This window comes from Oxyura jamaicensis, chromosome 2 (assembly GCF_011077185.1).
Source record: "Oxyura jamaicensis isolate SHBP4307 breed ruddy duck chromosome 2, BPBGC_Ojam_1.0, whole genome shotgun sequence".
Classification (NCBI taxonomy): Eukaryota; Metazoa; Chordata; class Aves; order Anseriformes; family Anatidae; genus Oxyura; species Oxyura jamaicensis.
In genome coordinates, this window is record NC_048894.1 from 104,268,572 (window position 1) to 104,340,660 (window position 72,089).

The following is a 72,089-nucleotide window of genomic DNA, read 5'->3' on the forward strand; positions in this document are numbered from 1 at the left end:
TGTTTTTTGTTTTCTGAGCCTGCCACATGAAAGTAGACATAATATTTTCATTTCGGTTGTCTATAAATAAACAGAAATCTGACTTCCAGAAAGCGTTAGTGCAGCAAGTCGAGTTTCAAGGCAGAAAGGCCCTCGTGTTCCCTGCTGCAGAGCCCCGCCGTGTGCCCTGAGGTTGTGCTGGGACCCTGGGGTGTTCACGAGGAAACACGGACACCACCATCCTAAAATGCAACAGCAAGGCCTGGTTGTGCAAGAGACATGACCTAAAACAAGGCCTAGGAAGGTGCTTTCACCATGGCTTTTTCTGTATTCCTTCTTTCAGTCATGACTATGGTTTTGTGGACCTCCAAGCAGATGTGTTGGTCTCCCCATGGCTATGAGAAAACCCTTCTTTACTGTGAGGGTGACAGGGCACTGGGACAGGCTGCCCAGAAAGGCTGAGGAGTCTCCTTCTCTGGAGATATTCAGAACCAGATCCTGCGTTTGGGTCACCGCATTGACCGCTCACTGTGTCAGGCACGTGTGCGTGTTCACTGCCCTGGTACAGGCCTTGGGAACCCCTGCTGCAGGAATGTCTGACTGTGGGGTGAGCCGGTGGGTGTTGGGGGAGCCGAGAGGAAGGGCCACGCACCTTTTCTGAAGGCATGCATGGTCAGAGGGTTTTGCAGCTTGAGGACAGGCAACACCCTACACATCTGACTTAATTCGGCTGTTTGGCTTTAGAGTTTCTTTACTACACAACACGCAGCTGCTGAGAAGTGGGATCGATCTCCTGTCCCCTAGAGAGGTGAATTTGAAATCCCAGCGCAGCCTCCTGTACACTGCGGGCTAAGGCACATTTCTCATGGGCCTCTCTGCGACCGCTCTGACTGGAAACCTGCACCGTAGAATTACAGTCTAACTCGTGTCCCTCTGGAAGGAGAAAACACCAGTGGGGCTGAAAAGTGCTCTGCTTAGGCACCATCACATTGAGGATTTTTTTTTTACCTTTTCTTACATTTTTTTTCAACCTAGGGCTGCAACTGAAGCCTTCAGCACAGGAACATGTCACAGCCCCAGCTGTGGGTGCCTCTCACACGTGACAGGACTGCCTCGTATCAATGCATAGCTTAAAAAAAAAACACTCTGAAGGGGAAAGAGGGAGTGTGGACCAGGTATTCATGCTTAACAATGCTTGCACAGTGACAATGGCTCACCAGAGACCAAAAGGCAGACAAATGAATCTGGATCAATTGGATCCACTGTGTGTTTCAGTGTCCCGTGAGAGGATTTGGGCATCACCCGTAGTGGTTGCCATCTCTGCTCTGCTGTTCCAAGAACTGCCACAGCCAACCCAGCCAGGCAGCCTTGGCGATGTTTCCACTTGAACCCACATCTCAGGAATTTTAAATGGGAATTTTAAAGGATGTCAGAAATTTTAAAGGGTTTGAAAGCTTTCCATCTCACTGCTTTTGCAAGAAGTTTTTTTCCTGTGCTTGTTTATGGGTTTGATGCTCAGAGCAAACAGATGCTTGTTCAGAAACAGGTCAGAATTCCCAGACTTGCAGAAAACACTGCCTGCCTTATTTTCCACTGTTTAGTACCCAAAGCCGAGCATGTAAACTGTCCCCACGAATAACCTGGGTGGTTCCCCCGTTCAGGGCATAGCCCTCTCGCTCATGCTGAGGGTTCTCCTGCAGCACAAGCGGTGGGAGACCATCTGTGCACAAGCTGTAGGGACTCGTGCAAGTATTGCTGCTTTGGTGCCACCAGAAGGTGCGGAGATAAATGACTGATGAGTGTGCTCAGCACTGAGGCTGTGAGGATGCTTCTTGGGTTGGCTTTCATCACTGACACCTCCTTATGGAGTCTCGCTTACTGGAGAGTTTTACTGACAACTGGGTACTGGGAGCTGCAGCCCCAGGTCCTGCGGCCGATGATCTTGTGCTCAGAGCTGCAGAATGAGGGAACAAATCCTGCGGGCACGGTCATCCTGCTGAATCCAGCCCCAGGCAGCAGCCAGGCCGGGGATGAATTCCCGAGGGGCACAAGCACATGCCGGCACGGGGCCACGCAGCACAGCGGCTTCGGACACGGCCTTGTGTCACCTCACTTCACAGTATTAGGCCTGACGTACAGAAAGCTTCTTGTCCTCCCAGGTTGTCGGGGTCATTTTGTGTACATTGCTTACATAAATGCAGAAATTGCTGCAATTGTTTGGTTGCAGGGGCTGGAGCCTTAGCAAGGCAAGAGCTGTGGGCCTGGTGATGAGACCATGACCACCAACAGCATTTTGGTAGTAAAAATGGGGAAGTGGAATGGTCTGAAAACAGAAATGCAATACTTAAATGCACACACATAACTAGAGCATCAGATATTCTCTGTGTAGTCTGTGGGGTCAGCGACCATGGAAAGAAGTGCATTACTTTATTTTCCTACTCTGTTCCTGACATTTTTCCACTTGTATGATTTATTCTTGGTTAGTATATAGTATAAATACGTATATAAGATATAGCTACCAAAGCCTAAGTGTTAAAAAAAATGCAGAAAAAGAGGATTTAAAGTAGGATTTAAAATGGAGTAAACCAATTTGAAATACTTGATTCACCAGCATGAGAACTCAAGGAGAGCCACTTGAGTAGGAGGGGGTAATCCAGATTGTGAGCCTTGAAAGCAGCTGTGGAACAGGCCAGGGTCTTACAAAAGGGCCTCGGCCGTCCTTATATCAGCATGCTCCCCAGAGCCTGGGGAATCAGTAATTCCACACCAAACTCCCTCTGCCAGTGACACAACCTACAGCCAAGCTTTTTGTGATGGGATATGAATTACATTGCTTCTGATGGCTTAACTTCAGCATGCTCCAGAGAGTGTTGAGTCTCCCAACAACCCTTTGCAACAACCCCCCACCTCTGAAAGCACTTGCAGCTAGCTACTTAAAGCCTGGATCCAGAATTGTGAGCGATACGGGAAATTGCTGAGGGAAATACGTTACCAAGATGAAAACAGACAAATGCTTGGCAGGCAAACATTAGTTTTGTACCTCAAAAGGTACGTAAGCCTAGGATTTAGGAGAGCTGAGCAGATTTGGAAGAAATGCACAAGCTTCAAGGGATATGACAGATATTAAACTACAATGGTTTGCTTAAAAATAACAGCGTGCTTCAGAGATGATGAGTATGCCACAGAAGTATTTGAGAGTCTGGGGACCAATTCTTGTAGCTTCATCTGACAAAACCCGCAGTGGCAGGCAGCTCGGCAGCCAGAAAGTCGGTGTGTGCACAGGGCTGGGTGTTTTCTGCCTTCTCCTGTGACAAGTTTTGGATCCCCAAAGTTCCCAGGTGTGCTCAGGAGTAGCTCAGGCCAGTGTAGTTGAGCATTCAGGGGCTTTGGCTCGGTTCCCTCCTGGTTTCAGTTCTGGTCTCCCTCTGTGAGTGGGCAGTGAAAGGCCTGATCTAGCACACTCTGGGAGGAAAGCAGGGTGGCACCTCTTGGTGGCAAACTGGAATGGTAAAAAAACGAAGTGCTGGCTTTTGGGAGACTCCTGCAGGTCTCATAACTGCACTTTGAAGGCAGCTGCCTCCACCAGAACGACTCCGTGCTTGCTACAGCTCACGGGGGTCTTCGCCTGGTATAAAAAGTGCAGCCACGAGTTACGGGGACATGGGTGAGAGCCCCCGGAGTAAGTCATGTCAAGTTTACATACTCATTTGGAATAATCATTTGTAGTCTCTTGGTAATAAACGCCTTAGGTCTTAATGTTCATTTTCTCATGTCCTTCCCAGTTCAGTCCTAGGATAAACAGATTCTGCAGAAGTTTCCTTCTGAGAAAGCCTACAAGATCCATTTCTATATACGCTGAATTGGAATTAGTTTTCATCACAAAGGGAAACTATTTTATTTATTCGTTTCAGTGCTGGTTCACATTTGTTTTAAGGAATAGAAAACCCTATATAAATGAACCTCTTTCTCTGGAGAAATCACAAATGCAGTAACTGTAAACAGCCAGCGTGGCCTGGAGACCCCCAGTACTGTATACAAGCACATTCTTGTCTAGTAGAAGTATTGATCACATTTAATGAATTATGAAATCTTGGTGTACATAATGCTAAGTTAGATGACCACACAGTTCTAACACCTTGACAAAGTTTACACAAAAGCCTGCCTTGCTTGTCCTGACGTGGAGAAGCCCCTTCAGGACGCCTTGAGGCATGCAGGTTGGGGTGACACCAGCAAGCACCATGACCCCAAGGCTCCCCTGCCCGATGCTCTCCAGTACCTAAGGCAGGACATGGAGTCAGGAGGCACGGAGGCAACTCCTTTCTCAGGAACACACAATGCCTTTCAAAACTCACTAAGAAAATACCCTGTGTCAATACTCAGAGGCTGAGGAATAAGAAGAATATTTTTTTACACCCCTGTCACTCTTAAACTCTTAACTCTTTCAGCACAGGCTTGGGAGGAATGGAGGTGTATTTCCATTGATTTGGTGTGCTTATAGATCAAGGGAGATGGAGAGGGAAGAATAGCTAAAGCATATTCTTCATATCTTTTCATATTTCATTTTTTTTATTATTAAGTGTCAAATTATTGGGACTAAATTTCAGAAATTCTGTTGCTTTGTCTGAATGATTTGCCAGGCATTTAACAATTTGTTAGCAATTAATAGAGTGCATTTGGCAGGCTAGCAAACCAAAAAGTCTTATTCATTCACTTGATACCCAGCAAGCAACATGCTTTAGAAGTGCATATAAAAAGCAGAGTGATTTCAGAGAGGGTTGTCATGATGTGTTTGAATTTCTTGCTGCCTTCTCATCTGGCAGTAATGATATAAACCGAATTGCATTAGGACAGAGTGAAATACTTCAGCAAGTTTAATATTTCAAACCCAATTCTTTTAGACGTAACTGTGTAAAATCCTGACTTTTCATTCCAAAGAAGAATACAATAGCTAATACAATTTGAGATACTGGATGTTTCCCTGGAATAGAAATAGCAAATCGACTTTTCTGATTTGCAAGGATCAGTGTCTTGGCTCTACTTGTATTCATCCCTACGCATACATGATGGGATACCTGCAGTTTTGTAAACTGACTAAAGTAAAAGAAAATTGGAATTCAAAATAATTGCCTCTTCTGGGCCATCTGCTCAACATTAAAAGGATATCAATTCATTATCCGATACACATTATCAAAGATAATGTTAGCATTTTTTATTCTTTATTTTATGCTTCTTTTCAAATGCAGCTTAAATTCCCAAGCTCTCTGAAATGGTGAGTCATTAGGAATGTCATTTCAAAGACTGTTTTTAATCTCTTTATCTTTTCCCACAACTGATTTACCCAAGGGCACAAGTAAAGCACATGTAACAGATTCCCCAAGGTCCAAAAATCATCATTTCTTCCCTATCTAGCCTGATTTTATTCTCACTTTATTTAAAATCGCCCTAAAAAGACTCATCGAGTAATTTTAACTATGAGGTAATGGGTGGCTTTTGATCACCACATCGATGTAAGACGATAACTGGATCTGAATTTTGTCTCCTCTGCTTCTCATTTCAAACATCTGACCCACAGCCTGGTCTTCTGGCTGTTTCTGCTGGCTTTGGAGTACAGGCACATACAGCTCTTTTCTCTTCTGTCATTATATTATTTTTAAAAGCCTCCTCCCTGTGAAACCATTGGCTAAGTATAGGCAATGTGAGGTCAGGTATTAATTCAATGAAAATGACTTCATTCAAAATAGTTATCCGAGTTGATGCTGAATTTCAGGCATAAAAATTATATACATGAATCAAAGACTTAACTGATTTCTATTCCTCATTTTAAAGTCATTTGTAAGAACGTCAAGGATGCTCTACGTAAACTACTCAGAAATAACAAGAAAAGGGCAAACTTCTGTATTTCCAAGATGTGGTTAGAACGATGGTCACTCTTGCACCGTAGTCGAAATACATTGTTTCATCACCACATGAAAACTCTGATTAGCCTCCTTCATGGCTGCAGCTGGAACGCCAACAGAAACCTTCCAAGGGCAACCAGTCTCCAGTTGTCCTTCTCACAGCTCCTGCCGGGCAGGGTTATCTCCCATAAGTGTCGATGGTGGGAGAAAAACCTCCTTGGCCTTCCCTGCAGGCACCCGGTGCCTCTCTTCGCTCTGGCGGGGATGGAAAGAAAGCCACCTCCCAGCCACCTGGGAGCCTGGGGGCTCTGCCACCACCGTGCTTGTACCTACACGGCCAAATGCCTGGCCACGAGCACAGCCTAAAGATATTCTGAAGAGGAGAGGCAAGCCTTCTGTATTAAAAAGTCAGAGAAAGAAGGCAACTGTAACCCAGAAAAAGTATCTTATTAATATGACCATCAAGGGAAGATCTATCCGTATTTATAGCACCCATCGCTTCAACCCGGATGGTCTGAATGCGTTGTCTGTTTTTATACCACATACTTGTTTTAAGTCACAGCACCCGCAAAACCGCGAAGTTCAACCCAAGCAGTGCTGACACATCACTTTGTAATCAGCAACGTAATTCACAGAGGACAACACTGTTTATATTGTCTACAGCACATCATTTTCCGTGTGCTGGACACATACAGGAACACAAACTGACCCCCAAGGCTGCACGCAAAGCACATTTTCTGGGGAAAATTGCTTTACATTTCAGGCTTTATCCAATTAAATTGTTCCACATGGGCATGAAGCAGTCCTGGCCCATCTTCCACTGCTTGGATCTTCGGGCTTACTTCTGCATTGTCTTGCTCCTTCCCTTGGCTGTTGTTTCATACTCATACACAGAAAACACCCCCGTAAATGTTCCACTCGTGCTGTGCTGGGACGGCACAGTGAATCAGTTCAGACCGAGCAGTCTTTCTGCACTTACACATGGAAGAGAAAGGCATCGTTAGTTCTTTCTTCCAAAGTTTCCCCAGTTGATCTGTTTAAACTCAGTAAAGCCCTTTCTTTGAGCATCGGGGCTGACGAGATCAAATTGACTTTAGTGATATTTCTAAAAAGAAGAGCCCACTGATACCCCAGGATGCATCAACAACAGGAACCACACCAACCTCTTCTCCATCTGCTCTTCCTCCACCTGTATTTTGCTTTCTTATTTTTTTTTTTTTATTTTTTTTTTTTATTTTTTTTTGACAGGATTCCTCATTAATCTGCAGACAGACACTGCCTTCCTCCTGCTTCATTAGGGCTAAGCCATTCGTCCTTTCTGTCTGAGAACAGCAAAGTTCAGAAGCACAACTAATTAAAAGCAACTAATGACCGGGATGGCCTTGCAGGCAATGAAAGGAACAGTTTCCCTGTGGACACTTTAACAGTCTGACTTCTGTGCTCCAAGCAGCCCAAGAAACAGTTTATGATCAAAAGCTGGCTTTTTTGGGTTCTCTGTGGATCGGGCAGACAGCGTTTCGGATGCACTGAAGTCAGCCATTTGCTATCTTTATGTTTTTGGCAACGGCCTTAGGCCACTGGCTTGAAAACTGTACCCCTGTTGGGCCCGTGCAAGTGTCTTAACATCACGGCTGTGAATACATGCTAGCAATTCCTAACAACCTCTGAATCCCAAGATGCTGTCACGCACAGCATGAGGAAACCACACAATAGCTGCGGCTGTCCTGGTACGAGTGCCGGATGGCACGGGTATGACCCAGCAGGCACTATCCCAACAGTCCCAGGTGGGTACCGATACCTGAAAACACTTGAAGAAAACCCCAACACCCTTTTTCTTCCATTTCCTCTGGGCAAAAAATATACATTATTACAAGAGCATGATAAAAATATAGGTAAGCTATAGTTAGAAATTAATACTAGAATTTACTGCAAATAGAAAATTGTAACTGGATTTCTAACATTTGACAATTTTAGTTGTCGTTTTTGGTACACAGAAGTTGCTCAGACGTCCGGTATTTCTTTAGGAAATTCTCTCTTGGAAGGGGAAACCATAGCGTATCTCAGCTGATGCTTCTATTTTTCCTTCTAGACAATTTTTTAATTATCTGATCTCATCAAGATGAAACTTCATCTCAATAATAAACGTTTTTTTTTTTCTAGCATTACTGCAGATGGACAAGAGATTAAATTTTTAGGGCAACTGAGCTCTTAAGACATTGGTTAATTAGAAGGGAAAGGGTAGTTCTTATTCTCTTACATGTAAAAGCAGTTCCTTACTGTCCTCTAGTGGAGTAGTACTATCCTCATGAACACCGACGGACTTTCAAAACAAACAAAAGTATTGATAAAATATTAACTTCACTGTGTTGTTCACTCTTCTGTACCCACAACCTCCGCAAACTGCTTTTTGTATTTTAGTTGAAATACTAGTGACCTTTGAAGTAAGTAAAAGTTATTATCAGATGGCAGAGCCTAAATAATGGACAATTTCTACAAGCTTTACACCTATAGATCTGTGGATACAGGGGATACGATGCATATTTGGCAATGTAACTCTTAAGCTATTGCTCAGGTGGCAGACACAGACCGAAAGACGGGGTACATCACATTTTCAAGGGGAAATGGCATCTCAGATAGTAAGCTTCTCTAGTAAATACTCTGTGGAATTTTGGCAGTATCAGAAGTGTAACGTGAACCTAAGTACAGCTATACTGAGGGACACGTACGGAGACAGATACTTCCCCTAGGATACTCTCCCAGTTTCCTGTAACCCAAACTTCAGGAATGCCTGAGGCAGCAGTAGTATCTTTAACACATTGCATCCTTGATGACTTTTTTCCAGTTTATATTCTCTTTTTAGCCTGACCAAACTTTCTGTATCCGTAATATCCTGCAGCGGTTCCATAGCCTAATCCAAAGTTCAGCTGGATAGGTAGAGAATTGCTCCCTTCTGCTTGTAAGTGAACCTGCTACCTGATGCCCCTGATGAGCAACGCTTCCTGTTTACAGATTCCACCCTTCATGACTTCACTGGCATCTATCATAGTGCTTGTTATGTATTTCCTTTTCAGATTAAGTCTTACCTTCTGCTTTGCAAAGTGTGCCCTCGCCCTTGTTTTTCTATGTTCCAGTTCTATTGGTGTCCTCTTTCACAGTAAATAATTTAGTCAACTTTCTACTTTGCCTTCTCAAAACACTTACAATTAGGATGAATGCAGGAGGTCCTAGAAGAACTCTTATAATAAACTCCTCCCTCTGTGGAGATTTGATGCACCTTTAAACAGGTACAGTCTATGAGGTAACTTCTTTTATACCTGCTATGAGCAGAACCCTGTTTTGACACCTTCAAAGAGACAAAGACGGGTCATCTCTTCACATTATATTTATCCACAGGTCTGCAAATCTTGCTCATTATACTTTTTCAATTAGCTCACTGTTTCCAATGAGCCATAAAACTATTCATGCTGCAGGCTCCACTGATCTCCTCGGAGTCTTCTTTAAAATCTGGAGGCAGAACTGTCACTTTGTACTCCTTGAACAGCAAAGCTGCTTTTGTGCTACAAATTCCATGCTACAGCTAAGGCATAAGCTGTTTCCTCACTTTTGAATCCACAGGAGCACTCCCCAGTGCCACCGACTTGCTGACACTCACTTCACTGATGTTTTCTGCCACTTCACTTTAGAACAGCTCCTCTTACCTTTTCTGCAAAGAAAGTTCCTGAAGCACTTCTCTAATGAACATTGGTCAAAAAAAGGAACATCACTGCAAAAATATCTAGCTTTTCTTTTTTCCTTACCTTTTAAATGTTCACATTACAGTGTGATCATTTACTGACTCACTGTAAACTACCCTCTTACTCTCTGTCTGACAATTACTTTAAAACATTGTTTTAAAGAAGAAACTTTTTTCATATAGCCTATTTTACAATGAATTTTAGGATATGCTGCGTTATTATGTCTCCACTTCTGTTGTGGACATAACTTCTTTGTAAAGGCTCCCTCTAGTTAAAAGCAGCCTCCTACCTTTACCTTCCTTTTTTTTTTTTTTTTTTTTTTTTTTTTTAAATGGCTGAGCATTTATTGTCCTTTTGGAATTTTCAAGATACCTGCAGGATTTCTAATTCTGGCCGCACCTGTCAATTTTCTTCACGTTTTCAAATGTTCAGGAAGCTAGGCTTCCCTCGCATGGATTCTTTGACCAACTGCTCCAAGAAATGAATACTGTTTACAGTTGTGTAAACACCTACTGTCAGCATGTGTTAGTAAACATGGAAGTGACTAATGATTCTTGTTATTTGGCTTTCTGCCTTTGCCACATAATAGGACATTCTCGTGTGATGCTAAGGCAACAAATCAAGGCAACAAATCAATCAACCAAGCAGGTAGGATGGTGACAGTGCCTGGTGATTCAATAGTCTATTTTGTCTACAAAACTACTACAATGTCAACCTAAGAGGATTCTGTGCTTCTTTGTGCAGCCTAGATTTTTTTGTCTTTTTACGGATATGCCATAACCTCTCCACCAGCAGCACCTACAGCCACCCCTGTAATAACTGCATGAGGAACTACATGGTTCCATCCATCAAGTATTTAAATACACTTTTTAAAAACACACAAACAAATGTCTAAATAAACTAAATACATAAGAAGATACATTTATATATATACACTATACCCACTATATATAGTATATATGTATACATGTAAATGTATCTTCCCTTTATACAACTATATAAAATCTCTATACTTTCTATTCTTTTATTTTGGCTTAAGGTATATAAATACTTGCTTATTTTATGATCTCCTTTTAAAAGGTGTTCTCTTTGGTTGAGCGCATCCCTGGCTGCATACTGCTTGAACATTTTATTCTTCTCTATCCTAGAACATTATTTTATCCCTAAGCATCCTGAAGTGATCTTTGGCCTGTCTGCCTGTGTAAAAGCCTCTGTGCCTCTTGTGACCACCTTGCCTCTGTGATACTGTATGTTCTTACTCTCCCATAAAACACCTCTAGAGAATCCTTCATAACCTCGTGGACAGCAGTCATCATTGCCTAGGAGAACTCTGCACAGCTGTCAACCAAATTTAAAAGTATCAATACTTATCTCCTTATCAATAAAGCACAGAACTGAATACAAACAGATGCAAATTAAAAAGAGAAAAATTGGATATTCTAATTTAAACAATGCAGAAACATGGTTCTATACATTTTGCCCCAACATTTTAAAGAAAACGCTTAGACTCTACGGATTTCTATACTTCTGAACTATTAACAGTAGATACCTTTCATATTTAATACAGTTTTATTACAAGTAGATAAAACTATTATTGCAATAAGAAAAAGGTTATATAAAAAAATCCAGTGCAAAATGAAAGCACCCTACGAAATCCACATTTCTGTTCCCATTGACAGGCATTTAAGACCTTGCAAGAACAACTGTGATCTCAGTGACTTCAAAGAAGTTACTTAATAACACAAAGATTAGACAGGATTTGCTGAAGTTGTAACTGTTGACTTCAAAGAAAAAAAAAAAAAAAAGACGCTGTGTTTGACAGGTGCAAAAATTAATACAAAATGTATTGACACAATATGAAACAAACGTACATTAAATAGCTTTGTTTCCTGGTACATACTTCAGATTTTCAAATGAATTTTATAAAATTTACATATTTAATGAAATGATTTATCGTTGTGGAAAACACAGTTCTCTATTTCAAGTTTATATTAACTATAAATATCTAAGGACAGGAAAGATGCTCTTCAAGTTGCCCTACTTCCCCATCATTTATGTCTTCTGCTCTTTGCCTTTCGGAGAGAACATTACAGCATAAGGCTGCCGCCTTTTCGGACGTTGACAGGGAGCAAGATCCTCTTTAATATATCCTTAAAAGAATAAGAACAAAGATGAGACAATAAATACAATATATTAACATGCATAGCTTGAGTTTCATTTTTTGTTTACCTTTAAAAATACCTTCTGATTATGCCTCCCCCTACCCTTTCTTGTAACTGGTTCTCACTTGAGAGAAAGTTGGAGATCCCAGGGTGCAGCATCATTAACAAAAGCACTCAGCTGCTTTCTGGTAGATGACTGCACAGTAATGTAATACCAACATCTAAGACTGAAGAATGGGGGCTATGAACTGTTCAGCTAGATGCAACACCACATTTTTAATTTTCTTCTGAAAAAGATTTTATATAACGTAAGAGTTACAAGCATATCAGTACTGCAAATTCAGTTGGATTTAAAAAAAAAAACACTTAAAAAGGTATTCCCTAGTCACAAAGAGGAAACTTTAGACACATGCATTTCGTGGGTCTGAAGGGTATGTGTGTCTGTTTTGAGAGCATTCTTTTTTTTATTAAAGACTTGTCAATCTGGAAGAAGCCAAACAGTAACCTGTAGATCAAACACCCTTTGAACGGCTCTCTGATAAGAAAAGTGTATAGAAAATTTCTGTAACATGCTCAACTTAGCTAACGCTGACAGTAAGCAGACACTTTATGCAGATCAGTTACAGCATCTGGCTTTTGTCAAACCCTTGCTGTTTATCAGCAATAACATCCGTTGAAGTGAGAGTAGTAGATTCTGACTTCATAGTTGGAAAATACTTTCTTTACAACCCTCACTTAATTTAAAAAATCCAATTAGTTCAAGATACCACTAAGAAACAGAAAAGACACCCTACATACCCCCCTACTTCCGAGTGACAACTGTAATTGTTTGGCAGCCTCTCCTTGCTGCACTCTTGTATAACATGGCTTTTATGAAGAAAGGGCAGATGTAAAGGCTGTCTTTAATATGCTGTTGAGGACCATTAACAACTAAATAGCTCTTATCCTAGCAGAACAAGAAAATTGCTAAGAATCTAATTTTAACAAGCATGCGAGCAGATTCCAAGTGGGTAGTAAAAGACAGTTTCCCTAACATGGTATCTCGATTGCCTGACGTTATAAATGGACATGGCTTAGCGTTTAGACCAGCTTTCCCATTGGCTGAAACAGGTACAAGGCAATCAAGAGCGGAAGAGACGGACTAAGATTTGTTCATCTTAAAAGATAATGATCAAGAACCAAAGAAGGCTCTACAACAAAAATTTTATCTCATTACCTAAGGCAAAAGAGGAACGGACCAGCCACAGCCAAGCCCTACCTAGCTGGACACAGAGGGAGGAAAGAGACAACGCACAAAGGAAGCGGTGAATCAGCCGTGTTCCTGCTGGACTGACAGATTCACTGTCAGTATGTGATACCAGAAACAGATTTATGGGCAAGGGGAAACTTTCCTGAAGCCTAATCAAGCCCAAGGAAGCTTAATCGCCTGCTAGTTTGGTAACTACCTTAACCCCTCACAGTGGATATTTAGGAAGGAGGAACTTGACTTCCACTGGATTCCCACAATGCTTGGAGGCTGAAAGTTCTGAACATCATGTTTGAAATGCACACATTTCTTGGAAATCCAGGCTCAAATTTAAACAAACTCAACTCCGCACATCTTGATTAAGCAGTATGCCTTGCACTATGGAAGTTATATAAGTATCTAAAAATCAAGGCTCTCTGTTCTGAAAAATAAAGTAACTCAGACGGTTCATATAGGACGCCGTATCTCTGACTTTAACCACTTCTGAAGAAATATACACATAGTACAGTACAAATGCACCATGTTTAAAGCCATTAGTAAAAATTCATTTTTATACCAAACTCCAGGATTTCACAAAATATTCAGAAAAGAACAATTTTCCTTGAGAAGTTAAAGAAAAAAAAGTTCAAAAACAAACAAAAACCACCCAGCTTTTGAGGTTCACTAATAACCAGGATATAAGCTTCTAATCACACCTGTTCCTCAACTTTTCAGTTTTCATTTTGTGCTAAGGAGCCCACAAGGTACAGACAAAGGAGATTGGTGGTGCTGCCTGTCTCTCCTCAGTAAGTACAGTCTCTCAGCCTTTGCCTCTGAAAACGTTGACCCTGTTCTTGCTTTGCTTCAAAGACAAGCAGAACTTTAATTATGTTCTATAACAGTTCCAATTATTTCTGCCTTCTCTATCTAGGTTCTGAGAAAGTTTCTCTATATTCCCCTCTTCCTGCTAGTATAGGTGCGGCTAAACAGAGACAATATTCTTTCAAAATTCTGGTTGCTGGTAAGTAAACAGAGCTCAGAAAGACTGGGTGAGAAAGGCTGCTGTATGAACTAGAGACAAATCCAGAAAACCATTTAAAAATTAGCTTTAAAAAGTGCTTTGTAAGCCATTTTTCACACTAACCTCTTTCCACACAAGTTTGGGTGGAAGGAAATCCAACCTCCCAGAAATTTTCAGGTGTGTTTGGAGGAATGTAGCGAAATCTGTGTCTTGAACAGGCAGCTAGTTTCTTCTCTCTCTCTTCTTCTGGAATATCTGCATAATACTGTGTGTTAGAAAAAGAAAAATCCACGTTAACACATTTATACATACACAGCAACTGTTTTACACAACACTGTCAATCATTGTTTATCAACACAGTTACCTCAGAATAAGGGTGAGGATAGCCAAGAGTAAAGATTTGTTATCCACATGACAAACATCTGGCCATTATCCTAAAAGTTTACAGAATTTACAGATTACGCATAACCTTACAGCAGCACGTTTGTTAACTTTGTATCTTTTAACATACCATAGGTACAAGGTTTTGCAATGTGTATAATTACTTATGTCAACAGTTTTACTGGCTGATTTTGTGAAGCTGTGAAACAGGTGTTGAATTAGACAGGCATTCTCTAATAAACTAAGTTTCAGTTTACAGTTTCAAATAAAACAGAAAAAAAAAATGAATACCACGCTAAAAATTCATGCTGCAAAATTGTTTGCAGTATCTAAACCTACTGAGCTTATAGCAAACAAGTCAACATGCTTCCTGCTTTATTATCCTCAAGTTAGGAGTGCATAAAGAGGTAGTTTAACATATGGTGACAGACTACTGGGTCTCCAGAAGCTACCTGGACGTTCTCTAGAGTATATAGTAAATTGACTAGCTACTTCTCCCCAAACATTCCCTTTCCTTTTTTTAAAAAAAATGTGTCAGCTGAAAAGAGAAAAAGTACATATACCATCTCCAAGCTTCTTTGCTGTGTGTTCCCTTAAGTCGCATCTTGAAAAAACAGATTTTTTGGTGCAGTTCTTTAGCTTGGGATTTTAGTTTAGATCTCCCAAAAGAGGAACCTGTCACTTAGATACCACAGGGTACCATGGTATTTTCAAAGCTGGAAGCTCTGAAAACAAGAAACCTGGCCCACACAGAAGTGGTGAAACAATTCCATCAAAATGACAATGTTAAGATTCAAAAATGAAGAATTAAAACCTCATTCAGTCAGCTGGAAAGTGATCTGGAGTGGGAAACAGGAAAGGAACAGAATATTTCTGTCAACAGAGATTACTTCCTGTCTCCATTTACTGGTAGTATTTCAGAAAACCTACTTATTTTAAATAGAAAGAAAAACAACAGGGATTTATTAGTGTACTTTACTAACAGATAGCAGGTAAAGTAAAAAATATGATTTTGGGGAAGAGGATTTTTATTCCTGAGATGTAAGTATTGATGATTATGTAGGTAAGAGAGTAACCACAGGTCTGAAATTGTCAGTGACTACTGCACAAACTAGGAAAAGTAGCTTTGCTTCATCTAGGATTCTATAGTCTGTGGGAATTGCAGCTTTCCCCCCAGTATCAGTTCAGAGCGTATTCTGCTCTAATAGCCCTCATTAGTACAGGAAGCTAATCTAGTAACACGTGGATTTCCTAGTCAAGATCAGAGAGATGCAGGTCATTAATAGGCTGTACCCAAAATTTCAGATTACTGTTCTGTCTCCTACAAAATCCTTGTATGTAGGATAGGATGGACTGCTACTGCCATAGGAAATACTCAGGAGTGGTGATGAGACCATAGTAAAAATTTCTTCAAAGCGCATAATTTACTAAACTTTTCTTGCTCCAACACCTCCAACAGCACCTCCAACAACACCTCCCTTTTTAGTCCCTGAATTTGGAGAAACTGAGTCTGCCACTGCCTCATACAAGGTCTCCTTAAACAACAAAAAGCCAACGGCCAAGACCAGAACTAAAGCAGATATCAACAGTTCAGGAATTGAGTCAGATGAAGTGAGGCCACAGTTACTTAGCTGGACTTCAGAGACCCAGATGGAAGAATGCCTGCCACTCAAAGATCTAGACACTAATGAAAAAAGAGGAGCAGGCAATCATCATCTAATACACATCAATATTGACTGATGAAAGGTTAAGAAACAACATGGTGATAGGGTCAACAAAATTAATTGTGAAAACCCTACAGTATCTGTGCAAACCAAATAGATTATTAGCTGAGTCTTATTGAAGGATAATTAGCAGTACACCTTATGTCTGTCCTTTAAACAGCTGGAATTTTAGAGAACAGCCTACTAAAAACCTGCAGTGTACTGCACTGGGAAAGGGAGGGGTTAAAAGTTTATGATTACAATGGAATATTTGTGGATCGAACAATAAGAAATACAGCAGAGTTTTTGAAGAAAAGAAAATGAAAAAAAACAAACTAGGTGTGCATTCAAAAGAAATTTGAAAGCAACTTTTTTTTTTTTTTAAATTTAGCTTGTATTGGGGTTGGCAAAGAATGAAAGTTACGTGTGTGTTTGCTCTACAGAGAGCAGAAGTCTCCACTGTTTTCTAGATTGAGAGCACTATCCACGGCATCTGCAGTCATCACAGAACATTTAAGCTGGGTTTTTCTACATGTGAGAAGTCTCATCCTGCAGTACCTTCACCATGAAAGAGTTCTTTACACAGCTCCACCTTTTTTTGCAGTCTCAGAAAGAAAACAAATCCTTCAAATGCTAGTCATTAGTTTAGTAGTTACTTAGTCATTTCTGTAACTTAAAAACATCTGACTGATTCTCCTGCTTAGAAGTGTAGCTAGATTTAATCACACTTAAAAATACTATTTTTACAAGCAGCGACTTCTCCACACAATCCTTCTCTGATCTTTCTCTGATCTCATCACATCGAGGCAAGGCACTGTGTCACATGTTTTACCCTGCGAAGTGAATGAGATGCTTCCACCATGATTTGTGATGATGACTTAGAAGTAACGCTTGGCCATGGCACAAACAGAACTCAAATCTCTCACATCAGCTCAGAAGGACAGGTAATCCTCCCACTCTCATCCTGCTTGTAGCACACAGCTGAAACTATTTACTGATTTTTACCCATTCCCTACACATTTCCTTAGACTTCACAAACTTTTCAAAACCTTATCACTAATAAGCCTAGACTTTTTTAAAGCATCATGTATGCTTTGTCTAATACTCCTTTTTTTCATAGGCATTTAATTCCAAGGTAGTTTTATTACAGTGCAGTGATACAGCCAAGCATTACGCATGTTCTAAGACATTCATCTTGAATGGCCTCGGCTAAAAAAATATTTTCTGAAGTTTAATGTAGAAACCTAATATTGTAAAAATCAAAGCTGTTTGCAAAGTCACCATTCTAATTAATATGCCAGGAAGTAACAAGAACTGGATAGACTGATCTATAGCTTACAGATACAGGAAATTGAAACAGTCAACAGGTGTCTCTAAGCCCCCAAAATAAGCTAAAGTTGTTGTTATTGTTTTGTGGGTTCTTTGTCTGTTTTGTGTTGTTGTTTTTTTTTTTTTTTTCCCCATCCCTTCAACATCCTGTTTTCTTTCAAGCTATCTAAATTAAAACACTTTTTTGAAAATGGTATTTATTAGTTGACTATAAAACTTAATTATTTGTATTTAATGAGTTTTACCAAAGATTTTTCAGGAACATATTTTTGTCCCACATGCACTCTGATATATTTCTTCAGCTAAGTAAATGTAACTATAAAGTGAACAGCAGGAGAACCTATGAAAAATGTTGGTTTTATACAGGTATGGAAATTATATGAAAAGACTCCGGGTATAATTCACACTTGCAGAATGTTTACTTATTAGATCATTGCCTAATTAACTCCAGCGTAAAAGTCTACTGTAACCAAACATATTACCAAATAACCTTACTATACATGTAACTATGTCAGTGTTTTATCTTTATACACAGTATCTGAAAGCAGTTTGGTAATTTTAAAGGAAGGGAAAACTTACTATGGAGAAACCTAAAATCTCACACATTTTCCCTGCTAAAGCAAATATTTTTTTTTTAACATTTGTATCTATATTTACACTGGCACCTATGCTGGTTTAACTATCTGAAAACAAGAAATAAAACAGAAATCAAGACACGTAGGTACAACAGGAAACAGAGCATACTTATTCCAGTACCTGTGAATTTCAGTAGATTTTTTTGAACTACAGAAACCTAGAGTCATTCTTTGACTAGCTGATGTATCTTATTAACAAAAACTGGTTACACAGTATGGAACTACACTGTGAGAAGTTTCAAGCTTCATACATGCAGAGAATAAAAGTTACATGCAGTTACTACAGTTAAAAAAAACCACAACATAAACACCTTTGGTAGACAATTCTTTGCTCAGTTATGTGTTGAAGATGAGACAAGCAGACTCATAATTTCAATAGCACTTCCTAACTTAGATAGCAGAAGAGCTGGAAGATTAGAATTCAGAGCAGTACTTACTATTTCACATTCCTTACAAGTATGGCCATGCAATTTTCTTCTTTCTTCTTTCTTACGAATAACCTCAATATGAGGAAAATCTAACATAGTGTTCTTTCTGAAAAGCAAAAATGTTTTCATATGATTGTACATTCATTCCCTCTGCATGTCTGAGAAATTTCCCTTTTTTTTAGAATACAATGGATAGTTTCAAGAAAAGAAAAAAAAAATCACAAAATATCTACAAACCCAAACGCATTGCATTTCATTCCTGAATAAAATTATTTCTTTTTAAGTAAAACAGTCCAAAGGTTTTAAAAATGAATCATGATCCTTAACATCGCCTTAGATGTGTCTCAGTTTTTTATGGCTTTTCATCATGTGAAAGTAAGTAACTTGATCTAAATTACTCAAAAAATACATCTTCTGAAGAATACATATTTTGTCTGACACAGAAGTTCTTACTCTGATTTCTAAAGGAAGAATATATGTTCTGGTTCAAGCACTGAACAGGTTTACTTTTTTTTTTTTTTTTTTAACTAATGTGCTCTTTTCCAAAACCAGAAAACACTAAACAAATCCTCTTCTACAAATATGACACACTGAGGTGTTAAAAAAAGCCACTAACTATGTAACTGAAGGACATAATATCATTAGGAAATGAAGATTCAGGCTACCAACGATTAGGCAGAAAGGCAACGGAGGAAGCACTAGGAGGTACAGTTGCTTACAGTTCCTCATTTATTGCCTAGAGGAAGGGGAAAAAAATGCCAGAGATAAGGAAAAGTTTGTATTTGTACAAGCAACCCCAGCCTCTTTGATATAAGAAACTGCATGGATTACAAAATGCTTCTTTCAACAGGGTTATAAAAAGCAGAAATATCATTCCTTTCATTTGAGTAATTAGGATAGAAATGCCTCTCAATATGTTTAGTCGTACCCCCCTTCAGCTTTTATCTAATGCTTTTATCTAATTTACTGTGTTTTACCTGTGCATCTTCAGCTGCTAGTAAGCTACATACAAACAGGATTGTTTTATGGAAGAACAAGTTCTCTATAGGGAGGAAATAAAGAGCCTTAAAATGCCTGTATTAAACAAGCTACTTTTCTTTCTATTTCTATTAGGCAAATTACCTTTCATCACTTTTGAAATACGGCTCCACAAAAGCTTTCTGTTTGGCTTTATCTTGTTTATCCTCATGTTCTGTAAATATACATGAAGAAAAAAAACCTACACGTCACATAAGGTTAGCAGGCTGCCTATAGAAATGTCTGCAAAATGGTAAGCGGGAAAATATTAAGAAATATAAGAACGCCATGCGCATGCTGCTCTGAGGCAGCAGATTCAAAGAAAAAGTAGAAATAATAAAGAATTGAACCAGTGTTCAAAAAAGCATTACTGGACGAGAAGGAAAAGAACAATGGACAAGCAAAGAAGATGAGCAGAATAGCAAAGGAAAGGTTGCTTAAAATACAAAATATTGAGAAATCTCAATATAGGCAGGGGAACAAAGGAAGCAAGCAATTATAATCATAATCTACAGCCAAAAACTGGTGATTCCTTTAAGAGTCACCTCACCGTACAGCTTCTATGTCAGCTTCCATTACATCTCCCATATTTGTGTGCATGCAATATAAACCAACCAACAAAATAATTTTCAGGTTGGTTTGTTGTGCCATTATAATCCTCCATGAACTTATGAAAATGAACTCAGAGTTTAGTTGGCATATTTGTTCCCACAGAACAAAGCCTGGTTTCAAATCAACTCTTGTAGTTTGATCAGTCTAATAAAGACAAAAAAAAATATCCTACTCTTTAGTTTCTTGCTTGCTACTGGTATTCCTTTATCCTGCTCTTCTTCAAGAAGAGTTTCTTTTTCATCACACACAGAAAGACCATCTTCTGGTAGGCATGATTCATATTCTTCATTGTTTGTCCGATCAAACATTTCTGTTATGGTATCATTCATTTTTTTTTCTCCTCCTATTATGTAAAAAAATATATATATATAATGAATGTTCAAATCAGTCTCTCAACAATTTAAGAGAGCATATTTTGACTGAATGGATATCAAGAATCAGCATCCAATTCCAACTCCAGTAGTGATTAACTTAACAATACTGATACAGTTATTCTTTCTGCAACCTTTCCACGAGTCTTTTAAATGTGTACAAAACTCAATTTTTTCATGTAGATATCTTGACTCCATTTCTAAATTTTGATTAACTGCTGAATCTCTTTGATATACCTTTAACCTTAGAAGTACACAGATGAGATTTTTGTTGTAATTCCAGCTTAATCCAAGCAGAAGGAAATATTCTCTTTAGGTAGGAAATAAACTACATAAATGTGATCAAGTTGCAACAGCTTAAAATAGAAACAAACAAAGAAAGAAAAATGAAAACCCACCCCAAAAAAACATCAACTTAAAACACTGTGTCGTGGCGGGGCCCCCCCCCCAAAATCCACGACTGTTGAAAGTCACTGCCCTGCAGCCATGACTCACCAATTAGCATACACTAAATGTGATATAAATACACCTGGATTTATTTTAAATGCACTAGGACTACTTGCATACTATTAAAAATGAAACTGGTCTTAGTAATTGGTCATAGAAATCCTGATAGAATAGAATTGGTCATAGAATCCTGATTCCATGGCAAAGTTTCAAAGCTCTTAGTTGTAAGAGCTGGTTCTGACATTACAGGTCAGAACATGGAAAGTATTTAACATCTTAAACAATATAAAAGCATGGTACTAGCTTTGTCTCAGAACAAACCTTATTTACACAATGTAAGTTAAAACAAACAGACACCATCAATTCTATTAGGAAACAGACTGATCCTTGTGAACTGAAAAATAAATACATGTCTTTTACTGTAAACCATTTCTTATAATCTAATCACACATGGGGAAAAAATATCCTCTATTCTTTACTGCTTCACAAAAAGCGAACCAAAGAAGAAAAAAAAAGCCTTACTTGGACTGCTTTCCTGGTTTTGCTCTTGATTTTTCATTTTTATTAGTACACTGTCACTAATGTATGTATAATCCATATCAACTTCCCCTCCAATTCTTGACTGAGAACCATCCTGAATAAAAAAAAAAAAGGAAACAAGATAATTGGACTCAGAAGCAACTGGTATAGTCATCATCATTGCTGTGTGTATAAAATTATTTCATAACCATTACTGAAAGCGTTTGGACACTGTGGTATTTATTTCTGCAGTAACGTATTCAAGATAAAGATGTAAAATCTAGATAAGAGAATAACTTGTTTTGAAGTTGAAATGGGAAGTATACATTGGGTGATTAACATTACTTGATAGACAAGAAATTCCTTAAATTTTTCATGTTAAAATTCTACAAAGAAAAAAAAGGTAGCAATGAAACACCGACTATTTTCAAAATAGACAATCTCAATTCAAAACACTTTATGATAGCTCTTAAGCTAGACAAAGCAAACAAAGTTCAGGAAGATTCTCAGTTATTAATTCTAATAACCAACGTGCCCCCAAATCAGAGAAGGATAGTAGTCATGACCTATATGTCTTCCATTACTTAACGTAAAGATATGTCACCATGAATTCTTTCAATAGAAAAATTATGAGATTTTAAACATTTTTGTCTTAAAATAAACACCTAAATACCCTCAAGACCATCAGTTTCATACTGAGTACCACATGGCAAAGTTTATCAACTACAAGACAGCTGAAATGTTTTAGGATAACTGTACTGTACGATGCATAAACAAACACTTTAGGAGTGCAAACAAATGTCAAAGGAGCGAAGGATTTTACTTAGGAAGTGGTTTTGGACTGCCCAGAATACAGTTCATGATATTACAGAATCACAGAATGGCTGAGGTTGTAAGGGACCTCTGGAGATCACCTGGTCCAACCCCCCTGCCAAGCAGGGTCACCTGGAGCACATTGAACAGGATCCCATCCAGGCAGGTTTTGAGTATCTCCAGAGAAGGAGACTGGACAAGCTGTGCCAGTGCTCTGTCACCCTCACAGTAAAGAAGTGTTATCTCATATTCAGCTGGAATTTCCTACGTTTTCATTTGTGCCCCCTTGCCTCTTGTTCTATTGCTGGGCACCACTGAAGAGTCTGGCCCCATCTTGTTGACATCCTCCCTCCAGATATTTATACACATTGATACGATCCCCTCTGTTGTCTTTTCTCCAGGCTAAACAGGCCCAGCTCTTTCCACCTGTCCTTGTATGACAGGTACTCCAGTCCCCTTATCATCTTCGTAGCCCTCCCCCAGACTCGCTCCAGTAGTTCCATGTCCCTCTTGTACTGGGGAGCCCAGAATGGGACACAATGCTCCAGGTGTGGCCTTAACAGTGCTAAGCAGAGGAGCAGGATCCCCTCCCTCGACCTGCTGGCGACACTCTTCCAAACGCACCCCAGGACACTGTTGGCCTTCTTGGCCACAAGGGCACAGTGCTGGCTCACGGTTAACCTGCTGTCCACCAGGACCCCCAGGTCCTTCTCTGCAGAGCTGCTTTCCAGCAGGTCAGCCCCCAGCCCGTAGTGGCACATGGGGTTATTCCTCCCTAGGCGCAGGAACCCTGCACTTGCCTTTGTTGAACTTCATGAGGTTCCTCACTGCCCAACTCTCCAAGCCCCTCTGAATGGCTGCACAGCACTGTGGTGCATCAGCTACTCTTCCCAGTTTTGTGTCATCATTACTTCTAGAGGCTTTTTTTCCCCAGTATTATGGAACACGCTGACTTGGTGCAAAAGAGATAATTTACCTTTGTATCAATCACAGTAACGTCCATTTTGTACTGCGAAAGGTCAGCTCCTGGGTCTATGCTCCACTGCAGGTTTTCTAAGGAAGTTTTATCTTTCGCGTCTGGACACAGAATATGACAAAAAAGACAAGTGATCAGAATTAAACTCTGGAAACAGGATCTAAAACACGAGTTGGCTCTCTCTTCATCAATTCATCTTAGGGTTTAGGGACTGATATTTCTCAAATAGTAAACATACTCATTTGGTATAAATAATTTGATCTGAAGACTCAGAAATACATCTTAAATTTTTTGTCATATTCAGGAAGGATACCACACCTCTGTGTCTGTACATTGTATGTAATACATAACAAGCACTCTTGCAGGTAAAATCTCTGTGCCGTGCAAATCAAGCGGTATTAAAATTGGACAGAGAACATTAGACCAGCAAGAATACAGAAATTGAGTCTTAAACTACAAATGTACAGAAGCGTCTGAAACAATGGTTCCAGAGCTGACTCCTCCTGATTTGTGAGCTAGAGGTCTAGATTACAAGATACATAACACCAACCACTTAAAGATTTTTAAACTTATAATGCAAGTATTTCTACATAAAGTATGCAGCATAACATCTTAGCTAAGCAGCACTGATACAATCCCAGTTATAAAAATACAAATTTTAGGACTGGGATCACTTATGGGAAAGAAAACTTCTAAATAAAATATCTGTCAGAAATCTGTTCATTATTAAGGGCACTAACAGGTCCTTGGGAATCTTGAAAGACAAGATGGCTCATTACTATACGTAAAGACAGTTTTCAAACATTTGATGTAGATAGTTTGAACTCAAACTTCCTGAGATTTAGTTTCAGTATCTGTTATTCACATGCTGCAGTAAGACACTGTGTGCAGCAATAGCAATATTAAATAACTGAGGAAGAAAAGGTTTCCTAACTTGTTGAGTTTACAACTGAATCCCAATGATATATTCATTATACAGGGGTGGAAGAAGAAAAAGAAAAACTTTATGAAATACAGTAAATTATGATACAGGTTGAAAAGCTGAAAGTGAACTTGAGAAGTGCTGAATAGAAATAAACTAAACTGGAGGCAGAACAGAGAAAGTTATTAATGGGAGAGAAAATAAGATACAAATAATTGTATTCAATCACAGCATCGGCTGGTGGGGTTAGGGAATAAAAGGAACATTTTTAAGTTACCTTGCTCGTTTTGCAGTGTTTTGTTTTTTGATAGTCTACAAGGGTTTGGTTGAAGCACAGATGCTGGTTCAGACTCCCCATGTCCTGTTCTTGTTTTCTTTCTGTTTGGTACATGGCCACTGGGAACCTAACAATATATTGCAATTTTACTATTTCCTAAAGTTTCAACAAAGCATTTCAAGGGAGAAGGAAAGAAAGTCAAAAAACGTACCTTTACATCATCAAAAAGTTGCTCTGTGTCTACAGTACTTGGCATTGGTGCAATTTTGAAGGGAGGGATTTCTTCTTTCATTTGGATCTGGCTTTTCTTATCTGGGAATGTTTTTCCCAGCATTGCCTCTTGTACGTAGGGTTCCTCTTGTAGATCTCTGCCAAACGAACAGCTCTCATTGTTGGTATTCTGAATAGATGGTGGACCCTCAGGAAGGGGCTTCCTTAGGTGCGAAAAAACATCATGCAGAGTCACCTGTTTCAGTCTATTTTTACAGGTCTCCTCACTCCCTTGTTTTTTCTCTTGACAACGAACTGCAGAGAAGCGATCAGACAGATCCAAGGGCTTATCAACCGTATGTTCCCCATTAACAGGCTGAATATCTGATTGAAAGGGTACAGAGTTCTCTTTGTTGAAGGATGTTTTTTCACAGCTAAATGCATGCTCATCTTCAACTTTCTTTCTCTTAGCACACCTGCCTTCTTGCTGCTTCTGGTGTACAAGAAGGAAATCACTCTTGATCACCTCATTTTTAGCTGCACAAGTGTTTCCAACACAAGTTACAGCCTCAGTATTCTTTTTCACAACCATTTGCCTGTTGATAGAGGCCTGGCTGATAACTGAGCTGATTTCAGTTCCAAGATTCAGTGGTGCAACAAAAGCAACATCTTCAGATTTTGATCTGCTTTTATGAGATCTAGAACTGGAAGGATTGTTGAAGAGGTTGATTTTGACATTAGGCTTCAATCCTGAATCTAAAATACAAGGGGTATGACATGTACTTGAGTTGTTCTTCATGTTGCTGGAAGCTCCAAAAACTGGAGAAGCTACCTGAGAATCCCAGTCAACACGTGGTGGAGTATTCTGAGATGCATCTAAAAAACTGAATACAGTGAGAAATTAAATAATTTTCTGGTGTTCACAGAGGGCTAGGGGAAGAAAGAGGGACATACAAAAACTACACATTTCCTATGATGTTCTGCACTAAAGCAGTTAGAGTATTAACTGAAATTATTAACTAGCATTAAATGAAAACAGAAGGAAAAAGAAAAGGGAAATTTTTGGTCTAGGAAGTAAATGTTGTTGAACTTAACGATGTAAAAGGCAAGTAAAACACAGACCTTGTCCTTCATTTTAGCGCAATGAGAAATGCTGTTCAACTGAGAACCAAGGACAGAATTAAGTCTACCCAGGAATCTCTCCTGTCAAAGGGCTGCCTATCTTTCAGTGCAGTGAAACAGAAGAAAGTGGGAATGGTTGTGAAAGCAGTCTATCTAGGTTCTTGTACAGATCTTATAACCATGACAACAGATTCTCAAAGCTTCTGCAAGCGAAGGAAAAATCTGCAAGATTTTTAAAGTACTCTTTTTTTACTTGTGAGCAATAAAACATAAAATAAATCATTCAGGGAGGGAGTGCGTACGTAGAAAGCCCGTATCAGAAGTTTGAGAGGAAAGTCCACGGTTTTGTATTTTATCAGTTCCAAATTACAACTTACTTACTTGAAAGAAACCCGTATAATATGAAAATACTTAGTTCTGTGTCTGTAGCTTAAAAGCAAGCTGCTGTTTAAAACAACATTATTATTAAAGAGTGGAAACACACCCTAAACTGTTGTCATCATTTCTTGATTCAGAAGCTGGATGTTGTTTTAAGTCTTCAGACTGCATGCTCTCTGGAGCTTGGTTCACAACAGCGTTAGTGCGGGGAGAATTCAATACAGACTGGGTCTCCTTGCAAGTGGTGAAGGGAAACAAAGAACAGAAACGTGAAAAGTTATTTGAGTTAGAATTAATACGTATGCTAGGTTTGCCCATAAATACTGCTAAGTCCCATTCAAACAGAACTATTCCAAACTCTGAAAAAGTACCAAATTAAAAGAAAAAATTGTCACCAGTGGCTTTTAAAGAAATTTTATGGGAATTCAAAAATTCACTTATGAAAATGTGCAAAGATGTATTTTGTCTAAGAAAAAAATGTCTGTATACCATCATTTTCACCGTACTTACCAAGCCAAAATTGTTAAGCAGTCTCATCTGAGTCACCAGTCTCATCACCAAGTAAACTTTTCTAGTGTGTTAGACTTCACTGCTACACAGAGGTGGGCAGACCCAAGGATTTACTCCACTGTCCTTGTCAAATTTAAAAGATGTGAACAGGGCAGGAACCATGACCCTCCCACTTCCCCAGCCGCCAGACAGGTCAGCTCAGTTACTTCTGCTCTTGTTCCAGAAATTATTTGGTAAGTAAGCAAAAGCAAACTAGAGTGAACTTACTGAAACTTTGAATACTTTTTGCAGAGTTTTAATGCAAAAGAGAAAACGACTGTTTTCAAACAACTGGCAATAAAAGTTGATTACATGAGAAATTTGGGAATATTACTTACAGATTCATCCTGAACAGCAAGTCCAATTGTTTCTGCAACAACTGCAGCCAAGTTAAAAGATGGCTTTGGAACAGGATAGCCTCCCATCCTTGATTTACCTTTGTAAGTAGGAAGAAGCTCACTTAATGAATTATATACATGTTATACGATCTTATTCCACTTACACAGGCGGTACAAACTCAGAACTAAAAAGATCACAAATTAAAATCTGATCATTATGGAAATAGTTTGACCTGTATTAGATAAAATCTTATCTGGAAGTGGTGAGTGCAGCAGAGGGGCAAAAAAAGAATTTATGCCGAGGGCAAACTGCTGCATTATTACAGAGAAATATACTTCCTATTTGGGTACAGTACACCAAAATTAAAATTATACCAATTTACAATTATAGGAAAGGCAATAATTAACAGAAGCACTTCTAGATGTTATATACTCGCTTTGGACTAAGTGCAATTCTCAGAGTATTTATCTTTATAGTTGAAAAATCCGACATAAGACAATTGGATGAGATGACCAAAAGAAATCAGCAGTAAGAGCTGCACTGAGCTTTTTATTTCTTGACTCTAAGCCCTAATGCGATGCCACCAGATCACATATCTAGTGGCACAGAGATCGGCATTACAGGATAGGCATCTCAGCAGCAGTTGTGATTAAACATAACTTCCTTTTTCTAGATCCTTTGTTTACAGAGAAGGACTGTGAACTCAATCTCAGTTGTTGATGACCCCTCAGTTTTACAACATTTTCTCCTTATTTTGAGTAGAATTAGAACAAAATCCATTAATACACTTACTTGGTATAGGGGACAGCTGTGGATCACAGGTGTCTGCCACTAGTATCTCTTCTCCGTGGTGACTGTTCATTTGTGTGGAATAGAGCGGAATTTTTCCAAACTCTAGGAAAAGTTGTATAAACATTATCACATGGTGAAATTAGATAGTCTGTTCTGAAAGTTGTGTGTAGACACAGACCATGACCCTGATCTTAACAGCACTTAAACATGAATTTTGGTATGTAAGCAGGTCCGTTCATCTAAGCACATATGATTATTTTTATTTTAAGGTGACCGATTTGTCATAGCAATACAAATATTTCACATTAAAACTTTGTCTGAAAGATATGTCCCCAGTCAGTCAGCTATAACATAATGCTGATACAATTACATCACTGTCTACACAAACCATGTAAGCACTAGGTATTCGATCTGTACTTCACCTGTTAATACAGCATTGAACTATTAAAGAGTAAATTGTCCAAGATGATAAATTTCTGCATCAGCTAAGGTAATGAAAAAGTGAAAAACATGAGATTTGAATCATGAACAATCTTCTTTCTGCCATGTTGTCCTTTCCATCTGGACACCAATAGTTTTCCTTAGCTGTTCATTAACTGAGTTAGGTATTTACACCATCTCACACATTTTAATTTAGTAGCTCTTTTTTTTTTTTTTTTTTAAACTCAAAAAGTACAGAAGTCCATATGTTTAGAAAGGGTAAACTTCAAAGCACCAAACTTAGATCCCTAAAATAAAAGGCACTAATAACCAATCCACCCTCTTCACCCCATAGTTGTACTACTTCTATTCTTGCAAAGCTTTTAGTCAAGGCTTATATTTAGATCTAATCACATATGTTAAAAAATACTTTAATATTATTATTATTATTCCAGAAGATAAATTAATACATTAAAAGCACATGGATTGCTTATTGTATTTCCTGTGTATCATTAGAATACAAGCCATTCATTATAATGCTTGTTATGGTTAAAATACATTAAAGCTACTTCTATGACATTAGAGAAGCAAGTCTGGAAATTAAATGTGCACAATACCTCTGGACTTAGACATAAAACAAATGCAAACAGTGTATCGGCACCAGAAAAAGAAAGATCACATAGCAACTAGAATTAAGTATCTGTCAGTTTCAGTAATAATTGCAGGATAATTGCTGAACATGGCAAAACATTTATTTCACTCTCCACTAGGTGGTGATGTAGCTGTACACACAAACCAAACCGTAAGAGATTTTTTTGGTCAGTTTGGAGTTAAAAGAGTTAATGGGTTGAAAAACTCTGTTGTATTTGCATGTGGATGAAGAATAGTAGGAGGTTAAGACAAGCTCTGAGCATATTGCTGCTAAAACCATTCTTTGACTGTCTCACATATTACTGGATAAATGGGAAAAACCAAACCAGAATACATGCAAAACAATTACTGGGACTTTTTAAAAGTGTTTTTACCCTTTGCAATCAAATGTAGGTGTCTTTTTTCTTAAAAATATTTTTAAGCAATAAAATGTATTAAAGAACTAATAATACTCTTACCACTGTTGCTCTCCTTAAGTTCCAAATCTGGATGCGTATGTTCTGTGTATCGGATATGCCTATTCTCTTTTTTCCTTCTCATACGATTAACCATAGAAAATGAAGAAGTCAAAACTGGAGAATCTGGAATGACTCCTTCTTCTAATTCCAATGCTTGTTGCTTTTGCTCCCTGGAGACCAAATTAGGAGGTCAAACAAAACCCGAGTCAGCAAGATGAAGAGCTTTAGCAAGCAGGACAATCATTTCGTTTAAGAAAGCAACAATTTAGACGATACAGCCATCCCAATACCATCTGTGCATAAGAAGTAATACTACAAGAGAGCTTTTAACAACTAATTCAAAATTGCTCCATCAAAACCAAGAATGGCATACAACTCTAGCTCATCACATTTGAGGTCAACATCCAACTACTGCACAAAGAAAACTTATTCCCTGAAAGAAACCACAAACCAAGAACTGTGGAGTTTCTAGGTCATCCCTCTGAAGCATATTTTACTTTAATGAAAAATACTGGGGTGGGTGGACTAGCGTGTCCCTCAGTATGGAAGTTCCTTCATAAACCCAGAATACTAATTGCCTGAAAGCTTTTCTTTTGTATTTAAAGACAATTTTAAATAGGAATGAACAGCACTATGCTAAAAAACAATCCCTTTCCAGACCATTTGATGTTACCTCTAATTCACCTTACAGAGGTCTTCACAGAGGAGTACAAAAAGCAACATAAATCTCGTGTTAACAGCAATGCAAGCAGCGCAAAACATGGTGAGTTAAGAACTTTTTCCTTTCACAGTCAGCTCTAACACGGTTGCAGAGTCAGTATAGAAAAATTAGCTTAGCAATTTTGGAAAGAAAACACATAGTTATCTAGGCACAGCAAGAAAGCAAGAAAAAAAATCATTTCAGTTTTTATATAAACTTCTAAAATAGAGTTTGTTTAGTATTTAATGAGGGCATTGATCCCTATCATATGGTGGTGGTTGTGGAGAATGGAAGAAGCAGCAAAAGAAGCTTGAGGAAATCCAACTCTGCCTGCTTGGTCATCTTTGGTAGCACTTTTCCTTACGACTCTCAAGAGAAAACATGGGCCAAAGACAATTTGCTAACTATAAAGAGAGGGATGTAAGGCTTTCATCTAAGGGAAGAGGAGGCAATATGTATATTTCTGTTTGCATTAAAATGAACCATGGTATCTTATGGTATCTTATGTAAAATAAGTTAATCATGGGACAGATAACTGCCAAAAGGCATCTGGCTTGAGAAGAGGAGAAAAAGTTTTATAAGGATAGGCTTTTTACCATGACTAACTGTGGATGTTAGTCAAACAAACATTGATGCATTTCTTTGCTTCTCTGACATTTTGATGTATTCTACTGTGCAATTTTATAATTCATCTTTTCTAGCACATTTACACAGAAAATACCGTAACTGGAAGCTGTGCCATCTATTGAAAATATCTTAAGGAACAGATCAAAACACGCAGAAAAACAATGAATTAATCCATTTACATCACAAATTTAAGTTAGCTGACAGAGTTCTCTTTAAATTTAGTGGCACAGCATTGTATGACAAATTAGCCAGCCTAAATATTTTTCTGTACCTTAGTTCCATGCAAGCCAAGAGATAGTTCTTAAATGCCACCACAAAACATGAAAAGAAGAAGTTGCCATATATACATCAGAAATATGCATTAAATCATTTCTGAATTAAGGAAGCATTTATTTGAGATTACAGGAAACATTTCTGTAGAAGTCTCCTTGCTCTTTCCATCTATAGATAATGAAATTCTAATCCCATAAAGGAGCAGATAATGCAATTCTTCTGCAAGTTCACTTTTGTACAGGATTCTTAGATTTTCTTTTAAAATATTAAGCCTTGGGAACAGAAAACATAGGACTGCAAAACTCTGACTTTGTGTCACGCACTAGAAACAACCTGCTACCTTGCACCTATTTTATGGTGTTATATATTGATCTGAGTTGTTCATTCTAAATAAAGCAACAGGCCTATAGTTCCACTGAAAAAACCAAATGCAGTGGCTATATTACAAACAGCAGAACCATCCTTGTTAAATCAGTTAATCCACAGAACTCTGTACTCATTTAGATATCCACTTAACATGTTGACCAAATAATTTGGTATTCTGTTGATCATTCTCAACTTTCCTACAGTGGCCAGAGATTTTTACTGGAAGCTAAATGGCAAGACTAGGGATCAAACTAATAAACTTGGATGGATCTGTTTGGCATCAATTAATGTTTATAATGCCTGTTCCTAACTGCTGTCAAGATACTTAGCAGACCCATTATTGAAAAGGAATTATATAGTGAAAGCATACAGAAATTTGTTACTACTTGGTCTTGAAGAGGAATACTTCCAGTGTTATCAAGTATGTTCTGAAAAGATGAAATGCATACAGAAAAAGAATAGGAGGATTAAGGTGCGAGAGATGAGAGACAGAGCAAAATAAAAGGAATAGAGGACAGTTTGAAAGACCTGTGGTTCTAAGTTGTTTTACTCTGACAAGGTTACTTTCTAATGAACATAAGAAAAAATGATATGCTGAAAAAACCTACATATCAAGCCCATACATCCCATCCCACTCCCCCTGCCCACATATGTGACTTCTTCACAGATAGCCAACATTGAGGTAAATTTCAGATGATGTCAGACTGCAGCTACACAAGGAAAGAATACTACCTCTGTGCCTTACGGAGTGTACAATACTTGCTTACTAACTACAACATTATACAGTACATTCTTGGTAGCATACCAGAGAACAATCTGACAGTCAACTTGTAGCAATTTTTATGTCTTTCTTTCAAAGTATGTTTTTTTTTTGATAATCTTACAATTTAAAAAAGAAAAGTTTATTTCAAAAAAAAATACTGTAAAATCCCGGGACTCCGACTACTAGAGAAACTACTTTTCTAGAGCCTTACCTAAGAGGAAACAACTGTTAAGGGGTCTATAGAAAAATAAAAGAAGGAGAGGTAAGGTTTTCCTATGCACAATTTCTGTGCATAGTTCTGTGCATTGTTCTGTGAACAAACAATCATTTTGAGCAATCATGAAGTCAAACAGAATTTCTATGACAGATTTATCCACCTCTTCCCATTTACAAAAAACACCTCTTTGCATTTACACAGTTAAAAAGCAAACAATTCTGTAATACAAAGATGCTACATTGTTAATATCAAGTGGCATTAGGCTATTTTTTTCTAGTCACTTAGAAGAGAGCAAAATGCAAAATGAAATTTTAAAGACTTAAAAGCCACTATTTATATCCCCAGACACTACTAGCAAGATTAAAAACAAAACAATTCTCAAAACTTACTCCAATTCCTTCTGCAATTGCTGGAACTGTTCAGCTATCTTTTTATTTTCATCCTGCAAGTTGTTTCTTTCATTCACTGCAATTAATGTATAACAAAATCAATTCAGACACGGTAGCATCGTATCAAATCTCATTTTGTTATATCTTCTGAGGAAATTGAATTAGTTCTAAAACCCAAATACCACCTATCTTCTGCAGCTTAACAAAATGAGTTTTCAAGTTCATCACTAAAAATGTTATAAAATGAATTGTTAGAAAAGGCAAAGGTGTCACAGCTACTAGATCCCAACATTAGTTCCACACAATCACTAATTACTTTTGTCCATGTGCATGCAAGTATTGTAAAGATGAATTAATTGTTCACTCAGCTCCATTGACAAAATTGCCACAGGACAAGTCTGACCCAGGTAACTTGTTTGAACTTATTTTGTGATCACTGGTTACTTCTGACGCCATGGTTTCCTTAGAAAACCTAGCTATCAGTCATTTTGTGCCTTGACTCTAGGAATAAACAGAAGCAGCCACGTTTTAGCTCTAGTGACTACCTTGCAGAGTAAGAATTTCCATATCAATCCAATTCCAGTATTAGCACTTCAATCTAAGCTAAGAAAAATGGTTCAAATGACTAGTAATTGGTACGTGTTATGTTATTTTCAAAGTGTAGAATTAAGTACCCCCAACTGAACTTCTTGGACTTACAAAAGCATACCGTATATAAATTCTCTCAAGAAACAAGAATTCACGAAGGACAAGTTCACAAAACATACTGTTTTGTCTTCAGACTTGTGGACAAAACTTACTAAGCTCAGTGATGAGTTTAAGATTCTGCTGCCGGATATTTTCAAACTCTTGCTGTTTCTTTCTCATATGTTCTTCAGTTACAGCACAACGATCACATAATCCTGCTCTTAATCTACAATAAAATTAAGACAACAAAGCTTTATAAAAATACCACCATATGCAAAACAGATATCCACGCTTAACTGGCTTTTTGAGCAGTGAAAACTTGAAAGTTTCTGACAACTCTGCAGAACACCACTTAGTAGTAAGTACTGCAGATTTATGTGGGGACACAGCTGTATCTACATATACTCTCATTTGCATAAATGGCTATAGGTACTAGTTACTTCTAAAACAACACATCTGTGATACTTTTGTGAAGTTGAGCATCCTACACCTTGCTGCTGAAAGACTGTCAGGTAGGCTAATACAAATTCTGTCAGATATAAATTAACATTTATTATAGGAAAAGTTAATTTAAGCAAATACAAATAAGCAATTGTTTCAGTAACTCTGATTACTCTTTTGCCTAAGAATTATGCACAAGAAGAATGTATCACTGCCATTAAGCAAAGAAAATAAATAAAAAGGACAAATTCACAGTTCAGTCTGTAACAAATACCAAGTAAATGTGAAGTCCTTTAGACACCAATACTTGGAATTGGATCCAACAGGCTTCATTGAGGCATTGCCTCCACTGTCTCTGCTAGTCTAGATCAGTCGTTTAAGGCTCATCTGTGGTCAGAAAAGGACTCGTAATAATCAGTACATCTTACTTGACACATTCATTCATGCTGTGAAACGTGTGTTCCTTTTACAGATGTTAACTAAACGGTATTTATTTGTGGTACACAGCAAGAAGTAATAGCATTGCCAAAGTGAAAGCCAGATTATTTTGCCTGCTAAGGCAGGATTCCAGTTGGTTAAGAGTTCTGCTTTGCTGCTGTTAGCACATGAAACAAAAAATAGCTAAATTTTCAATTAGGCAGTTTAATATTGGAAATAAAAGCCATCTTGATTTATGAGTATTTTAATATCATGGAATTAGAGAAAAAGGTAAAATACTGAGATGCCTCTTCATGCTAGCTTTTCTCATTGCATAATAAACACATTATTATCATCTCCATGAATTAGGCAATTTTAAATACTTTTTTTGTGTGTGTGTGTTTTCCAGTATGTATTTAATCTGCTAAGGGATTAGAAAATTCCATCCACCATGCAAATGTCTCTACCTGCTCGTTGTGAAAGCTTATTACCTCCCTGGCTACACTAGTTTATACCTAGTGCCTTTTACAGGCATTCAGAACTAAAAGCAAGTTTTGAGTATCGCAGCTCTGATGTTTGTGGTAATGCAGGAATGTGAGAAAATAATTTCATATGAGATGATCTCCAGTTCCCAGAAAGCTTCTAAGAGCCTACTAGAGGCAAATTTAACAAGTGTTCCAAAACAAGTATCATTTTTTTGGAAGATGGAAAAACGTACTGTGATTTCATGTCATTTGGTTTTGGTTTGCTATACCACATTAAACAGAAGCAGATAAGGGAAAGGCAGAACAGGTCAAAAGGTGATCAGAATGGCTGAGGCAGAGCGGCAAGAGACAGAGCCAATGATTAAATTTAATGTAAAACAGACAACTGGGATAAGTCCCCAAAACTGAAAGATTTCTTAGTGAATTATTTCATTTGTTTCAAAATACATTATATCATTTACCTTTGGGTTTTGTATTTGTATTATTTCTTGACTGACACCAAATTTACCTCTAGAAATTAATGAAAAAGAACGTGTCTGTCTGCCTCCCAGGTGGATCTGTTTAACTTCCATTCGTCTTTACTGAACTAAATGCTAAGCAGTTGGAAAATAGCAAAATAACAATTTAATTCAGTCAGAAGAATTCAAATTCTACACTTTTCTTTGAAACACACTATTTGGAGTATTAGAAAATGACTAATTTACAGAAACCAAACATTCAAACCTGCAAAGTATACAGAGCTACTTTGAAAGAACAAAACTCAACAAATCCCAAAGCTAAAAAAACACTGGTTCACCTGTCTTCTAGAACCTTGATAGTGTCATGAAGCGCCTTTTGCTGTTCTCTGAGCTGTTGGTTCTTGGTGTAAAACTCTTCAAGCCTCTCTGCATCCCTAAAATCAGAGAAAAAGCGTTACCTCTAAATTTAGGTTACAGCTTCAATTCTCTCCAGTAAAGAATTCTCTCTGGTATGTTTCTTTCATATTTTTGGGTAATTCAATTGATCATCAGTAAAAAATAGTAAGTTGAAGATAAATGAAGCAAATATTTCTGATGAATAGTAATTTAGAGATGTCCGAGTTAGAAAAGTAGCAGCTAGTTTCTAATTCTACAACTAGAGTTGACCTTCTATAAATCTGATTTTTGCTCAGGACAAAAATTCAGTTGATGATAGTCAAGGCATAAAAGCTAATAGCATTCAAGTAACAATTTCAGGGAACGTAAGCTCGAGTGCTTCTTAAGTCACTGTCTTGCTGAGCTGTCTGGGAGCTAACTGGGGGCTTTTAAAACCCAGTCGTTTTGCTCTTTTTTCAAGAAGCGAGTGCAACTTGTAGCACGGAAAAACCACATCAAGTTTGTAAAGCTGTAACAAATCTCAAGAGCCATTAAAGGTTTAATTCCTCAGGCAGCAATTCCCAGGCACATGGATTCCCAGCAATTCCCAGAACATCAATGGGAAGCAAACTCTCTTCCTAAACATCTCAAAAATAGAATAACTTGTGTAATATTTCTTCTCTACAAGACAGGACTGTTTAGTTAATGAAGAACATCTCCTCCTCAGGATAGTTAAGAAAAACTAGTAACATTAACTTCTCAGCTGTAGCTTCCCTTGACATTTATTATCTGACCACAATATCTCTTCAGGATACAAACAAGGTATAAGCAACAAGCACATGATATTTTTCTACAAATTAACTTTCAGAAGCTCAGCAGCTGAACCTATGCAACATGACAGCACCTAAGTTCTGAGAATTCATTCCTAGCTCTTCTTTTTACCATGGAAACCTTTGTATATTCCAAGAAAGTGGGTGTTTTCATCATGTCTGAGATGAATTACTTAAGAAAGCCATGAAACTGGTTGACAAAAAGCAGCCAAGGACAAACACAAGTAAAGAAAACATTTACTAACTTTTTGATACAATTCTTTTACAAAGATTTACTTTCAAAACAGCACTTCCTTTAAAATATACTAATCAAACACATTTGCATATTGCTGGTATTACATTGATTATTATAGCAATACAGAAAAGTAATAATCATGGGCCAATAATGTGAATGGGACAGCCAGGAGGATCTGTAGTATACAATCCACATGTATTTTGTTAATTCTGAAATTTAAGAGTGGTCATTTTTTCTGCACTACCACCCAGTCCACTATCGTCCTTTTCAACTGCCTATATAACATATAAAGTGGTTAAATGTTAATAGTGTGTTGGACCATTTAAGACTTACACTTTCACTGTGAAAGTGCTGAAGTTCTGTTATTTCAGTTCATTAACCTTATAAAGTCAGGCTATGGAAAAATGTTAAGTCTGAAAAAAGCAGTCTATATTTTTCTGATGCTTCTGGCAAACCAAAATCTCATGTCTTTCAGTTTACAAAAATTACAGAAGTCCTAATATTCAACACTAATACTGCTACTCAAATTTAAAATCTTTTCTCAAGCTGCCTTTAAGACATACCTTATTCCATGGCGTTGATTTATTTGTACAAAATACATAATACACACTAATACTACCTTCTTTCCACTTAAATCCTGTAAGATGTCACATTAAGATTTTAAGATGACAGGAGAAATAAGGCTTTTTTTTTTCTTTTTTTTTCTTTTTTTTTTCTTTAATGTCAGTGCAGCCAATAAACCTAACAGACATTTTAGACTATGAGGCACTCTTCTTAATGAAGAGTCTCTGACCTAGCATTTACAAGTCATTAGCTGAAGTGGGGTACAATATAAGGCAGTCATTGTCAGCTGATTACAAAGTCTGAAACTTTAAACCTTAGGTATTCAGATGCATCCAGGAGAACAAGACCTACTACATAAGAGTATTGTATTGACAATGCGGTAATAGGAGAAAGATTCCAACAAACAATAATTAAAACATTTGCTATGTGTTCAGTCACATCACTGATAATAGTCAGCATCTAGAAAATTAATCAAGTAATTTAAGATTTTCAGGCTACAGAAGCACCTCATGACATAGCAGATCAAGTTAACAGTAACAGCAAGAGATCTTTTCACCCTTTCAGATTAGAAATGAATTAACTACTTGGTTAGTGAGTTGTACATAAAAAATAACAAGATGTTAAACTAATCCATCCTCCTCCCACTCCCCAAAAATACATGTAACCCGTAAGTACAAAAGCATTGCACCAAATATTTGCTATCTAAAAGTAATCTAATAATCTTAAGGGCTCTAAAGAAAATTTAGTAATCTTAAGTTACTCCATCCACAGTAACAGAGATGTATTTCTTGTGATACTGCATTATCAATCTCAATGTTCAGTAAGCGTCTTAAAATATAAAGAGACATGCTGCTTGAACTTTAATGCAGGAGCTGACAAGATTCCATGATACATCCTGACATCTTGGTAAAGCACATATGAATTAATAGTTCCAATGGACTAAAAAATTGCTGACAGACCAAATAAACAGTTGGACTCTATTGCTACATTATTATTAAATCACTTATCAACTCTTACTCACAATTAAAGAGCAGCTGCAAAGAATCTATACTGTAGTAGCAGCATGTACAAGCAGTACAAAAGTCAACCAACCTTGATCCTTAGGAGTAGGTGCATACCGGGGGGAGCTGGGAGTTAGCAACACAGGTACTCAGGATTATGAACCCTGCTGTGGCGATTTGCTATATAAATGCAGGTAACACTCATGGTGCCACAGCAAGATGGATGCTGGTGTGGAAGTGATTAATCAACACTTCCTTTTGTGATCCTGTTCTGAACTGTTCCTTCAGCTGTCACTGCTATCGTCTAGCAGCTTCTCTGCAGCATTTAGTCCCCAGAAAGTGCAGAGAAAACATTGTAGCATCTGCTTAAAGCATCAAGTGACACCACGTGGACAAGTCAAAACCATAGGCAGGAAATCTACAGCCTTCACAGATTAGATCTATATGAAAGCAGCTGAAATGTGAGAAGATGTGACACTACAGCCTCGAAGTACTACTGTGGGTTACCAAACACCAGCAGGATTGGTACCATTTTACTGAAGTAAGCAAAACACAAAAGCCTTGATTGAGGAGGTTCAAACCTAGGGGAGACTTTGTCACTTGCACAATTTGAGAAACTAAAACAAACAAACAAAAACCAGACAACTTAGAAACCTAACAGGAATTAATAAGCGACATGATAATATAAAGGTTACTTCTGTAAAAGCACAAACTGAACACAGCAAGACAAGCTTTCTGTATCAAAACTAAGATTGCATATCTTACTGCTTTAAATAGCAATGCTGGGACTGCAAGTACATAGTATTTTTTGCTTATTTTAAGAAGAGTTACATTTTATTTAATATATCTAATACAACCATGCTGTTTTCCAAAGTGGAAAGAGAACAAGCAATTTATTTTTATTCCTCTCATACAGCACTTTCAATTGCAATTCATCATACAGGATTTACATAATATTAACGCAGTTAAAACTGAAGTAAAAATCTGAACGGGATATCACATTAAGAGGCCATTTATCATTTAATTAAATATAGCTCTAAATCATATTTCTCTTTTGCTGACTAACACTGTAAATATGGACTTGGGTTCTACTGTATATATAAATCTTGTAATCCAGATTTTTTTCCCCAAATTGCTTCTATTGAACAGAACAGGATTAGCAGTAACTATTTACTGCAAAAGAAGTCACATTTGTCTAAAAAGTATAAGAAGTGACCGAAAATTAGCAATTTTTTTTGTTAAAACCAGAATCCTAACTGAATGACTAAAACCTGGGTTAGGGCACTACAACTGATATTAAAGGCAAACATCCAATGAAGAGAAATACATAAAAAAAGTTATCTGTAAGGAGATATAAGTGGCAAGACAAGACTTGACCTCAATTTTAAAACATCTCCCTAATAGTCTTTTGTTTTAGAAATGTCAACATTGTTGATGGGCATCCTGGAAATAGCATAGATAGGAAAACCTTACCAGCCATTTTTTTAAGCAAGACAAACCTAGCGTTCAGGTGACACATCCTAAAAAGAGTTATCTACATCTTCAGATGACTTCAGCTGAATTACTAAAATGAGCAGAACTTCCTACATGTCTGAAAGGAGACATCCACAGAAAGAATTATTTACAGGAACTACCACGCATTAATTGTACTTAGACTCTCCTTTAATAAATCAGATCATAAGAATGAGTACTTACAAGCATCTTTCCTTCTTTAACTTGGATATTTTCAGTTGTAAGCCTGAAAAGCGGAAAGAAAAAAGATACACTTGTTATACGATTCTGATTTAACAAAATCAGGGGATATAATAAATTCTCCTTTTGCCAATGATATCTCCAACAGAGAGAGAACAGTCACTAATCTGGAGAGAAAATGGTTCATTCTGGATTTCTTTGGTATGTTCTGCAGTACCCTGGAAAACAATAAAGCTATTATAACCCTGAGGAAAAAGGTACTTGTTAAACACTCAGATTTACACTTAGACAGGTATAAAAACACCCTCTTTGTAAAAAGGAAAAAAAAAAAAACAAAAACAAAAAAAACACACATTCTAATACCAGGTACTGTCAATGTACTTTCATTGACTGTGCATACATAGAGCAAAATAAGTTGTGTACGTGTAAATTATGCATATATAAATGCATAATGCTACACTTCAAATGAAGCATGAATCTAATAATGTATTAGATATGCATAAAAGAAAGTTACTCAAAATATATTTTAAGGCTTTAAATACAAAAGGACAATGGTTGGAGGCACGCTACCAGAACCTCTCAGCCAAAGCTTTTTTAGAACCTCTTAAGGTGGACTGAGGAGAGATCATTTCATCTGTGGCCCTTCTCCCACTAAGGAATACATGCTCCAAAACGTATGTTCTGTGCATAAGTAAAAAGGTTTCCAAATCCAGATGATGCTCTCAGGCATGAGTGGCCAGCTGACAGCCTGATCTAGAAAGCAGCCCAGCCAATCTGCTTTCAGGTATTGGATGAATGTGCACAGGTGCAGGAATATAGAGGTGCTTTAAGTAGGGCTTGGCTTAGGTGGGATGCAGTGAAAATTATGTGATACTACCCATATGCAAGCTGGATATTCCTATTCTGAAAAAAAATGGTTGGAAATAATCAGTGTCCAACTGTGTAACTTTTTAAATTACATATGCAACGGTAATTTTAAGAAATAAAAAGAAAGAGATGTAACACTCCCAACACCACATTTTGTTCAAATGATGAAAGTAGCAAGCAACCTGTGTTTGAACACAAGGTGTTTTGTGAGTTTTTGCAAAAGCATTAGTCTTTTTGGAGGACATAAATTTATGGCACCAGAACACTTTTAGGAAAACTTCTGACCATTTTAAATTTAAACCAAAACACATACCCAATACTACATGTTTTTAATAGAAAATGCTGGTTAAGGCAGCTAGTAGACTTCTTTTTCCTCTCACCTACCACACTTAACTGGGATCAGCTCAAAGGGCAAACTACTTGCTTGAGAAGGTTCACTGCTCAGGACGCTTAAAATGCAATGGTCAGGTCAGCCAGAGAGGCACTGAAACCATGCCACAGATGGCTACGAAATGACAGTGAGACAATGAAATAAGAATGTAATGACTGCTTAAAACAAATGAAAGGGTTATTGGGAAATATAGCAAGACTTCTTTCATCTCTAGGTGTTCAACACCTGTGAGATGTTATGTTCTATAATGCAAATCAGCACAGAAAGAGGGTTTATTTTTTTTTTAAGTAGTTGCTATTCATCAAGTCAATTAGGCATCTGCAATTAGAACCCCTGTAAAGCATGCTTTAATGCTGCTCCACGCCCATCAGAAGGAATGAAGCTGCACAACAATGCATCTCCTGTATGAACAGGTAGTCTGTTCAGCAAGGATTCAGGATTGTAACACTGGCAACCCGAGCCACAAATTGGAGAGGTAGCGCTCAAAAGGCTCGGTACTGTGCTGCAGGTAACACTATCTCCCCTCTCACCTGAATGCAGGAGGAACCTAACTGGTTACTTACAGGTTGTGTTTTTTCTTAATTCAAATGATTGCAACGAGAAGGCAGGAGTCCAGTTTGTTACATTTATCCAAGAGCACTGAATTACTACATCAGGTGTAAATCTCTTCCTTTTGCTTTTCCAGAGCATGGGCAGACTTTAACCAAACTAATTATGACAACTTTTTGTTTTCTTTTAAACAATGCGTATGAGTTTTCAGATTTCCCCATTTAAGGATCTAGTAAACATATAAACATATGCAACTACAATGTGTACATTCCCAATTCAACTTCCTCTCTTACACAATATTTCTACGAAATAGGCAAGCTACAGACTCTATCAAACTACATTATGTAAAGCTCATAAGTGTTCTAGTAAGTGACACTGTCTCTATTAAGATGATGGAGGCTTTCTTTAAACTATCATTAGGCAGATTAAACACACAACACTATCTTAGGAAAATTGCAAGTTGATTAAATTATGTCCTTGTAATATTTCAGTTACTAGATGTGACAACGACTGTTCTGATGAATTTTCAAATGCAGTAATTCTACCTCCTGAAAATCCACAGCAGAAACACTGAAGCAGAAACACTGGGAAAACAGCAGAAGCACTGAAGTTTTCTGGGAATAGGTCGGACAAGCTTCTGTCAGCAGTGACACAGATGAAATCCTACCTTGAAGGCACAGAAATGGATTGGATGACCTCCTCACTTCCCTTCCAGCCCTGTTTTCTATGCTTATTTACTTCTGAAGAGTTTCCAACCATTTCCTTTCCTACAATATTAATGAGATTGCTTTCCTCATAGTTTTCACTGCTTCTAGGACTACAGTCTGTTTCTCCCCTTTACCCTACTTCCCCCAATACCATTTTCAGAATCATGGAATAATTGAAAAGAATTAAAGCTGTTTCTTGTACACAAAATTCTCTTCTTGCATTTCTACACTGCAATACAGTTCTTTTTAGTTCTTTAAATTTGAATTCATCCTCAGGAACCGCATTGATACGACACACATGCAGGAAGCATTCATACAATTATTTTGAGCTGGATTTAAGTGTTAACACCTGCAAAAATTAGTCACTTTATAAAACAGGATTATTAAATTCCTTTTTTTATCTGTGTGAGCTAAGTGTTTCACACATTTTACATGTAGGAAATGGAAGCAAGTGTATCTTTAATAACCATTAATCTGAGTTGCTAAGCATGCTTGAATTCCATGAAAAGTCAGCCCACACTGACCATGTTCACTATCTTTGGAAACTGGGTTGTAGGTTGTCACAATGAATTTGAGAGAAGTGCTAGGCTAGCTATTATGTCTGAAGAGATCCAAAATCTGGAGCTTCTGTATTTTTTGCAAATGATCACTTGAATAAAAAGCTTTCACTCTCTAATGAAGTCACAGGACTAGGTGTGTTCTGTTAACATGGGTAAAAAACACTCTTTACAATACAGTGATACAAAAATTCAACGCGACCATTTTGAAATGTATGAGTTTATATATTTACAGAATATAGACTACAGAATACTTCAACTATTATAACTTGTATAATATATCTGGTTGTTTCAAGATTGTTCTTCGTAAGTTCTGCTTTTCCCAGACTTGCAATTAGTAAGAAAAATTCCACGATGGTAGAGCCCTGTGCATTGCAGATGCAAAAGGTTTTTTCTCCAACTACTAACTTTCCCCTAATCCAACTTCCACCATCTTTAAAATAATTTTTTGCTGACATTTAGATTGGAAACTCATGAGTCAATTTTAATTCTTATTTATAGACTTCAGAAACAAGCAACGTCCAGGCAAGCCTGTGTTTGATGTTTCTAAAATATCTTCCAGTGCCATTTTCTATAGGAGGATCCCCACCTTTTGAAAAAATTAACTATCCTTCAGGCATGTCTTTGATGTTATCACGGAAGACCTAATTTTACCTAACACAGTGCGGGACATACTGACAAAGGGCTAGGCATGAAAAAGTCTGCCTAGTGGCAAAATTATCTGGCCCCACCCAGCATGTGTTCTGAAGAGTATCTTTACATGCATAAAGAAAACCAAAATGTTAAATCACGTGCTGCACATCCCAAGAAACTAGAGAAGGGGTCACTTAACATTACCCTCTACATTACAGCTTTTTGGTTTTCAAGTTTTTGTTGTTCAGACATGCCATAGATTGCCAGATCCCATTCTGTCAGTAATTCTGCACTTTATCTGTAGCTGACATCACACCCACTCTGAAAAGAAACATCAAGATTAAAAAAAAAAAAATAAACCCTCATGAAAATCATGAATATAGTTTTTTTGGTGTGTTTTGAACACAATATAAAATTGTGTATCATATGATTACACATTGCATTTTTTTAAATATATAACAATGTCTTACTAACTGGTACATCTCTCCTTTCAGCTACCAAACTGATGCAAGTTTTTTTTTTTTTTTTTAAAGTTACTAACACAAAGAATCAATGATTGGCATTGCAAATTGTTGAACCAAGACTTCTATGGCTTTTAGCATGAGGTATGAAACATTTTTTGTGAGTTAAGAGCTGTAGAAAAAATCACCTGCTTTTATTCCAGATGAATAAAAAAAATACTTTTTCATGCATAATAATGTGCTTGTTGAAGATGCTGTCAAATATTATTCTAATCCACTAAAAAAAAAAAAAAGGATTGTGTGACTTAAGAAAACACAGCAGTTTACTTCCAAAGTATTTTTAGCAAAATATTTTATGAATACTACTTCTGAAACAGTATTATAAGAACATAAATATTCAGTGCAATAATTCATCTTTGAGTGTTATTAGTTTCCTACACTGCTAAAGAATGGAAAGACACTAACAGCGAACCATAGTAAAATGAATAACATGCAGATCATAAAGTATAGCATAAAAATAAACAACATTATTATAAACTCTACTGAGAAACTGTTGAACACTAAAAGTTGAAGAAATATTTTTCACTTCAGTAATACGAAGCTGCAATGGGAATTGGCATAAATCTGGGGACGTAATGCAGATGCTTGTCCTGGCCTCCATTTTAATATATCCGAAGTGACTAAACCCAAAGGAAAAAATGCATTTAATAACTTGATTTGGAAACTTTTAACCATAACCATTAAAACTAAGCCAACATTTGAATATTTCCTAAGCAAACACAGATCCCATTAACATTATTTGTCTCTCAAGTGACCCAGCAAATCATTTATACTTGGTAATTTAAATCTGATCCTGTTAAGCCAGGCTTAGGTGGTCAGTCTGTAAGGATCATTTGTAATCGTTCAGTCTCTCATCTTGGCATAACATTGAACTTTAAAAATGTAATTAGTTCCACACAGACAGACTGGTATTCTGGTTCAAAGTTCTACTGTGGCAAGAGACAGCTTTCTGTGAAATCAGACTTTACTTTTTACCTTGTACTTCTTTATCATGACATTCTTTCAGCTTGGACCACAGCTCCTTGAAGAAATCTCCAGAAGATTCTGCAGAATTAGGGCTCCCACAAGTTCCTCCAGATGCATTCATCTTGTTTCTTCCGCTCTCGACTTACTGATTTGCAGAACTGGCTCGCTCTCACACTTTAAGTTTTAAATAACATAGTTATGAAGCTGTTCCTGAAGACAGGTGTATGCCTGCAATGACAGATCAACACCACTTATGTTTGCATTTATCAGAACATAACTTGCAGCCAGAGATGAAACACAAAGCTCGCTCGCATTCTTGTCAGGTTGTACTTATTTACTGACAGCCACCCTGAAAGTATGGAAGATGGCAAGGATATTGCTGCAAGTAATAATAAAATAACAGAAATTTGTCCACTCCTACTGTTTCCCCACCCCTTAAAAAGCTATCAACTTAAAAACAGAATAAAATACTTAGCAGTCTTTAATCTTTCTCCCTGTAAACTACTGTTAAATAGAACTTGTTTTCTAAAGTAACACATGCTTCCAAAATTTTGCCATCAGAAAAACTGTTTGTGAGTTTTATCAGACACATTTGAGTACATGCATTCCTTACATAGATGTGGATAAAAAATGATAGATTCTGCAAAGAGCTCAGATATCCTTGTATTCTTCCTGATTCTACATTGAATTTATTGCTACTCCTCAACGCAAAGGAACTAAATTGCAGAACTCCTAAGTCCCCAAAACATCAGTATTTTAGGAAAACTATCAGACAGCTCTGCCTTAAAAGTCACACTGCCTATACAGTTCAGATAGAACAACCTTACCTGTAATTCCTCTTTCTTTTGAAAGGTTTCTTAGCACAGATGATGCCCTCAGGTGATCTACAGGGGAAGCGTGGTACTCAGATCTGGGTCTGAGCCAAGGTGATTCAACTCTAAGTGGTGCACGGGGTGTCCGATATGGAAACACTCATGTAATCTCTGCCCTTTGGTTCCCTGGGTACGTAGCTACTGGTTTAACTGGTCACCACCATAAACTGTTTAGGCCACTGGTCAATGACCTTGTCTAGGACCTGGAGGCCTCAGTTCCTGCCTCCTTTCTCTTATCTCTGTGTATAGTCATAACGAAGTCACTTTTATTTCAGAATGCCCATCTTTAAAATGTAATAAGAAAAAGGGAATTAAGCATTATTTTCAACAACACCGGAATACTCAAACTGTATGTTTTTTACTGTGTGAGGACACTCAGACGCTATAGTAAAGATAGCTGATGGAACCATTGGTAATCATTAGGTACCTCAAATTTTGCTTTAATATGCTACATCTCTAGAAAACTCAGTGCCCATGTCAGTACCTGATTTCAATCTAGCTTATATTCTTATTTTGAGAATAGTCCTTAACAGAAGAACAAATTACCTTTTCAAATAGGAATGCCTACAATTCTTCAGCTGAAGTTGAATGGCACTCTGCTTGCATCTTCAGAGCTGAAATGCCTCGCTTTGTGTGCTGTCACATTAAGCCATCTTACAGTACTTCTTTGTGGAACTGATTGCCTAGTGACATTAGGAAGGTCTTTTAAACTCTTATTTTTCTACCTTCAACCACATGCAGATACCTCAGAAAGCATCTTTTTCTCTGTCGAGCGCTAGGGTGGTGAAATCAACAAACTTGCTCAGGTTTGAACATCTCCAATCAATCATTTTCAATAAAAGTGCACCTAACTCCAGAATTAATAAGAACTAATCTCCAACGGTTTTGCTGTGCTTTTTCCCCCACCCCCAACAAATATTGTAAGAAAAAAGGGAAAAGGTGGCTGGAAACTCTCAGTACTTCTACAAACAGGAAAAAAATCAATGGGTTTTCCCAAGCTTCACCTGCCTCAAGATCCCAAAGTGATGCATTGCTTTCTACAGGTGTTCAACCTGTCTGCACAGAGAGGGCCCCCAACAAGTGTTCAAAGAGACCCTCTGACACGCCTGGGCGGCTGCTCAGGTGCAAAAGGCACTCAGCGACGGCAGCTTCTTAGCTGACTTCCCAGGTGTGGGGAAAGCAGTGCCTGAGCTGGGTGCACAGCCAGGGAAGGCAGCACACAGCCACCCCTCCTGAGCCTCCCTCCTGCTGGCAGGGAGCGTGGCAGCCCCGGAACCCCTGGGGGTGCCCCTTCATAGAATAATTAAGGTTGGAAGAGACCTCCAAGATCATCTGGCCCAACCATTCCCCTACCACTGAACCATGCCCCTCAGCACCACGTCCAACCTTTCCTTGAACACCCCCAGGGACAGCGACTCCACCACCTCCCTGGGCAACCCGTCCCAATGCCTGACTGCTCTTACTGAGAAGAAATGTCTCCAAACTTACAACCTGAACCTCCCCTGGCACAGCTTGAGGCCATTCCCTCTAGCCCTATCATTAGTTACCTGCCAGAAGAGGCCGACCCCCCAGGCTCCCCACACCTTCCTTTCAGGGAGTTGTAGAGAGCAGTAAGGTGTCCCCTGAGCCTCCTCTTCTCCAGACTAAACACCCCCAGCTCCCTCAGCCGCTCCTCACAGGACCTATGCTCCAGACCCCTCACCAGCTCCGCAGCCCCTCTCGGGACACGCTCCAGCACCAGAGCGGAACACCGGGGGTGGAGGGGACGATCCCCTCCCTGCTCCTGCTGGCCACACTACCCCTGACGCAAGCCAGGCTACCGTTGGCCTTGTCGGCCACCCGGGCACCCTGCCGGCTCATGTCCAGGCAAGCATCGCCCAGCTCCGCCCGCCCGCCCCGCGCCCGCTGCCCATCCTCCTGCGGCTCCAGGTCGCCACAGCCCCGCAGCCGGTCCGGGGGGGGGGGGGGGGGGGAGGAGCGCCGTTACCTGGTTGGCTCCCGGCGGCTCCGCGCGTAAACGGCGGGAAAAGGGAACGCCGCCGGCCGCAGCCCCGGCGGCAGATATCGCGGCAGGTCTCGCGAGAGCGGCGCCGTGAGGGGCCGGGAGCCGCCCCCCGCCGTCCCCGGCCGGTGAGCGGCCGTTGTGGCCGTTGGGCTGTCCGGTGAGAGCGGCCTGAGGGAGCGGGCGGCCGCGGGGCGGGCGTGGGCAGGCGTTAAACGTTAAACCCGTCAGGCACAAAGCGACGCGGAAAAGCCAGCGTAACCGTGCTGCCTCGACTGCTGGAGCCTGTTTTTTGTGTCACTTGAGATGTTTGCCAATGTGATTTTTTTTTAGTTTTCCCAAGTTGCTGATCAACTTTTTCTATTCTTTGGGACCAACCCTGCTGTCTGCCATGAAGTACGCCTCTTTATCTTTAGTCTGTAGCTTGCCTTAGTTATGAAGTAGAAACAAAACACTGCTTTCCAGAAATACTATTCTGCCTCCACACCATTCCACCTTACTATTAAAACACAAAGGCAGCTTAGTGGCATCCTGAGAGAACACATCGGTCGGTCATTGCAAGGGCCAGTGCTGCAAGCATACACTTTCTAGTCTACTAATTGCAGTATTAAAAAGAGAGGTGTTCTGGTATTTAATAGATGTTAGTAGCTGCTTCGTCTTATTCTTGTTACATTACTCAGATCACTCAAATCTCCAGAAAGTATCATAAGTACAGAGCTACAGCGTAGATAAAATTGGATCTGAAATTGTAATATTTCTGAAATATTTTGAAATTCTGTCAGAAAGGAGTCTTAAACGACCCGTGATTAAGCAGGCTTAAAATCTGTTCAGCTTTGTCAAATATACTCTTGAGTTTCCCATCAACTAGATACCTTGAATTTTGAAGTATTTAAAAAATCTTTGTTGTGGAAGAAGTTTTCCACTAATTCCTTACCACTGTTTAACCACTATTTTTCAACTAAAAATAACTCCACTGTTCAGTAGCTCAGCAGCATATTACTTACACTGATAGTCTGGTATACCATAGCATCAGTATACATACAGCAGAACTGAAAGTAGATGCATCGTATGGAAGAGACTGTCATCACAGGTTGCAATAGACACTCCACTATTCTTAAATAAACACTTCAAGAACTGTCTCATTGACCGCTTTTTGTTCTACTTTTGAAGCTTCTATAATCTAAAATGTAGTGATGTAGGAAAGTAATTATTTCCTTGGGGTTAAGAGAAACAGATGTTTTAAATACATGCATAGACCTGATAAGTAGCAATAAAATAGCCTTCTTCTTTATTGTTCAGGTGTTTACCACAAGCCAGGCTTTTCTTTGTGTTTATAGGAAGCACTCTAGAAAATAAAAATGTCACCAATTTTATTTGCCAGTAAACTGCGCGAGCAGCTTATTCTTGTATTTGCTCATGCTGAACTGTACAGCAACGTAATTCCATTGAGTTCTGCGGTGCTACCCTTATCTTCTTAACAGTAAGTGATAATGGATTAAGACCAGCAGTGGAACTTTGCCTTTATCTCCTTTACAGATTTATCTGATTTTATGTATTCCGTAATCACATATTTGATCACCAATTACTGCGTGGATCCTTGGCTCATTAAACATACCAGAAAACTACCAAAGAGTCTTATATTCCACATCCACTTAATACGTCTTAAGCTGACTAGTCTAACTGGAACTCATCTCATTCATCTCTTAAGAGTAAATGCCACACCTAGACAATAAAACTGTGGGAAAAAAAAAAAAACTCACCACTGTTCAGCGTGAACAGAGGCAATACTTTTTGTAGTCATGGCTCATGTCCAGTTTTCAAAGTAGCCCTTAATATGACATATTAAGCTAGGTGACAGAACTTATCCATGAACAGCTCTGAAGAAGGAAATCTAATTTAGTCCCAGCCCATTTTAGACCTGGCTGGTCTGAAATGTTTATCTTTACTAATAATATATGAAGCTCTTGATTTTCAACCCCTGTTTAGTGGTAATGCCTTCTTGTTGACTGGCCAATTCACCAGCATATCAACTAATGACTGAATTTCTATTTTAAGAGTACTGCAGTGTTGCAATGCAGATAAAACAAAAATTAAGAAAAGCCTTTATGCCTCACCCACTTTTTTTTTTTTTTTTGGGTGATAGAGACTGCATCAGTGTTTCTAACCATTCAGATAGCAGTAGGTGACCTAGCCCACTGCATATGCATACAAAATAAGATTAAAAGAGATTAGCAAGTAGTTTACTTTTTTTTTTTTCTCCCATTACTTCAAATTTAGATACAAAGATTAAAACCAGCTTTGAATTAGACTGGGAACTCTAATTTAAATATTTTAATTGCTTTAAACACAATGATAAATGTATCACTGTCTTCCTGTATATATAAATATATATATACAACACTTAAGTCCTTATTTATTTACGTAAGATTTAGCAGATTGCACATATACACACAGGGCCAGTGTGCTCACAGCCTCCCTGACTGGCAGATCTGCACTGAGGGATAAATATATTGCTCAATTTCTCGGCATGTTCATTTTGTGAAGTTTATGTTGCAGTTCCTGGAAGGGCATCAAAAGCATGCAGCTTTGGATGCAGCGAATAGGAGCGTGTGGCGGTTCAGCTGCTGCCTCAATGGGGTTTAAACCTTGCAGGAACCGGCAGTCCTCTGAATGGTAGGTTTCTTGCATGTGGGAATGCGCACAGAGCATACCATTGCTGTCTGGCACTGGTATTTGCTTTTTCTGCCACTCCATCACCCCCCACTAGTTGAATTTCATTCTTATCGAGCTGCTTGCGTAGCCACTTTTGAAACCGAGCCAAGATCAAATTCCCTGATGCCAGCAACAATGTTCACTTTAAGAGACCCTCTTCTTTGAAGTGCTTTCACTGCTCCTCATCTGTAGTCAGAAACAGCCAGGATTTGTTCAACTGAAACTCTCAGGTCTTTTAGAGATCCTTGATGGAGAAAAAAAAAATGAAATCTGAGGGATGCTGTCTCAGGACTCCAGTGCAGTGTTGCTGGTCCTCAGACTCTAAGGAGCAGCACCTGTGTGTGTTATCTGCATGCAGAGATGTTTTGCTCTTACTGATGTTTCTCAGGTTGACATGAATAGTCTTGTGTACTTTTGCGTATATATATATATCAGCCTTGGAAGGTTATTTCAGCTTGGAAGGCTGAAGTAAATGTTTACATGTCTGCGTACAAAATCATGCCACCTACCTTTTGGCGTAGTGAATGACAAGAATTCAGGACAGGAAAACAAGTGAAAGAGAAATAACAAACAGTATTTTACTTACCTTCTGAGGAAAAAAAATCCCCAAATGATAGCCCCTGCCTGCCACCTCCCCACCCTTTCTCCCCAAAAAAAAGCAGCAATGGAAAACCCAAATAAAACAACAAATTGCAGAAGCAGATGATGGCAAGCAGTGTTTTGAAAAGCTAATGTATTTGGATCATTTTTTTTTTTTAAAATGTACTGTGTTCCCATCTATAGCTTTAGAAATCAAAGCTCCCTTGTAGCATTTTATAGGTTCTACACAGTCTCTGCTCAAACCATGCAGTTCAGCCAGTTACAATTTTGGCTTTTGAGAACAGTTTATTCCTTAGCAATTTTTCATTCCTTATTTGACAGGGAAATTATCATCAAATTATTATAATTATAAAATATAAAAAATAGTATAACTGTGATGATAAATACTATTTTTTTTCCTGATGAACATTTGTAGCTTCTGTGGGAGTGCAACACTTTCTCTATGTTCTTTTCTATGTGCCCACACCTTGAAGAACAATTTTAACAGACAGGTGCAATGCTGCTAATGAGAAGGTCATTTCAATTTGCTGTTCATTGATTTTTTTAGCTGCTCAGGAGGCCGATTTTATTGGCGCTCTACACAAGGATAATGTTCATTTTCACATCAACCTGGAAATAGCAAGCAGTAAACACTTCCATAACTGAACCTTCCTGTTATGTGACTACTGTAAACTCTTACTTAATCCCATACAAATCTTTCTGTATCTAGTGGTTTATGTCCACTGGGGACGCTGATTTATTTATGTTTAACATCGTGAAAGAGAACTTGTAATTGTTTCACTTCAAGACAGACTAAATTAAGATTTCCAGGGAGATGGAAGTACCTATGCAAGGGTTTTCAAAAATGTAGTTACACAGATGGTGAGAAGATTCACATTTACTTAAGTTAAAGAGTTATTTTGTCCTAACAGGCATGACAAAACCTGTCTTCATTCCTTTCTATTCAGCTCAGCAAGTACTTCTGTGCTCCAGTAGTTAATCAGTTACCAGATTCCACAGGTTTTGTTTTCACACTGTTTAATTTTTCTTATTTGACACCATACCTGTGAATGGATTCAGTTGCAGATACAGGTACAACCTTCAGGTCTGCCTGCTCTTTATGACTAGGACTGCTTTTCCTTACTGTTGCCACCACCGTTACTCATTATTTTCTAAAGAGGATTATTTCTAAGAAGTATGCAGAAAGAAAGCAGTGAGAATGACAAGCACATTTCCTGTCTTACCAAGAAGCCAATTCTGAGCGTGTAAATCCAGGTTTTATTAACTAACTTCATAAAACTGAACGATTAAAAAAAGCTTAGGAAGAATTAGTAACTGCACATCTTACTGCAGTGGCACTCTGCCTTGTCACGACAAGTGTTACTGCGAGGCAGGGATTACAAAAACGCTGTATAAAAGAGAAGACCAAGAGGCAACACTTCAGTGACATGCTCAATACACCAAGTCATTGGCAGTGAAGCTTCTCTCATTCCTGTGCTTAGTTCCTTAGCTGTCTCTCCAGTAAGTACTCCTGCAGCCAGATGTTGAGCTGCACGCGGCGGGGTCGGAAAGCCGCTCTCGCAAAAATGCTGGCAGCGAGCACCACAGAGACTGGCAGTACCCGGGCACATTAAGGAGATAGCCATTAAACCACTTCAAGCACAAGATAAATTTTTGCTTAAGGTTATCTTAAATGAATTTTAAAGAAAGACTTTCAAAACTCACCCTTCAGTTTGAATTGTGAAAAGTTCAGTTCTTGATCGGGGTGATAAATATTTACTATTGACTTCCCCTCCAGCTATAAACCTCAAGTGTAAGTGAGATGAGGAAGCCACCGTGGACCACACTAGAGAGTGCCGAGAGGAGATCTGCTGCGCCTAAGATATATACAATGTGCAATGGATAACCTAATATGCCTTTCATTTAACTGGCCGGGCAGGTTTCTGCATTCTGGAGCGCGTGGAATCATACCAGAATTTGTTGGCATAACAGGCCCGTCCGACCGGTTCCCGGGGCGCCCAGGAACCCGCACAACCAGTTCGCATCAAAGGCCGGGCCCAACATGCTGCGGCTCAGCTCGCCGGGGAGGCTTCGTGCACCGGGAATTATTCACGCCTCTGTCAACTCCCCGCGCGCCGCTCCGAGAGAATGATGTAGCCTCCAGCAAAATAATTTACTGAGGGGTGGGGGAGTGAGGCATCCTCGGTAACTGTAGCAAGATCGTCTTGTTGGACGGTTTCTTTCATTTTAGATGCTGATGCACTGGGCTAGAGGTCTTGCTCAGCAGAAGTGCAGAGGGAAACGGGAGAGAAAATACCATTTTTAGAATAATAACCTTACAGACTTCTTATACTCAACACCAAATCTCGAGTGTGACCAGCAAAGAAAACAACAACAACCAAACACACAAACAAGCAAACAAACAAACAAAATTAGGCTCTAATTTCTCCTAATTTCCAGTCCTGCTCTGTGTCTGAGTATACCTACTGCATGCGTAGGACTCAGCACGGCTTTCTTACATGCGGGCAACAGGAGCCTGGGAGCTTGCGCGTGGAATGCGCACCTCGTGCCTTCGGTGGAGCTCTGGGTCAGTGGAAGCTTGCCCTGAATTACCGCACATGATATTTCAAGGTGAAACAGGTCAGAGAACATGAAGTGTCTGGGACATGCTTCCATAACCATGAGGAACTACTTGTGAGGCAACACCCTTTTCTGAAGGATACAGCTGCTGCCCTGTTACAATAGCACGCGGGCTGTAAGCAGCAGCTGCGCTGCTTCGTATTCATGGCTGGGGGGCAAGAATACTTGCACATCAGTCCTGCATATAGCATATTTATTCAAGCTGTAGGCAGGATATGCCCCAACAGAACCCTGCATCTGTGCAAACTTATTACTTTCTTTCAAATATGAATATAGACCATAATTTTCAGATCTCCTGCTGTGATTGTCGGAGATGTTGACTAAAATCAGTAGGAGCCGTAGAAGTTTAGCACTTTTTGGAAATGCGATCATGGGTACGTACAATCAGTCTGCTAAACCTAAGCTTGGACAAATTTCTTAATCTTCTATTCAAGCACTTAAATTTAAATGCTCTATCTTGACAATTTTTTTCTCTATTTAATATTGTCAGAGACTCTGAGTAACTTTTGAAACCTGTGTTTGTTCCTAAAATGATCCCACAGTGGTATAATTTATCCTTTTTTAGGTCTTCATTTCTTACGTACCCATTTCAGTAATAGTTACCAGACAACTAGTAAGTAGTCACAACAGGAAGTTACCATCAAATTCTACTGGTGTTGTGCAACATGGGCAGCTCTTTCATCATTGACCAGGATAGGTAAAAGAAAAAATGCTGATATTTATATACACTCTATTCAGATTATTGCACTACTATTGCACTATAGTTACCCTTCTTCTAAGACTACATTTTTCTGACAGCCTTGAAAAGGCTTAATTCTGAAGAAAGCAACTGGATTACTAACAGAGCTGAAATGACAGATGTACCCTGTTTGTGCTTGCAGTCACACCACCTTAGGGTATGATTTCATACAACTAAGCAGGGCTGGGCTTGGTCAGTATTGGAGAAGTGATTTACAGGAAAGTCCGCTGCAGGAAGTGGTTTTGGTGATTCAGTGGGCTGTACTGAATAATTGGGCATCAATGCCAACTGTGATGGAGATACTGGTTTCTAGATATGTGATATTTTTGGTGCCATACGAAACTGAAGTTATGAAAGACTGCAAGCCCTTTTCACAGCCGCTACATTTGGAACTGTAAATTCACGTCCAGTGTGGAAATACTATGTCTGGAAACACTGCCTTCAATTTGTTTTAATGGGTGTCATGTAATTGGATAAACTGCCCAGCTGATTGACATAGGTGAATTACAACCCCAAATAGCTGTTAGACTATACAATGTGAAAAAGGTTCTGCTTGCCCAGTAGACTAAAGAAAAGCTGTTGTGCTTCAAAGTTGGTCTACTCCTTCCAGCTCTGTCAGCTAGCCTCATAAAAGATGCCATCTGAATTTTTTCTTCTGAGTTCATCATGGCAACAGCAGGACTGAGGGAAGAACATCTGGACCATTTTTAAGTGGATATAGTAAATGCCAGCTTTCTCAATACCTTTTCTCTAGATTAAACCTGGTGCCTTACAGCAGATCCGATATTGGGCCTTTAAAACACATTGGGCTTGCGGTGTAACTGCTTACTGGAGTCTGAAGGGTATAGGGACAAAAGAGATGTTTATTATTTGATTTGGTTATTTGATCTGGTTACCTTAAAGAAGAGTTAGAACACCTTTTCTCCTTCCCAAACCTAAACCACCATGTACACACTTTACACATTCAGTGGGGTCTTCTCATCGTATGGTTGTGGGCAAGGTTGAGGCCCTAAATTATGCTTTTATGGCCTCACTTCCACAAGTTGCAAAAAAATATATTTTTTTCAGAATTAAAAAGCAAAGGTATTAGAGACAAAGGTTGCTGTATATATCAGTACAGATTTGGATAAGTATCACTTGACTATTTTTCTCAGCCTTGTAAGCCATGACAGTTCTAAAAATACATATACCGCGGAGATAAATATTGTGCTATCAGATTTGCTCAGAGTTGTCTGTGAGAGAGATTTCTTTTCCTCCTAAAGAAGTAAGGAAATCCAAATCCTTTCTTATTCTAATATAATTTACCATAAGGGGATCTTTTTTTTTCAAATAAAACCTATTATTAAATGGTTTTCCAATTGAGTATAAATTATATATTTTTTTCTCATCTGCAAATTCATCTGAGAAAAGTCACATAATGCTTGTCTGTAAATTCCTCCAACTTACACAATGATCACATAAAATCTTCTTTGGGAGAAGAGACTCAGAGAGATGCAATTCTGAAAAGTAAGACAATCTAAATGGTGCAGGCTCGAACTTGTTCTTATAGTAAAGGTATGCACAAACATTCATGTCTACAAGTATTCATTACAGAAAGTTTACAACATACCTCCCTGTAGCTATCAAAAGGTGCTCAGTGCTTTCACAAACAAATTCAGATAACACATATGCCCCCACACCCTATCAGAGTTGGGTAATACCTCTCGTCTTGACTGGTCGTGTAGCAGTGTAAGGACAGTGAGACCTTTGGTTCATAAAAAGCAACCTGAAAAATAGACCAAGTCCTACCTTGGATGGAGCAGGCAGGCAGGTAGGTAGCAGTTAACTGCCTCTAAGTGGGCCAAAGGATGCAAATAAAAGTATTTTCTGATGCTTTTCTGAGCAAGAACAGTTTTAAAAATTGTAACTACTGATTTGCTAATGACACAAATTTCTTATTTCCTTCAGCTGAGACAGCAGCACTGTGCATTGGCAATATATACATAATATATATACACACACACATCTATATACACCTATGTATTACAAGAGAACTGTCATTATTCTTAATACAAGAGTAGGCCTGATACAAAAGCTTGGCTATTTTTCTCTGAGAGGAAAAAGCCTCAAAATATTCCTCTTCTAGGTGTCAGTCAGCCTCTTTCTCCCCAGTTCTGAAGACTGTCTTTAACAGTCGGTCCATTTCAGTAATTCAATAAGGGAAATCAGTTTTGTCAACTTTTGGCATAGAGGTCTTCCTGTAGGCATTCTGTCAGGGAATGTTGTAAAAGCCCTCAAAATTGGAACCTTTATTTGTGCCCAATTCAAAGAAGTCATCCGTACAAGTGGCCCTTTTTGAAAAAAAATGAAAAAAAAAGGGACTGCCACAAACTATCAACATCCCCTCTAACTGTTTTTCTTTCTTGTCTATTGTCTTTATTATTACTACCAAGCATTGCAGCTTATCACTTTATAGATATTTAACTTTGCCCTTTTTTTTTTAGGAAGTGAGTCTTTACAGAAGAGTGAGTATTTGTTATAAAGATGATCAATGTTGAGAATAATAAAGGATGGAACAGAAGTGGCATTGCTGTTTTATTTTTTTATTTTTTATTTTTATTTTATTTTATTTTTGTCTAATTAATAAATATCTCTCTGTTATTTTTCTTCTTTTTCAGATGATACTGTCTTAAGCAACAGGCTTCCTATGTGGAAGCATGGGCTATCAGGGAGCTCAGAGTTAGCTTGCGACTTGAACCACAGATGTGCTTGGATCAGTCCAGCGCGTTGCCCAGCAGATCACTAACCAGCTGTCACCATCTACTCTGGTGAATTTGATTCTGTGGGTGAGGTGTAGCAGCATCCTGTTGGAATAAGCAGGAAAGCATACTGCTTAGTAATGCCTTGTGCTCGGAGAAGCCTGTTAAGTGGCAGACTCCCCAGCTGCCTCGCAGGGTTTTTTCCATCGTCCCTCTTGCCTGCCAGGTAACAGGATGTGTCAGACGTGTCCTTTTGCCTTTACAAGCGTTGAGGTACTGTGTTGCATGTCAGAAAAGAGGAATCATAGGAACATTTTTAAGGAAATGCACTTCATCATATTTAGTGGTTTTGCTTCTCTGCTAAGGTTAAATGACAGTAATTTGTCAAGAGCTATGACTGTATATATCGAATACACAGAACAAGACCAGTCTTCCTTCATCAGTCTATCTCCAGGGTAGCTAATCTGATTTTTCATCCACTTCGCAAGGTACAGCATAGTTAAATGAAAAGACACTATGAAAAGGGGTGCTGAATCTGGTTATCCCTTGTTGTTTCAAAAGTAGTCACTCTCAGATCAAATGAGTAACCTATAGAAAACCGATAGAAACTGGTGTTTATGTAGCTCATATGTCTGATTCCTTAAAATGTCCTGTTTCCCATGGATATCCATAATAAAAAATAAACGTGTTCTGTTCTCATACGTATATATTTTAATTTGTTCTTTATATAAAGAGGAAAGAAACTCTGACTTTTGATAGCCTTTTTTTGGTCCTATTTGTCATTGTTTCTTATATTAAGTTCAATACCTCTAACAGGTATCCACTGTCCCCAGGTGTCTGAGCAGTTCATTAAGTCTTGGCTTAATCACAATGAACTAAATTAATTTCTGTAAAAGTTAATGGAACCAACAGGGAGGTGAATTGGGCTATTTGTTTCATCCAATCTCCTCTTCTCCCTCTGTCGGTTCCTCAGCTTCTGTCATCTACGGCCAGTTGTTTCTATTCAGCAACTACAAGAGAGTGGTGTCACAGAATCAGAAGATAGCTGCAGTACTGGCAGACCTGGGCAGGGCAGGCAAAAGTGATGGGCCCACTGTTAAACAAAGTCTATGCTTTGTTTTAAAACAAAACCATCAGTGGTAGCATGTCAGAGGGGCAAGTGCTCAGCCCTTTTCAATACATAAAAAGGATCAAAATTCTGGGAAGTTGGCACATGCACAGTACCTAAAGCCTTATTCCTATAATACTAATGTTGTTCAAGTGTTAATTTCATGGAGAAACTGTACACTGACTTACAGCTACCATGCTAGTGCATTGCTGGACTAACTTTGGAAATGATACAATACATTTTCTTCATTCCTAAATTGTTTATTGCTGAAGAGTTGGGATCAACTAAACAAACAAACAAGCATAGAAGAAAGAGGTAATTGTGATTTAACAATGTCTTCTGTGTTAGATTTTCCTCCCTCAGGAGAGCTGTATGGCTAAAACACAAACTCTTCACCTGCACAGGAAAGATTTTTACTTTGAAGTGATTCTTCGTTACACGATGCCGGTCAAGTTTATTTTTTGCACTGTGGTTACAGTGCTGTGCATAACACCACTGTATTTTCTATGCTCTAGTGATCAGAAAAAGAAAAAAAAAAGAAGAAAGAAAAAAGTACAGTACAGACACAATGCAAGTATTGTTGCTTCCCTAAGTACTTTGAGCTTCTGAAAATTGCAAAGGAAGTGGGAATTTACCTTAAAGAAAGTGTATTTTTTTCTGGTTCTACCATGAGCTCCTGCAAGAAGACAGTTGTGTCAGGACTGGACACCCAGATAGCCTTTGTCCAAGTCTCCACCTGAAGCAAGACCAGTATCTGGCCCATAGTTCTTCAGGACTCTGAGTTGTGCTGAGAAACAGATACCACAGTATTTCATTATAGAACAGCTTTTTGAATGATTCAGTTAAGCTAAACTAATGTCATCTGCAGCCACTTGTGTTGATTTCCATTGCTAGTCAGCTCAGCTAAGCTAGGAAGTCTAGTCTGAATGCAAGCTTTAGTGATCAGACAACTTTTTGGGTTTGTTCAGGGCTATCAGTTTAAAATCTCATCTTCAACAGTTTGTCTGACAGGAAAATTAGAGGCAAGTAAGCTAAGGTGTGAATTTACAGCTTTCTAGCTACTTTGCCCTAGTTCCTTCTGAACTAACACTTGTAATAAGCATAGTTTATCCTACTTTCAACATGAACTGACTTTTGATCCTCGTGGTATTCCCTAGTCCACTTTGCAGGGATTGCCTTGTATAGCTGAGACCTGAGTTACCTACTGGAACTTGCTCATATCCCATGTGTGAGATTCATTTGTATTCTTCCTTGGTTAGCACTAAGTGGACAGAAATGTCCTCAAGGCTGACCTGGAGCACCTAGTGTTGGTTCTTATAAAGTATGTGAGTTAGGTGCCATGTAATTCAGTTATCTACAAAGGACTTTCCTACCATGCCTTATGCAAGTTCTCCCAGTATTTTCATCTTAAGGAACTAAGTCACGTTTTAACAAATATTTCTCAGAAAGTAAAATGATTGGAATTTGATCAGGAGTTACAGAAATGGACCCACCTGTACGGTTCACAGCCATGTGGTTTTCTTCTTATGTAAGCTTCTAGAAATGCAAAATCCAAACCTGCTGCTAAAGCCATTCTTTGTTTGGCCCAACATTGAGAAAAATAATTTTGATGCATCCTCTAGAATTAACATAACCACATCTATGAGGGGAAAAAACACCACCCTGACAATCTATTTCTAGCCAAAACTAACTGGGTAACCATCTCTCTCCTGAGCTGGCCCAAACACAGATTCTCCACCTACCTTCTTATAACTGGGCTGACTCATACACAGGCAGGACTAGACAGTATGCTGCATAAAATGGTGGCAAAAAGGAACCTAAAAAACAGCAAAGAATATTGCCTAACAAACTATTGAGCTAAGTAAATGAAAATGTGTAAGCTAAGTAAAAATCTGAGAGAATACCTTCCCCCACCCCAGGCAATTCAAAATATGTACGGAATAGTGAACAAACAGTGTATACGTACTGCCTGTCATGTTTTCTTCTGATACTCATGTTCAAGCAAATACAGAAATATGATTAATTCTAAGAACAAATATCAGAGACTACATATTTCAGTTATGCTTTAAATGGCACAGGAAAAAAAGAGCATAAGGTATTAAACCACATCTGAGGTAGGATGTAGGCTCTGTTACCATTTGAGCAGACTTTCTTTGTACATATTAAGGTACAAAATATTCAACTAATAAAGTGCATATATTTATTTTTCTAGACTAAGGTGGATGTTCTCAGTGTACATATGGGAAGTATTTGTCCTGTTGTGCTTTCTGCTTTTGCTGATCTTTAAATTTCATGTTTTAGGATTTCTCAGAGAATTGTCTCCAACTATTCTGTGGTGGCAGACAAAGCTGAGGGATGAAACAGGTTGCCCTCTTTCATAAACTGGACTGGCAAGGGATCTGCTGCTTAAATTCCTACTCTGGAAGTAACTGGGAGTGCTTGTTGCCCAAGAAGAAGATGTCTGTATCCTCTGTGCAGCCATGTATCTAGCAGTTCCTCAGCAAAAGGGCAAGGAAATAGATGGATGGTGGCTATTCTGGGGAGAGAGCTTCTTTCTCCCTGTGGAGGCAATCACTACTTCCACTTTCTTCACTGCAGCAGCAGGGGTTAAACCATCAGCTACTGAGTTTTGTCAGCACAGGTGAGATACTTTGTCCTCCTTTTTAAGGTGCCAAGATCCAATCTTGCCTACATCCCAAGAAGCCCTGGGACAGCCCAGTGTCAGCAATGCTGGTTTCTAAGAATTCGGCACACTTATTTACTTACTGCTCAGGTGATATCTTTGTTGTTTTTCCAATCGTGTCTGCCTCTTGTATTTTAATCAGAAAGCGGTACAAGGATTAATGTAAGTGGAATGTGCGTACTGGAACATGGCCTATTTGTTACAGGAAACTATTGTCACGCGTTGCTGACAACCTGACATAGACTCGATTGTCTGAATTGCAGTGCAAAAAGGGAAACTTACATTTGAGGAAATATAAACCATTTATCAATGGCTAATCTCCAGGTTGTTTTCTTACTGTCAGTGAGAAACAATAATGCAGTGACAGAGAGAAGTTTTTTTGTCATGGGTACTCTGCTTGGGTCGCAAGTAATACCAGGTGAATTTTCCTCAGAACATAGTTTTTTCATTTGATTTGTTTGTTTGTTTGTTTTTCATCAGTCATAGCCATTTACAATGCTAGATAAGAGGAATAGCACCAACAACCAACAAAAGGCATTCTGGTCTCGGTGAATCTCATGGCACAATGGTATTGATTTCAGCTCGTACTGTAGCTGGTTTAAAAAACAAAAGCGGTCACTTTAGTTTGCCCTTTCATCTCTTTTTGGAAATTTCTAGGCCGTGTTTGGCCCATTTATGTACTCTGAAAGAAAGAAAAACCTCAGTTTTGCCCTGCCACCCCACCACCTTGTTTGCTTAAAAACAAGGCAAGATCTGGCCCAGTCTCTGCCATTCACATTGAGATGCCCTTTTCAACATGAAAATAGGTTTATTAGTGGCATACAAGTTACCACATTGAATTGCCTCACAAAGTTTTTTTCAGGGACACCAGAATTACTGAGAATTCAAGTAATATTTAGCTTTGGCAAAACCATGAGAGTTTCTGACTGCCATAGGCATGACAAAAAGGTCAAACTGAGCCTCTGGGAGCAAGGGGTATGAGGAGCGATCAGGTACAGGAAAGCTGGGCAGGAAGCTATGTTTTATGCTTTACTTCAGGGCTCATGACAGTCCTGTTGCACCTCTTTGTGGAGGGCTGACCTCCTCTCTTCTTTGGTTGGCCTTGTGAAGTAGTCCACCTTTCCTTTGGGGTGCATAGGTATGTGTTCTAGGAACAGAGGGAGCACAGTCAGTGCTGAAAACTTCACTGGGGATGAGAGAGCACACTCCAAAAACACTTGCCTGCATGGCAGCACTGTGTGCTGTAGTTTTTGGCAAGCGTTGTCAAGGCCGGGGTTGGAGAAGGGAGCAGCTGACACTGGTAGTAAGCATTTAGGGTGTGAATAGGAAGGAGTTTATGTGAACAGCAGGGGTGACAGAGACACAGAACCTTCTGCTAAGCATATTGCAGTCCCCCAAGAAATCAGACAATTCCAGCACCTGAAAAACAGTAACAAGAATGCTTCCAGTCACCAGCATTGACAGCAGGATCAATCCAGCAGCATGCTAAGAAATCAGGAAAACAACTTGATCCAAGCAACTTTTTCTCATTTCAGTTCAAGAGTTAAACCAGGCTGAATATGGCCCTTTTGTTTGTGCTATCTGTACTTTTTGTACTCTAAAGCCCAGGGTGACACCTGATATTGTACTTAGTCAAAGCCTTTCAAGCAGTTCTCTCTGTATCAGATTAATGATGCTCTGAGTTACACAGGCAGCAAATCAACCAAATCAATACACATACAATAGTTCAGGTGGCTTTTTGTCAGAAGAATGAAGGACTTGCTGTGACAACAACACCGGAAAGATAGAAATATGTGGGCAGATGGCAGTAGGGCCTCGTTAGGACAAGTGAACAGACTGAACCAGTGTCATCTCACCTGGCATGTGACCTGAATTTGGCTCTGAGTTCTTTCCTCCCTTTTGCTTGGCCCTTTGTTCATTGTCTTCCAGCAGTGACTGATGTTTGAAATCCATACGTTACTGCTGCTTACAGAGCCCTAGCACCAGAGGACAGCAACCTGAGCTTTAGGTACACTTCAAAAGCAAAAGGACATAATATCTATCTTGGGACAGCCATTTAGACTCTTTTTTTTTTTTTTTTTTTTTTTTTTTTCTAATAAAGGTCTGTTCCCGATAACATGACAGTTGCCTTATTTTGAGCAACCATAACCTTACCTTTATATAGAGGAACTGCTTTGCTCAGCTGGGAGCTTTGCACTTCCATTGAGCAGGCTAGCCACCTCAATACCTCATGAAGTACAAATTGAGGTGCAAAATAAAAACCTGATGCAAGGAGGAAAAAAAAAAAAAAAAAGGAGAGAGAAAACTGCCATTACATTTTTAATTTAAATGTTTGGGTCAGAACAGGAGGAAGGACCCTGTCCTGTGCTGACAGCCTCAGCAGTTTGTCTCTGCAGGGTCAGAGCACAAGCCTTACAGAAAAATTTGGGGGAGGTCATTGTCACAAATGCTATATTGTCTTTTTCATTTATTAGTTTATCCTTTTGTATTATTTCTTTTAATATTTTTATCATTTATTTATTTATTTTTAAATACAGAAAGATTAAAAGGCATATAAGTACCATTAAAGAAAACGAGGAAAAGGTGCAAGTGCAGGGAACCTGTTAAAAGTCTACCAGGTGACTGATCTCAGGGAAGATAGGCTGGCTTCTGTCTGGGTCTGGGGTCCCAGGGCTAGAACATAGAAATGTAGAACCACAGAATGATTTGGGTTGGAAGGGATCTTAAAGCTCACCCAATTCCAAGCCCCCTGCCATGGGCAGGGACACCTCCCACCAGACCAGGTTGCCCAAAGCCCCATCCAGCCTGGCCTTGAACACCTCCAGGGATGGGGCATCCACAGCTTCTCTGGGCAGCCTGTGCCAGTGCCTCACCACCCTCTGAGCGAAGAATATCTAATCTAGATCTACTCTTTTGTAGTTTAAAATCATCACCCCTTGTCCTATTCCTACACTCCCTGACAAAGAGTTCCTTTCCAGCTGTCCTGTAGGCCCCATTTTGGCACTGGAAGATGCCATAAGGCCTCACCAGAGACTTTTATTCTCCAGGCTGAACAGCCCCAGCTCTCTCAGCCTGTCCTCACAGGAGATCAAGAGAGTTACTTGAACTGGCCTTTTAGGAAAGGCATACAGACAACAAGTGGAATGTTATTTCTGTGCTCCTTGCACAGCGTATTACAGACAGCGAATAGCTTGGATGCTGTTTCCTCAGACAGAGCATGCATGAGGAAAGAAGCTGGCTTCCCCTTCTGCAGTACTTTCCCTGATGAGCTGCACAGCGTGACAAAGAGAGGAACACTTCCATGACATTCATGTTTTATAACAGATGCTAACATTAGAATCAAGGCCTAGTGCCAAGACAGTTAATTAATTCCACTTTCTTGAATTGCCCATAAGGTTTAGGTTATGTATGCCAATCATCTCCATACTGCTAGGGGTGCAGAAAGTGGTTCTCACCTGCTGTCTCTCTGCCCCGCCAGAGCTGCACTGTGGCAGGGGAAGCAAACCCTCCCGTGTGTGTCAGTGTGAGCACAGACAGGGCTGGCTTGCTCATGGGGTGGCACTGCCGTGCTGTGTGCCCTTCTGCTGGCGTTACCGCCACACTGGGCTGTGCCGGCGGCCGCGCTGTACTGGGTAGTGTGTGTGGGGGCAGCTGCCAGTAGCTCCCTGCCCGTGGATTTTCCCTTCCAGGAGATGAGGTGGAGGAGGGTAAGACACTGGTTTATCGCCATCCTGGCTGATATACAGAAGAAGAGCAATGAGAGAGCGAGATGAAGTGGCCCTAGGTCACTTTGAAGAGCTGGGGTTGCTGCAAGGAACTGAATCCCCCATTTAACCCATGTCTCCAACCCAGGAGCTACCCACAGAGCTCTGGGTTAAATCACACAAATCTTGTGGTGGGCCCAGACTTCTTTTACAGTCTAATTTCCTCATGCTGCTAAAACAATGCCAGTCCCCAGCCATGCTTGCTTTATGTAACTTCAAGGGCTCCAGCAACTTAAGCAAACAAGGAAAACCACAATCAAAGGGCAAAACATGCTACTCCTTGCTTGGGCTTCTAGTCTTTTTTCTTTCTGCTGAAGGTGCCTGGTTGCTTTTTAATTATCTTAATGTGATTAGCCTCTGCTGGACCTGATGTATGATAATGAACTGGAACTTAAACCTAGCAGCCTGAGGCTGCTGTGTGACTGTGTAGGGGGGTAGCACCTTCAAGTCTCCTTGCAGGACACATCAGAGAGCCTCTGTACCACCTCTGGTGGACTTCAGTGGTTCTGGTATTTCATGCCAACAATTACCAGATGTCCTGCAGTGTGTGCCAAAGCCCTGGCAGCTCACTAAGCCACGTGTGCCGGCTTCACCACGAAGGGCCAATGTACTTGTGAGACTCCTTTGGGCTGCCTGGTTTGCTTCAGCTTACGAGATAATTTATCTGAGCCATCTGTAATACCTAGACCATCATCCATCCCAGCAATTCTGAGTAAGGGGGCAAACCCAGAGGACAGTGCACAAGCAGGTGACAAATTTGAGCTCCTCGGGGCCAGGCAGGGAAGAGCAGGTATTCTCACAGGATCACAGACTGGCTGAGGTTGGAAGGGACCTCTGGAGGTCTCCTGGTCCAACACCCTGCTCAGGCAGGACCACCTGGAGCCAGATGCTCAGGACCATATCCAGGTGGCTTTTGAAGGTCTCCAAGGAGGCAGACTCCAAATTCTCTAGACCCCAGCTTTCCCTGCTGGTTTGGACAGACATGGCAAAGTGGAGCGGTAGGAATCCAGCTCAAAGCTTTTAAAGCTGGGGTCTTTGGAGATGGGATGTAGCTATAAAAATGCACACCCTAAGCCTACTAGGAAAATAAAATAGTTAATGGTGAAAAATTAGGGTGTTTTTACAATTGTATTTAAAACCCTAGGGGAGCCTATAATGGTCTAAATGGACTACTTAAGAGAAAAGCCTCATGTTTTCCTCTTTTTTGTGTGTGTTTTAATTTACTGTGTGTAGCTGCCATTATCCATAAACCAAAACTTACGACTCTGTTACAACAGGAGAAAAGAACACTTTATTGTCTGCTGTTGGCAGATCACCCAAAGTCCCCTCCCAACTTAACAAGCGTTAAGCTTCAATAAGACACAAGACACTTCAGAAAAAAACATCGCCACAAGGCTAATGATGACAACAGCTGCCAGCAAACTTTCCATTGCAAGCAAGTAAAGACTTGAAACAAATTTTCGCTCAAGTTTTGTTTTAGTAGCATCAGTGACATGTCTGTGCCGGCAAAGGCTCAAATTGCATTCCTTAACACTAGGACTGTAGACCTATCTCCTGGAGTCATTACATTGCAACAGCCTGGTAGTCATGGGTAGAGCTGTGAAGCCTTTAACAAATCTGACCTTTCTTCTTTTAAGAAATGGTATTTATACTCCAAAAGACCAGTGAGGCGAGTCATTGGAGGATATAGATGAGAATTTCTGCATGCCAAAGGAAGTTCAGGTGCCATTTGTGTTTGGAGGAAGGCAAAAGGAAGAGGTTGTGGGTCTCAGCAAAGCTGGGGAATCAATAACTTTGTAATTGTTTTCTATTGATATTAATTTTCTTTCTAGCAAGCCATTTAAAGCCCATTCTGCATTGGTGGCTACATGAATAGGAGACCTGTACAGCATGCATAGGTGAAATCTGACCTCTAACTTTTTCTCTTCATTTTTCTAATCTATAGTGCAGTGCCAATTTTATTTGTACACCTCTCCCAAGTGGCAGGATCATGAGGTTGCTCTGTACAGAAACCCTGGAAGGTAATTGAATGAAAACAAGAACCCCAACCCTTGGTAAAAGTAAAATGTCTGAACAGTATAACTGCAAGATGGTACAACACAGATAGTGAATACTGTTTAGTTGGAAGAAGAGTTCACACTGTCTGTTGTTGGTGCAGTCTCCCTTCTCAGAACAAGTGTTGCCATTTTGTTCAGCATCTTCAAGAACTGTGAAGGAATAATCAACAACAGCAGACCGGAACGCTCTTCTGACATCCTGAATATCTTTTCCATCTTAGGAAAAGTATGATCTTAAAATGGGAAGTGTCTTGCAGAGGTGGAGTTAAGCATTGGCACTTATTTCACAAACCTGCTCCCTGTGCCACAATCACAAATTTTACTTATCAGTCAGTTTTCTGACTTACATACATTTTTTTCTGTGTATAACCTAACACAGAGGTAGAGTTTGCTTTTGGTCTAAGAATCAAGAAATTCTGGGCCAGGTAGGCTGCATCTCCCTTAACTGGTGGTAAACCAGAAAGCACAAGCCAGAAAACTGCCTGAAACCGAACACACTTTGTCTGTGTGTCTGCAGGTCTAGCCCTAAAGTATGGTTCAGCAGCCTCCATATCTTATAATGTCTTGCTGCAGACACCAGCTTATTATGTAGGTTCTTGGGCTGACTTGGCTGTGTTAAGGTTGACAATGTAATGTTGTTGTGGGGTGATAAGAGCAGCAAACTTGACCTGAGTTTACATAGACAGGTGCTTGAATCTGGGTTAAGTGATAGTGTGACTTCAGATCTGCCTGTCTGAAGCTACTGCATTTTGGGTGTTAGTATTCAGAGACTTGAAACTAATTGGAGCTTGAGCATGTGCTGGGACCTAAGCTTGAAACGCAGTCTGGAAGTAACCATGGTGGTCATACCCATGCCAACTATGTTACTGAAGCTGCACAGGGGCATCAAGATCTGATCTTATGTTTTTTGTTTATTTACATCGTCAGTAAACTGGCAAGGTAATATAGCTTGGCCTTGGTATACTGAATTTATACCATGTGAGGTTAGAAAAACAGTTTTTAAAGAAAACTTACACTAGAATACTGAGTCACTAAGTGATCATAAACACCAAGCCCCATGTTACTATTGTTAGAGTAATTTTTCAGACTATAAAGTTTGCATCTGGCCAACAAACAGAACAGTATTTGAAGAATTGGCATATCTACCATGTAAAACATTTACCCTACAAAAAATACAGACCTTCTAAGAGGCTTCTACAATGATAATTTATATTTATGGTCCTATCAGCAGCATGAAAATGATGGTGCAGGAAAAAGAACTGTGTTGTAGAGGGGCTTACACTGACTAAAGTAAAAAAAATGCTGACTTCAGAAAGTAAAAAAGAATATTGGATTTGAGAATTTCTGAGTGTTGTATATAGAAATCTCTACATTAAATCTGCACAGAATTCTCCTCTGTATTTCAGGGACGTAGTCCTGGTTACTTATATACAAAACATTTGTCTGTCTTGATTATTTAGGATATATTTCTTAAATTAATTTATTTTAGAATAGAACAAGACCAAATTCCTATGCTTTTTCTTCAAGGCAAAACTCCCACATTTGGCCTAAATGAAACAGACTTGGCTTGATTTAGCTTTTATTTATTTTCTATGGGACATGATGTGGTATTAATTTAGGCAGGACACTCCTTATTGTTTTCATTGGGGAGTTCTGTTTAAAACATGGCTCCACGTTACACCATTCTAATGATGAACTTGGAGAGAGTAATCAGGTCTGAAAGAAGAGACAACCTGATTTTGGAAATCTGTTACTTTGTACGCATGCTCAACTTAAAAAATAAAAAAAGGGGGAAAAAAAGAAGAAAGAGAAAAAAGTTTGGTTTGAATTCTGCCACACAAAAGGCTCAGTCCTTCCTATTTTCTGAGAAGGGAGGTTCATGTGGAAAAAAAAAGGGGGGGAAAGAAAAAAGAAAAAAAAAAAAAACGAATTGCATCCTCCCACGAGGACATTTAATTTAATAAAGCAGCCTCCTTGGGATTGCTCCACTGTTGCTCAGGCGCCTCGGGGGGAGGATTCTTCCTCATGAGGGGGAGGATCTTGGCCAGGCATGAGGGAGACGCTGAGGCTGGGTGTTAGGGAGTGGATTTGTCCCTGAGGGCAACGTTCCCCTTTCCAAACAGCTGTATGGATTTCTGATGCAAATTCTGCCTTCATTATGCGCGCGAGGTGATTCAGTTTTTAGGTAGATCAACTGTTTCACGCTCATTTCTGAATTTACCTGGTGAGCATACTTGGCCTGGTGGTTTGCAGAGCTGCCCATCCCACGTCCTGGTGCCCATCCACTACCCACCTCCAGCCTTGGCTGGAGCATTATCTATAGTTTTACATACACAAAAGGGCATTCCCTTTTCTATCTAGGGGGACTATACAATGGAAGTAAAATAAGACATCATTTGTTAGTGAAACATTCAGACCAAACAAACCGAGAATGGAATCTGGAAGGAGGACATTTGCGAACAACTTATATGGAAGAAAAGCCTTGCTACGTGGTCTGTGTTCTTGTACAGCATCTTAAGCATTTTCCTGACTTTGGGGAATAATATGAAGGACAACTCTTTTGCTATTTTTTTCTTTTGTTTTGTCTTGGTTTTGTTTTGGTGGGGTGGGAGAATATATGGGTATGCGATGTGGATCATTTGATCTTCTCTGTGACTCCCATCTTCTTCTTTTCCCATCTTCTCCCATCACTTCTCTGTGACTCTCTCTGGTTTGTCCTACTTGATGCAGTTTTCAGGAGGCAGCACAAATACAAAGCCAAATTGCTGTGGAGAAAAGGACAGAAAATCTCTCTCACATCCAGCAGTAGGATTCATTTAGCATTATGTGCGTGCCTTTCTCTAAGCCAAACTTTCTCCGCTTAAATATTTTTGGCCCCAAATCAGAATTGATAAATACACTGTGTATTGAACTCTTTTCAAAAAAGTATAATGAGAAAGTAGGGAGAATACTATTTGGGTTAGAAAATCTCAATGGCATTTTAATATGCAACTGCATATTATAATTATCTGTACTTACTCAAAAGTGGGATTGCTATTGAGTGTCAGGGTCACATAAGACTCCGACAGAAAAAGCAGCTAATACCACCAGATGGCGCCGAAAGCACTAAATAACAGCAAACCCCCCCAAAACTCAGTCCTTCCAGTGCCACCTAGTGCCCTCAGGCAGGCTCCTGCTGGAGGCCAGGCGCACCCCAACCCGAGGGCTGACTTCTGGAGGAGCATTTATGCTGCTTCTGGTGAGATGGGGAGTGTGTCTGGAGGAAGGATTACCCTGCGGTAATGTTCTGCTACATTGGATGTCTGTAATATTCTGTAATGTTAATGTTCTGGTATGTTGTATATCTGTAATTTTCTGTAATGTTCTAGCTCTGTTCTTGCCCTCCTCTCAAAGCATCCCACCTGCATGGGCAGGATGCTGCTCGAGGGGCACTTTTGGTGAAAAAGTAAAAAGCATGACTGAAAAGAGGTGGGCTGTGAGAAAATAAATCTCTTCGCTATCCTTTTCAGAGTGATACATTGTATTCTTGTAAGGCTCCAATAAAATTTTGCAAATCTTAATGAGTTGCTGTTATAGCTGTAGCCATCATATTGTTTACTTCCTCACCCTGTAGCAGTGCAGCAAGGGAGTGACTGTGGACAGTAATTTCCGAGGATTCGTTTTGAGTAGCAAATCCCCAGTTCCTACTGCCTTGCTGCTGAGCTTGCAAATACTGGCAATCTCTGTTGTTCATCACAGGGGGAAAATTTTAAAGCAAATGAACATCAAAGAAGTAGTGAGAGGAGAAGGATTGGCAGTTTCAACATTAGACTATCCTATGTTAAAAAAAAAAAAAAAAAAAAAGAGTTGTTTTATCTCTGAATGGATGGGACTTACTCATCTCTCCACAGCTGCCTGCTTTACACAGCCCTCCAGCTTGCCTGAGCATGCATGTTCTGAGTGGGAAACATCCTGTCCTGTCAGCTCCTTTTCTCCTGAAAAAGAAGAGCTAACACTAACACTCTTCTCTTTCAGGCCGATGATTTTCTGGGCTATGATTTTCTGCCTTTAGTGGCTTTATTGCCTGCTGAATACTTGCCATTTCTAAGAGAATGAAAATCTTCCTAATGGTTGAAGCAGGTTAATTGCAATTAATTAATACAACAAACGCTTACAGGCATTGCCCATTAAGTCATTATTTTGCGCAGCAACCTGTCGGTCTTATGATGTTGTTCTCCTACCCATGCCAGTTCTCTGTTCCTCCCATGGATCACAATCATTTACCCACAAGCAATAGGCAAATACGGGCGTTGGTTGCATTTTCAGGCATTTTTTTTTTGGTTCACCTCTGGGTGGTTGTGGTATACTTTCTCTGTAAAGGACACCTGAGCCACCTAGAGGGCTGAGGGCAAGGAGCCTTCCCCAGGGGAAGGTCAGTGAGGAAGAAGAGGTTTTTACATCGAAAGTGAGTGCCCCAGTGGCTCACTGGGACAGCGTGGGTCAGGGGGACACAGGAGTCTCCCAAGCCAGGTTGAGTATCTCTTGCTCTGACTTTTGAGTGTATAACAAAGGGGGGAAGAAAATTCCTCAATTAGGTCATCTTGAAAAAGCCCAGGGGGAGGGAATAAGCCTTTCTTGCCACCATACCATACTTCCCCCTCCCCCCCCCCCCCTTTTTTTTCCCTCTCTCTCTATATATAAAAGGCTCTATTTGCTCTGCAATTTATATACATTTTTTTAGCTGCTGGTGTCAAAGCTAAGTGCCATATAGGAGTCTCAGGTTGCTCTGTTTTAGAAGACAGTGACAAACACTGCGGTTCCTCTAGCTTCAGTGCATGCATATTAATTCTCAAAATTAAATGCATGCTGGAGAGTTTGGGGTTTAAGCACTTCTGCACAATGAGGTCTCCGCTTCAGTATTTTGCTGAGTTGAGGCCTGGGACACATGTGGACCCGGCCTTGCATGTAAGGCAAGGACACCCAGTAGAACACAAGCACGACTAAGAATGTGTTCCCTCGAAGACACTTGGAACAGCTACTTGTGCCTGCAGTTAAGATTGTCTGATGCTTCCCAGTGAGAAAATGGGAGCAGGGTAAGTGGGAACAGATGTGGGGATGGAGAGAAAAGCCAGGGAGAA

At 39.3% G+C, this 72,089-nt stretch overlaps 1 protein-coding gene across 4 annotated transcripts; it reads right to left on the bottom strand.

Annotated features, from left to right (window-relative positions):
- Positions 1 to 11,160: 11,160 nt before the first annotated feature.
- RBBP8 (RB binding protein 8, endonuclease) lies at positions 11,161 to 53,122 on the bottom strand. Of its 4 annotated transcripts, XM_035318998.1 has the most exons (21): positions 47,938 to 48,064; positions 46,497 to 46,633; positions 45,906 to 45,962; positions 45,088 to 45,306; positions 39,891 to 39,933; positions 35,529 to 35,624; positions 33,503 to 33,615; positions 32,703 to 32,778; positions 29,368 to 29,537; positions 27,839 to 27,940; positions 27,046 to 27,143; positions 26,265 to 26,392; positions 24,660 to 25,542; positions 24,449 to 24,575; positions 23,250 to 23,350; positions 21,464 to 21,575; positions 20,296 to 20,466; positions 19,617 to 19,686; positions 18,504 to 18,600; positions 14,142 to 14,283; positions 11,161 to 11,760 (listed from the first exon to the last, which is right to left on the bottom strand). In XM_035318998.1, exons 4-21 carry the CDS (start codon positions 45,197 to 45,199, stop codon positions 11,663 to 11,665), a joined length of 2,739 nt encoding a protein of 912 aa, XP_035174889.1. In that variant the 5' UTR covers positions 45,200 to 45,306; positions 45,906 to 45,962; positions 46,497 to 46,633; positions 47,938 to 48,064; the 3' UTR covers positions 11,161 to 11,662. The 4 variants fall into 4 exon arrangements, with proteins under 4 accessions (XP_035174889.1, XP_035174888.1, XP_035174887.1 ...); XM_035318997.1 differs by lacking the exons at positions 45,906 to 45,962; positions 47,938 to 48,064 and adding an exon at positions 52,969 to 53,112; XM_035318996.1 differs by lacking the exon at positions 45,906 to 45,962.
- Positions 53,123 to 72,089: the final 18,967 nt, after the last annotated feature.

Coding starts and splice junctions, on each gene's coding strand:
- RBBP8 (XM_035318999.1), bottom strand. CDS start 45,199: ATGAATGCATCTGGAGGAACTTGTGGGAGCCCTAATTCTGCAGAATCT. Junction 35,625..39,890: donor TTAAAGAAGGAAAGATGCTT/GTAAGTACTCAT, acceptor CTCTGATTTTAG/GGATGCAGAGAGGCTTGAAG. Junction 19,687..20,295: donor AGCAAGCAAGAAACTAAAGA/GTAGGATATTTT, acceptor GTATATTTACAG/AACATGAGGATAAACAAGAT.